The sequence below is a fragment of the Mercenaria mercenaria genome, unplaced genomic scaffold (assembly GCF_021730395.1).
Source record: "Mercenaria mercenaria strain notata unplaced genomic scaffold, MADL_Memer_1 contig_4251, whole genome shotgun sequence".
Lineage (NCBI taxonomy): Eukaryota > Metazoa > Mollusca > Bivalvia > Venerida > Veneridae > Mercenaria > Mercenaria mercenaria.
The window spans coordinates 1-63,982 of record NW_026462466.1 but is presented as its reverse complement, the minus strand read 5'-3'; the positions used below and the strand labels follow the sequence as shown (position 1 = coordinate 63,982).

Below are 63,982 nucleotides of genomic sequence, written 5' to 3'. Positions count from 1 at the left end.
CATACCTATCTTTGTCAGAGGACCTTAGTAATTCAGAACCAAGTCTGTCATCATACAAGTTTGAACCAGATCTTTGGCCCTCATCTGACATTAGTGACCCGGACCTACGATAATCAAATGATCTATGGGACTCAGACCTGTTACTGTCCCTGGACTGTTGTGACCTTGACATAAGTGAATTTCTGTCCTCTGACCCTGACCTGTCACTATGTGACACTGATGGTGACCTAATAAAATCCCTAGAGTGACGTGATCTTGACCTACTCTCTGTTGAACCTGACCTTGACCTACTTCTGTCCCTCTGGAACCCTAAATGCGGCTCTTGGCTATACCTGTACTCTTTTGACCGAATATCCCTTGACCCTTCTGACCCTGACTTACGACTATCTCTCTCTGACCCTGACCTATAAATATCCCTTGACCCTCCCGGCTGGCTACCCCTTGACACCCCTGAATCGTGACCATCTCTCTGTGTGCCCGATGGTGACCTATGACTGCCCTTAGACCTTTGGAACAGCGTATGATTTGAAGGACTATCCCTAGACAAATCTGACCAGGAGTCACGAATGTCCTTTTGTGACTCCAGTGAAGACCTACAACTATCTTCAGACCTGTTTGTTTTAGATTTATAAGATGCATCTGACCTTTGCCTATCCTCATACTGGGACGTACCTGTAGACCCCTTTTTAGACAATGGAGATCTTGACCTATGCCTATCTTCATTGCCAACAGGCAAGGACAGCTGCAACCTTGGACTGTCCACCCTTTTCTTCCTAGAGTCCTGTACTGGAAGTTTGGCAGGTGGTACTGGAAGTGGAATTTCTTCTGCAAGCATAAAATCATGCCCTACCACATCCACATGAATTTATTGAATGAATATGATGAAATAATACTTAAAAGCAATGAACACATTTAAAACAGTATGTATGACGATTCCGATGTATCCTGTATTACCTGAGAATTTATACTCCAGGCTGATTAAATGTCTCATGTATTTAATCTAAATAAAATTATAGTTATGTTTTTCTCCTATTCGCTATTGCATGGCACTTGTGACCAATTGTTGAATTAATACATAAACATTTGGCATCACTTTCTATTATCGATTTAGCTGGTCCCCTTTCAAAAGACCTTCGTTTGTTTTGGGTTTAACGCTGTTTATCAACAGTATTTCAGTCATATAACGGCAGGTAGTTAACCTAACCAGTGTTCCTGGATTCTGTACCGCATCAAATAATGGATAACTATACATACTTGATTTTGTCGATTCCTTTATTGGCAGGTCTTTACTGTTGGGTTCATCTGTGGTCACTTCACTAGTCTCTGCTGTAAATCAAAAGACACTTTAAAAGGGCAGTCATACTGGAATATCTATTTAGAATATGATTTGTTTAACATCAGACTGCATGAAGTCTCAAATGTTTATTTCAATTCACTCAAATGAACACAATTTTATTCCTGTTTTTTTATTAAACTGAAAGAATCACTCTTCCCCCTTCTCTACGAGAATGATTTATATGTTATTTTCAATTATGTTAAACTCATAATATGACAATGATGGCGTGGTATAGCTATTAGAGTAAGTTTTGGAACTTGTTTCACAACCAACCTTAAATAAATCCTTATAGAAACTTAAGTTAAATAATACTAATTAAGCAATCTACCCGTCACAAAGTCGGCGTATCTTTTCTTCTTTGGTTTTCTCTTGAGCTCGGGTTCTTCCTCATCATCAGTGTTTTCTATTGTCGTAGTATTATCATACTCTTCACAATCTTTGCGGGATTCTAAGAATTAAAATTTAAATATCAGTGAATATGTCTCCGATAAAATTCTCTCGTATACATATATATATATATTATATACATATTAAAGCATAGTGTGACCAGAGAAGGGTTGAAATTCCCGAAGAAATTTATGTTCCTTTCTTTACACAAAACCTTAACACACAGTTTCAATTTAAATCTATTCTTATATACACTTTAAAAAAATGGCTCCTTGACCGCTGTAGTTTCGGCATAATTATTTGGTAGAAGTAATTTATCTTTAAGGAATGGATCTATAGAGACACATCAATAAACTTTACAAGGAGCACTGATATTTTTTGGAAAAACACCAGGTCCATTACAGGACATTTTCATTTAACAAAGAACTTTCATTTTTTTTATAAAATCACCATTAAGAACTACTTATTGACCAAACATGCCAAAGCTGTAATTAATTTATTCGTACATACCGGATTTATACTTCAGCTTAACTAACTTAAACATCCTCCAACTCTGCGTGGGTGTCTGCCTTGTTTTCATCGCCTTCTCAGCATTGGCAAAAGGCGGCCAAACACATGCTCGCCTTTCACCCAAAGATCTGGGACTACATCCTCTATTTCTTTGTCCTTCTCTATCCACACTGCTCTGACCCACATTCTATATAAATAAGAAATTTTAAATGATATTGAGAATTGGAAGTTATCACAAAATTCTAAAAAGCAACAGGAAAAAAATTGACCTATATTGTTATAATAATTCTAAAGCTTACTTACTAAAGCTAGTTGCCCACAGAATGGGTCAAAATGTTCATCATGATTATTTTCAAGAAATTATTTGGAACATTTACTAGCTGCATAAATGACACTGTAAAGTGATGTCAGTAGAATAACTGTTAGATACTGCACAGTAAAATCTCAAACTATCAAGTTAAGGCTATTAAACTGAACTATATGCATTCAAATATCATATTTTCATTACCTGTGTCATTACTTTTCCATACCATGTAACATCGGCACAAGCACATATCCGTCATTATGCGACAGGCACACCACTTTTCGACACATCTCTTCCCTTTCCACGAGTCGCCTTGACATTCGAGTCCTTTTTCTCATAAAAACAATGTTTATCAATTTTGATTCACAAGGAGCAGTGAAAAAATTTTCACATTGCCTCTGTAATAATATATCACACAAGAATTTACCATTTTGTCGTTTTTCCCAAAAAAATGCAAAAGTTTCATTGTGTAACATGAAACACTTGTTCCTTGGTTTTGTGGAAATCGTGGTAAACGTGGACACCACCTTAATGTCTTCACACTTGGAAAGATCTCGTTCAGCTATGCGTTTGGTAACCTGTACAATTGGATTTTTTGAATTTCTTACCATGTGCTTTATTGACTGCAAATGGTTTTCGTAAGGAAATGCTGAAATCTCATTTAGAGAACAATTGAAATTTCGTACATCGTCACTCAAGTGCTTCAGATTGTGTACATTATAAACTACGAAGTGTTCACTGTATATATCCTTACTTTTATCTACAAAATACTTTAACAAATGCTCCGCATAGTTTAAATAAGCTGTCCGTTTTTCATTATCAGAATCAAGCAGAATTGAAACAGCTACTGTTAAGGTAAGGAAATGCTCATACATTTGTTTTGAAACAACTTTTCGCAGAACAACAGGCCCTGTATATAGCAAAAACTGTCTGAATTCTGTTGCCTTCCATCTCTCCAACTCTGTCAATGTTCTTGGTTGTCTTGCAAATTCAGATGGCATTTTTCCAGAAAATGATAACATCCTATCTGATATTTCACTTATCTGTCTCTGGGAAAGCTTACATTCAGTCGGACCTTGTTTTAAAAACCATAGAATTCTTTTAACCACACCGAGACAAACAAGATGCATGTAATCTAAACAAAATTCAGTAACACATCCAACTCCAAACCTAACTAAAGGTGATTCACTGATCTGATGATCTTGATATGTTCTGTTCGCAAAATCTGTATCAGTTCTAGCAGGAAGATCTTCACATGAATAAAATGTTATACGATTTCCTTTCCAAGCTCCTTTAATGGTACATCTTTCACATGCGTAGTAGCCAGTATGACCTTTGATTCCCTTTAGAAAAGCCCTTGCTGGAGCATCACAAACAAAGGCTCGCAATTTTATCTTAAAACATTTGGTACCATCAGTGATTCCATTTTGCTTGACCTCTTCGAGTTCCCTTAAAAAATCGGACAGATAGTCATTCAGAGAATTAGGTTTAGCATTTCCAAAATAGAGTGCCACTAGAAATGGACTGAAACCTTCTACACTGCATAAAATTGGCCAAAACTGTGACCCAGAAGACTTGAACAATGGTATGCCATCTATATTTATGTTAAAACTGATAGGATTTGTGTGATCAGGATTTCCACTAAATGCTGTATGGCTGAAGATTTTAAGAAGCCCACTTTTTAGTCCATAATATATATATTTTCCTCCACATTTTTCTTCTGCGTCAACAGTCCTTGGTGTTTGGAGCAAGGTTCTTGCATCTTTGGGCAGCTCTGGATGACCTTCCTTTTTAAGAATTTCCAACAGCTCGTCGACAGTAGATTTAGTGAGTTTATTTTTAGTAGCCCATGCAGACAATGTTTCACGGAAGGATGGCTGTTCTTCATTTTCAGAGAAGTCAATGTCAGAGTTACCGTTTTCTGAATCTGATGACTCTACATATTGAACATATCCAAAGTCATCTGCAGAATCAATGGAGTTGTCTGATTCTTCTAATGATACATCCTGAGCATTATCTGGTTCTTCAGAAGTATGTCCACTGTTACCACTTTCCTCTGCATCACGGGGTTCATCCTCACTGCTGCTAGTAGCAAGAGCGAGAGCTGTTGCTTCAGCACGGTATTTACGCCACCGCTTAAGATAGGACATTTTTACATGCACTGATGCTCTGAAAAAAACAAACAATTACTTCAGGAACATGCATGGAGGAAATAAGGGATGCATGCAGCACAACTCTTGGTTTACAATTAATGTAATTTTCTTGTCATTTTTCAAATATGCATTAGTACACGGGTGTGGAATTCCTATGTCCAGCTTGGTACTTTTTATCTGTGGGCTAGTGCATTTTTTCATTCCATTTGTTCGCGGACAAGCATACATTTTCAGGAGTAAATTCAATAAAAAAAGCAAGAATACTTAAGTAACGCTGTTGCTAGAACTTAATGGAGATGATAAAATAATCTTATCTACAAAATTCATGTTTAACCCAATGAAGGCCCCATAACTGCTGCAGTGTTGGAAACACCATACACTTGCATCTAAATTTATCATCTTTTTTTTGCAATATGATTGGCCCTTGGCCTCGGTCTTGTGTGATTTTGCACACGGTTATTGAATTTTAATAATAGAGCCAGAAACATAAACAATTCTTTCAAATTTCTGATAAATTTGCTAACAGAACGCTGGTCGCCGTTATTAGTCAGGTAATAACAAATATCAAGGTAATAACAAATATCAAAAGCAAGGAGAGATTGCCAGTACATTTCAAAACATGTCAGATCAGTTCAAGAGTTTCAGTATGGGCAATGTAATGACACTGCATATTTGTTTCATTGAATCTACTGAAGGTTCCCCAGCCTTGCCGATGCGACTTAATTCAGTCTTATTTACAGGCAAAAGTTTGTCACAGTTATATTGCTTTGTTTGCTTTTGTTTCTACCTGTAGATCATAAAAGCAGTAACTCGAAACAGTGAAGTATATGTATTGGCAGTTTAGTGCAGGTTTTGATGTTGAAAATCCGGACAAGTGAATTTTGATTGCAGACAAGTGGATTTTTTTTGTCTCACAAGTGAAAAGAATTGTATTTCCACTCCGCTGTTCATACATGCAAAAAATGCAGACCAAAAAATAAAATAACTTTAATTTAAATTCTATGATGTTGTCTAAATCATAATCTTATAGATGTGCCACATGAATCAGATTTGCACTGAATAAGAATTTTTTACAGCAGTTTTCATAAATCACCATTAAGAACTATTTATTTGCCAAAGCTGTAAAACAAATTCAACAATTCTCAAGCAATATATCTATGTCTTAAATAATAAAGAAAACAATAAATTTTAATAAAATTCATTTGCAGTATGTGAATCGCGCATAAAATTTTAAAATGGCTTGTTTGGGGTACATGCACGTAAAGATTTGGAACCCAGCATTCAACTGCCAAAACTGGGACAATTCCTGTATGATATTTATCTTAAATAATGAAGAACACGGCAAGTTTTTATTTAAATTTATCAGTCCTGAAAAAAAAACAAAGACTTTGATTACTGCAGTATGAAAATCACGCACAAAATATGGTTGGGGGTACATGCATGTAGAGATTTGAAACACAACATTCAACTACCAAAATCGGGAACATCCCCTTATCGTGCGTCTTATACACAGGAAAAAAAATTTTACGTTGAAATAAGATTGTTAACAGTTTTAGCCATTTCTGTAAAGGGAAACTATCTTTTGTGCTGTCTACGCTAAAATCTAAAATTGCCATAATGTTCCATAAAAGATCTAGTTTATTATTTATTTAAACAGAATTACTTTCATATAATTCTAACACACATTTCTATCGGCATTTAATCAATATTGGGCTTTGTAAAATACTTCTTTATTTCTAAAATATGTTTTTTTTTTCTTCCACTTTATGAATTTTGCAGTTTGCTATGATTGCAGACCTCGCTATTGTTTGTTACTGTAACGCATGTACACATCGGACAAATACACAACACCTGCCATGTTTGTAGTTTGCGAGTTTCATATCTACGTAGTGAATGACAGTTATTGGGACCTACAATATTTTGACAGATGTCTGAAGGGCTAAAATAGGGTGATATGCCCTCCTAATCTGCTCTAGAAATCCCTATGAAAGAAACGGCTGCCAGGCATTATCTGGTTATAGCCCCTCTAGGGAATGAAATTTGTCATATTTAATGACATTCCGGAGGATTTCAAAATAAGTATTTTTTACCTCCCTTTATTATTTCATTCATTCCATAGAGGGAACTATTACCGGATATTGCCGGACGAACTTCATAAGAGCAATAAACATTCTGAAAAAGTAATTGTGCCAAGTAATTAATCTTTTATATAAATTGCTGGAAAGCAGGCTGTACAAGACTGCATGAAAAAAAAACCTGACAGTGTATGCAAATGTAAATAGTTGAATAGAAAAATTTCCTAAGTGGAAGTGTACCCCAAATTTTGCAGCGTATCCCTATTTTGCAAAGGCATGGGGTACTCTCAGTTTTCAAAATGAGTGGGCATACTTTACAGCATGCAAATTTAGATAGGCAAAATTGTTTTTTTATTACTGATGAAATTTATGGTCCTTTTTCCAAGGGATATATAGATTCAACCTGTTTTCTATCACTTATAATTGTATTCAAAACAATACAAACAGTCAGAACTCAATCAGATGACTCAGATTTATGGGCACGATTTTTTAGTAGATACGAAAAACAGGGACACGAGGTCGAGCGACTCGAGGGACGATTCTTGTGCAAATGTATTTTCCGATAAAAAACAGCTTTTGTGACCGACCGAGATGGCCAGTATTATTCTTCATGCATTAATTGAAACATATACCACTTTCATATACTTGTACTTACATATTTATAGGATTTCTTGGCTTGAATATATCGATTTTCTTTGTTTCTATCTTTCTTCTTTGTCTTCCAGATTTGTAAACAAAAGCACGCGGCGTGGGTAGCCTCGTTTTGAAATTGGTGTTGTTTTTTGTTTTTTTTTTGTTTTTTTCCCTAGTCTTTTAATATGTTCTATTACACCTTAAACATATATGATTTTCGAAAAAAATCATACAAATGAATACAATAATAATAAACTGTAAGAATTAAAAGTTTATATTTTGTGTTAAAAATAGATGTAGGAGCGACATCTTGTGAGGTTATAAATTGGAACAAAGGGCAGTAACTGAAACAAAAACTTTTGACAGCCCCGACCTGAATCCGACGTCCGTACGACGTCGAATCAATATGTCTATCCGATGTCGCATATCCGACGTCGCTTCGACGTTGGATTAAGGCCTCTGACGTCGCGACATGAAAACAACCTATATCCGACGTTGATCCAACGTCGGGTGTTTGCTGGGTAGCGATCCAGAACAGCTCTTCACTCTCATCGAGAGTGGCGAATTACTCTGTCAACCTTTAGTTGACGAAAATGGATGCAACCTTGTGGAACCCTTAGTTCAGACGCAAAATGTCGACAAAGAAATAGAAGACATGTTTATTCCGCCGGCACAGCGCGAATCAAAACAAGTTAACAAACCGCGAAAAACGGTGACGACACATCGGCTGTTGACAAGCGAGGACATTATTAAGGAGAAGCTCAAAGTAGAGGGAAAAAAACTTGAAAAGGAACTGAAAAATAAACAAAATGAATTGAAAAGAGAAAATAAAAATGCATTGAAATTTCAAGTAAAAAGATCAAACGTGAAAAACAATAATAAGATAGAATATGGTCAACGCAACGGAAGAATAAACTGTAAAGAAATTGAACTTAATATCAGATAACTGTATAAAATTTTCGAAGAAATATGTCCCATAGTGAATCGATATATTAATACCCTTACAGAAGCAAGCCTCTGTGGCGTACATGCTGCGTATTTGCTGTGTATATGCCGCGAATACAGTAGTACGCCAGAGGAGTACATTTTACATACACCGCATGCCGCGTACATGCCGCGTACTATTTCGACGAGTACACAGCATGTACGCAGGAGGTCACTAGTACACTTCAGGTACGCAGCACAGACTCTGAAAATTTAAGGAGTACACTGCATGTACGCAGGAGGGACTTGTACAAGAAAATAGTACACTACATGTACACCGCAGATACTTCGAAATTTATAACACTTATATTTAGTTGCATTAAAGTTGTTTCCCCTTGATACAGTTACGCCATTTTTTTCAGATGTTTACCAAATTACATGCTATAAAAATTGATTTATTTCATTGAAAAGTGGATGAAGAAAAGCATACTAATTTATTTGATAACATCAATCTACATTATTTTGGTAAGGGTAAATACTTATTGATGCATGTCACTTATCTTTTTTCTGTTTTTTTTTCTGTCCAAATGATCAGCATTTGCATAAGAAAGTTGGTGGGGTAAGGAATTTACATTATCACAGCAGTTTCGCCACAAGAGTATACAGCATGTATGCAGCAGGAGTACACAGCATGTACACCGCAGGACTCGGGCCAGGAGTACACAGAATGTACGCCGCAGGAGTACACAGCATGTACGCCGCAGGACTCGGGCCAGGAGTACACAGAATGTACGCCGCAGGAGTACACAGCATGTACGCCGCAGGAGTACACAGCATGTACGCCGCAGGGGTAGTACACCGCAGGCTCATTTGCATGTGAAAAGTGTATGTGCCGCGTACATGCTGCGTACTATTTCCCGCATACTAAATTCCTCCAGCGTACATCCTGTGTACTATGTAGTCCACAGCATGTACGCAGCAAGTAGTACGCGGCAGAGCTCATTTGCATGTCAAAAGTGTACTACAAACGTACTATCGGTGTATGTGCGGTGTATATCCTGCGTACTATTTAAAGCCCTTGATTTCAGTACACATCATGTACGCATCATATACGCTGTATGTACACAGCAAGAGTACGCAGCAGGCCTTTTTCTTCTGTAAGGGTAGCGATGTTATTAAACCTTTAGATGATATCTGTTAGTCAGTTAGTCAGTACTATGTAACTGTAATGTACACAGTTTACTTTTAATAAAAAAAAATCCCATTTAATGTTTGCTGTAAAACGTATTTTTAAAAAACAAATTGCTGTCCGAATTTTCCCTATTAGCTTTTTACTTGTCCGAATTATTCCTAACATCGTCCGAATTTTCCCGATGTGACAGTGGATATTATTTCTGCATGATTTCACTATCTCGGACCGTAAATTAAATAAAGGCATAGGGTAAAGCCCGAGCACGACAGTAAGGTACTTACGGTGTCACCCCGGTATAGAAGTACTTCCGGGTCGTTGTATCCTAGAAAGTAGTTCTTTGAAATTTTGAAGTTCCCAATTTAACGCTATCCCTACTTTGACATGTTATATTCCAAATGTATTTATTGATACTGTGTACATTTTTTGTCATTTCTGATGTCTTTAACAGTTGTTTTATGTGTGTTTTTCAGGATTACATTTCTGTGCGGAAGGATTAAAAAACTACACCAGACTGGTGGCCATGACAGATGTCAGTGGGAAATTTAAACATGGACTAGATACTTTGATGTGTAGCAAAAAAGTTCATCGTTGATGGTGGTGTTTTTCTGTGATATATTGACTGGGATAGTATTACTCTTCAGAAATACAGAGCTGTCAATGCTGCAATTTTGTTGTGAAATTCACAATCCATGTCCAAAAGTGCTTGTTTTACTATACAGCAAAGAAGGAGAAATTGTACCGGGCCGACACCTATTTAGGTGTCACCCCAGTATAGAAGTACTTCCGGGTCGTTGTATCCTAGAAAGTAGTTCTTTGAAATTTTGAAGTTCCCAATTTAACGCTATCCCTACTTTGACATGTTATATTCCAAATGTATTTATTGATACTGTGTACATTTTTTGTCATTTCTGATGTCTTTAACAGTTGTTTTATGTGTGTTTTTCAGGATTACATTTCTGTGCGGAAGGATTAAAAAACTACACCAGACTGGTGGCCATGACAGATGTCAGTGGGAAATTTAAACATGGACTAGATACTTTGATGTGTAGCAAAAAAGTTCATCGTTGATGGTGGTGTTTTTCTGTGATATATTGACTGGGATAGTATTACTCTTCAGAAATACAGAGCTGTCAATGCTGCAATTTTGTTGTGAAATTCACAATCCATGTCCAAAAGTGCTTGTTTTACTATACAGCAAAGAAGGAGAAATTGTACCGGGCCGACACCTTACAGCAGCTGAAATTATTACGGAACACTGATACCGAATACGAGGTTTAATTCATACAAACACGAAGCTGCGAAAAGCGTCCGAATTTATCCGGATCGACCCTAATGAATTCATAGGTCTAATAGATAAAATTTAATCGTGACAGTGAGGCAATGATTCGTACCCTTAATATTCCGATATCCAAATGCATTTAGTAATTAGTATAGAATCTAGTTTAATAATAATTTATTGTATTTGTTATCAAGGCATACAAACAACAATATGAACATGATAATCATAAGGATCGAGGATAATTAATTATTTATACAAATGGATTGGGACAAAAGTTATGTTAACATTTTTACAATTAATCACTTTCATTTCAGTCTGATTAGCCAGGTCTGAAAAAAGGCGTTAAAATAAATTGTAAATTCCATATATTGCTCTATAGGAAACGAAATAGATATTATAATTTGCTGTAAGTGGTACATTTAATATCTCAAGAAACTTTCTTCAGCATGTTCTGCATCAAACCTATAGAAAAACAGGTAGCTTCTATTAAAATTATGAATGAACCTATTGCATAGAGCTTTTAGCACAATGTAAAGTCACGTTCGTTTTTATCTCGGATGCTCACGAAAGAAAACTGAGCACACAAGAATAGATATGAATATATCTCCTCAAATATTTTTGCTTTCAAATGATGTAATTTGATGTTAGAACCTTGTAAAAATATAACTTATAGCGCTAATAGACTTAGAGCTATATACTTATTCACTGTTATTCAGTTCATGGCGGCGAAAGAAATGCGTCAACAGTGACGTAATAAAGCTGTGACATCACCAATGGAGAAAAAGCAAATCGATAATATAGGTCAGAGGGTGACTTTCTTCAGGTAGTGCGAAGTGCTCATAACATGACATATAGCGTATAACACAAAAACAAGCATAAGAATAAATGTTCTTTTCGGAAATATTTTTCTTTTCGCCCTTAAATCTTTATTGTGCTTGTACATCTTATCTGAAAGACCAAAGTACCTCATCTCTGTGAATAATTTTTCAGCTATGAACTTTGAACTATGATTAGCTACAGATCATCAGTTCATTAAAGCAAGTTATTTTATTATGGTCGACCGCCAGCACCTGCAGCAACACACAAACACTTAAGGAACGGCAGTAGTTAAATACGCGTATTAGTAAAACATTCTTAGCTCTAAAGCAGATTCGTACGTGCTATAATCTCTATAGCACATCTTCAACGTATAGTAATAGGTATTATAAAGAATTGCCCCAGTAATTGAATTTCTTTTCAAACTGAGGGCGCAGCACTCGATGTATTTCCATAATTAGAAATTTGGGTGATCAGTGTCGCGCATCCCGCACCAGCTTATCCTTATCGCATATTTTTCGAAATATATTTTAATAAACTCGACATTGTACGTATGGATAATCCGATTATTTTTCAAATTAAAATCAATATCCTTCACTGGAATTATTGCAAGGCCACTTCCGATTATATAATAATAATAATAAAATGAAAGACGAACCAGTTCCTACACAACATTTTGCAGTAATTTGATGGAGCTACAACTTTTAAAAAATGAAACACCCGACTTTTATGTGGCTGGTGGTTTTTGTCCAATAATAAATGTCATCTAAGCTTTTGGACCAAATAATGGTCTTATTGTGAAGATGTGATCATTCGGAGGACACTCATTTTGGCATGACTTAAAACATAAAGAAATCAATCAAGTCGATCAAAGATTAACATTTATTCCGATTTAATAGGACTTACTTGACACAATGAACGATACTTAGTATTTAAAATATCTACACGGTAACCATATTTAAGGTTTGAAGCAATGATATTTAGGTTAATCGTGCATCAATTTCGGATCGATAGCTATTTGATTTGAATTTTCGGGTGAATAATTTTAAAAGTTATCGTAGTGGCAAAAATGAAAAACGGATAAGCGGGCAGGCGTGTTGATAATTTAATCAGTTAATTTTATAGACTGAATATTATATGCGTTTACGGATTGATTTCTCCATGGGTAGTTCATAGTTGTTATTTATGTACAGTAAGGGATTTCAATCTCAGTAGAAGTCAGTGCCTTAGTTGATTTACCGTGTATGTCCACAACCGCAAGTTTGTCCGTAAAGGTAGGAACGTTCAAGTTTGTCCGTTAGTAATTATGTACTCAAACTCCATTCTGTCCGCAAAAGGAGTATCACCAGTCTGTCTATTCAGTGCCAGCGTTTATATCAAGTAGTAAATTAAATGTAGTCAAACGCAAGCTTGTCCGTGTAAGTTATAATGTATACAAATGTCTGTTGGTATGTGTAAGTGGTGCGGTATACAAATGCCAGTATGTCCGTGTAAGTAACCAGGGCGTGTCCGTGCCCGTGTATACAATCAGTTTTGTCCGTTTAAGTGCAAAATTGTCCGTGTAAGTAATAATGTACACAAACGTCTGTTGGTATGTGTAAGTTGTTCGGTATGCAAATGCCAGCATGTCCGTGTAAGTAATCAGGGCATGTCCGTGTCCGTGTTTATACTAGCATCATTTTGTCCGTTTAAGTGCAGAATTGTCCGTGTAAGTAATAATGTACACAAATGTCTGTTGGTATGTGCAAGTTGTGCGGTATACAAATGCCAGCATGTCCGTGTCAGTAATCAGGGTGTGTCCGTGTCCGTAATCAGGGCGTGTCCGTGTCCGTGTTTATACTACCATCAGTTTGTCTGTTGGTGTGCAAATTTGTCCGTGTAAGTAATAATGTATACAATATCTGTTGGTATGTGTAAGTTGGGCGGTAAACAAATGCCAGCTTGTCCGTGTCAGTGATAGGGCGTATCCGTGTTTATACTAGCATCAGTTTGTCTGTTTAAGTGCAAACTTGTCCGTGTAAGTAATAATGTATACAAATGTCTGTTGGTATGTGTAAGTTGTGCGATATACAAATGCCAGCATGTCCGTGTCAGTAATCAGGGCGTGTCCGTGTTTATACTAGCATCAGTTGGTCCGTTAAAGTGCAAGCTTGTCCGTGTAAGTAATAATGTATACAAATGTCAGTTGGTATGTGTAAATTGTGCGGTATACAAATGCCAGTATGTCTGTGTCAGTAATCAGGGCGTGTCCGTGCCTGTGTATATACTAGCATCAGTTTGTCCATTTAAATGCAAACTTGTCCGTGTAAGTAATAATGTATCCAAGAAAGTTACTGTTCTGGGCGTGTCCATGTATATATCCTCGGCGTGTCAGGGCATATGTCAGTTGTGTATGAAGTTATGTATATCCGTGTGTTGGTTTACGCGGTAAGGTTTATGTAAACTCGTGTGTAGGAAAACTAGGTTTACGGTGTAATATTATGTTAACCCGTGTGTTGGTTTTCGGTGTAAAGTTGTGTAAGTTATGTACCCTTACAGAAGAAAAAGGCCTGCTGCGTACTCTTGCTGTGTACATACAGCGTATATGATGCGTACATGATGTGTACTGAAATCAAGGGCTTTAAATAGTACGCAGGATATACACCGCACATACACCGATAGTACGTTTGTAGTACACTTTTGACATGCAAATGAGCTCTGCCGCGTACTACTTGCTGCGTACATGCTGTGGACTACATAGTACACAGGATGTACGCTGGAGGAATTTAGTATGCGGGAAATAGTACGCAGCATGTACGCGGCACATACACTTTTCACATGCAAATGAGCCTGCGGTGTACTACCCCTGCGGCGTACATGCTGTGTACTCCTGCGGCGTACATGCTGTGTACTCCTGCGGCGTACATTCTGTGTACTCCTGGCCCGAGTCCTGCGGCGTACATGCTGTGTACTCCTGCGGCGTACATTCTGTGTACTCCTGGCCCGAGTCCTGCGGTGTACATGCTGTGTACTCCTGCTGCATACATGCTGTATACTCTTGTGGCGAAACTGCTGTGATAATGTAAATTCCTTACCCCACCAACTTTCTTATGCAAATGCTGATCATTTGGACAGAAAAAAAACAGAAAAAAGATAAGTGACATGCATCAATAAGTATTTACCCTTACCAAAATAATGTAGATTGATGTTATCAAATAAATTAGTATGCTTTTCTTCATCCACTTTTCAATGAAATAAATCAATTTTTATAGCATGTAATTTGGTAAACATCTGAAAAAAATGGCGTAACTGTATCAAGGGGAAACAACTTTAATGCAACTAAATATAAGTGTTATAAATTTCGAAGTATCTGCGGTGTACATGTAGTGTACTATTTTCTTGTACAAGTCCCTCCTGCGTACATGCAGTGTACTCCTTAAATTTTCAGAGTCTGTGCTGCGTACCTGAAGTGTACTAGTGACCTCCTGCGTACATGCTGTGTACTCGTCGAAATAGTACGCGGCATGTACGCGGCATGCGGTGTATGTAAAATGTACTCCTCTGGCGTACTACTGTATTCGCGGCATATACACAGCAAATACGCAGCATGTACGCCACAGAGGCTTGCTTCTGTAAGGGTAAACCTGTGTGGTGGTTTACGGTGTAAAGTTATGTAAACCCGTGTTGTGGTATATGATGTGAAGTTGTGCTTTAAGTTATGTAAACTCGTGTGTTGGTTTAATTGTGTTTCTGCCGGTCAGTTTAAGTGCGTGGACAAGGTTTTGCCTATGGAAGTGTTCCTAATTCCTAGTTTGACGGTTATGCTGGGCAATGTTATTACTCTAAACATTCAATTCGAAACTGTCAGGTTATACATGCTGCTACAACAGGCCTCCTTGGTACCACAATGGTCCTCTCCTTGTGTATCGTTTCACGTGTCCATTGATAAACTTCGCCGTACAAATGGAATAGGGCATAAGGAAATAGTTCAGAACAGTCGTAACAGGATTCTCAAAATTGACATTTCTTATAAAGCGATAGAATTATTTCGCGCAGATGAATCCATTCGTCTAACTCCGGCCTTGATTTTTTCACTTGATAAACTTTGCGTCGCACTTCGAGAGAATTTAGGCTAGAGAACTTAGGCTAGAATTTGGCGGAAATTTTCTCGAGAAAATTTTGTGGCGGAAATTCTAGCTTTAGAGTTGCATGTATTTTCCAGCTATTCGAAATTCATTAAAACTGATAATCTTAGTAAATCTTTTACCATTAAACGTGTTAAAGTGAACGTATTTTAAGCCTCCCCTGTTACTGCGTACAACAAAATTTAAAAATACGATCTTACAGGGCCTCGAGGTTCGCTCGTGCATATTTCGTTGTCTCTCAGTAATCCTTGTTGTTTGGCTAATGTTTTGGGGGGCCCTGCAGCCGGTTGGTGCATACTAGTGTAGCACGTTGTGCATGTGTAGCACGTTAGTGCGTGGTGTAACACATTAGTGTGTGGTGTAGCACGTTAGTGCGTGGTGTAGCACGTTAGTGCATGGTGTAGCACGTCAGTGCATGTGTAGTGCGTGGTGTAGCACGTCAGTGCATGTGTAGCACGTTAGTGCATGGTGTAGCACGTTAGCGCATGGTGTAGCGCGTCCGTACATGGTGTAGCACGGTAGTGCATGGTGTAACAAATCTTGCGTGTTGTGTAACACTTTAATAACTTACCATATTAGTCCACTGGGTCAAGCAAATCAAGGGATGGCTTAAAATAGTTTTTATTCTTCGTTTGTCACATAACACTTTAAGCTTGAGTTTCCGCTACGCGCCAGTCAGATGTGCTTAGTTGTGTTACTATCGCGACTTCAGAATTACTTAGCGGCCACATATCTCCACAACGGCAGCAGGACAAATTATAGGAAGCTTTACGCAATACAGGGACACGTTTAATTTGAAAACAGTGTTCTAAGGACTTGATCTATCTGTCACCAATATGGTCCCGCGGAGGATCTGATCTATCTGTCGCCTATTTGGTACCGCGGAGGATCTGATCTATCTGTCACCTATTTGGTACCGCAGAAGATCTATCTATTGAAATAAGCATATTGACACTGACTGTTTAAATAAGTGACAATTCATAGTGCTAGTTGTAATAAATTAATCACTGTGTGGGCATTTGCCCGATATGAATAATGATAATAATAATAATAATAACATGATGTCTTTAATTGAAGTAAAGTTGTTGTGTTTTTAATTATGGTTGGGAGACCTAGTCTTCCGTTTGGGTATGAGATTCCCCCAAATGTACATGAATGGCCACCATAAACAACTATTACGCAAAGCAGACCAAGCTGTTCGGGAATCGAACCAAGTGTGTTGGATTGTGGTAACCGGAGTCTTAAAATAATAACCAGTTTTGCCATGTGCCTTCAGGCTTACTAAAGTCGCTCTTTCCCTAGCAGTTAGCTCGTCTGAAATTTTGATTTTATTTTCGCGCAGACTGTCTCTCCCGCTGAATAATTTATGTATGTCACTGACTGAGGCGAATTTGGCAATAACAATATGTTTGTTTTCGGAATTGGGTTTACCAACGCGATATGCATCGGTAGTGGATCCGTTATCCCATGGTTCCCAGGGACAAGCAACTAGAAAAACATTGTTGATTACTTTAGCTTTCAATCGTGACTCAGTTTCACCAGGGGGTTCTTCTTGTAGCAGAGGTCCAATTTTCCTTTCAGCTTGAAATCCCTATCTGCAATGGATAAATAGAGTATGTAGAATTTATCACATTGACACTTGAGTATAGATCTATAAAAGTTTTGTCAAAAATCAATCGTTCACTTATTGTTTTAAAGTAACGTTTAAGACATGAGAATAAAAAGGTAAATGACAATTCCTGGAAGCATGCCATTTGTTCATTAATATAACTAGAAGATGATTTTTAGAAAAGCACATGTCTCCCCCAACGCATAGTAGTAATAGGCAAAAAGTAAATAGGGGACAGGAGCGAAAGTCAAAGAGACACTGATGGTTGTATCCAATAGCGATAATCTAATCGGCATGTCCAGTCATCCAATGAAGTTTCAGCTTTCTGGGTCAGGTGGTTCTCAAGTTATTTATTGGAAACAGTTTTCCATGTTCTGGCCTTTATGACCTTGACTTATGAAACAGTGGCCCAAAGATCAATAGGGGACATCTACTAGACATGCCCGTCCAATCATCCAAGTGGATCTCATGTTATAGATCGGAAACGGTTTTCATGTGTTCTGACCACTCGGAAACGGTTTTCAATGTTCTGGTCCCTGTGACCTTTACCTTTGATCGAGTGACCCCAACATCAATATGTATCATCTACGCTGCATTTCCAATCACCATCTGAAGTTTGAAGGGTCTGGGTCAAACGGTTCACAAGTTATTGATCGGAAACGGTTTTCCATGTTCTGGCTCCTGTAACCTTGACCTTTCATGGAGTGACCCAAAAATCAAAGTTGCCATCTACTGTATAAGCCTTATCACCCTACGGAGTTTGAAGCAATTGATCGGAAATGAAGTGTGACGTACGGACGCAAAAAAATAAGTCTCCCCCAGTTTGGAGGGGGAGATATAATGGCTTATTTTTAGACAAACATACACCAGAGCGCCACATACACTACTGATGCCACAACGCCACCACTTTAAGAAAATACTGGCATATTCTTTTTAAGGGAGATTACATCACTTTTTGGAAATAATACTGGCATATTTCTTTTTAGGGAGATTATATTAATTTTAATGTTTGCATTTGCAAGTATCATAAACATGTAGATCATTTGCATGCACGATAATGTTTTTATGGTGTGTCTATGCACCGAAATGTAGTTGGAATACGAACATATATCAAAATGTACTTGCGAATCAGGACTCAGAAAAAAGCTCTTGACAACTCAATGAATGTACTTAATATTCTAACGAAATTACAGTCAAACTGTAGTAAGAGTGCTTTTAAAACGGTGCTACATTACCAGAGTTTCGAAATAAGCTCTATCAATTAAGATCTTAAAGTAAAATGCAAATTTACTTACCTGTTTAAAACCGGTGATAGCTGCACTGCGGAAATGTCCATAGTTCTTCTATTACCACTTTTTGGTGGTGGAGCTAGGGTTTAGAAGCCGTATAATGACACCCACTAAAATAGTTAATTTTTAGAAACAAACTTCACTGAATGTATGAAATATCTGAGTTGTTAAAGCTATCTACATGACTGAAATATTGCTGTTCGCAAATAATAAATTGCACAATCTACGATCTTGTTTTGCGTACAACACCTCGTACAAATTATCTTAAAGATTCGTTCTCGTACTTCAGCGTTAATATTTGGAATAAGATACCTGCTGAAATTAAAGAATCGAGGACATTGCAAACATTCAAAAATAGTTTTAAACAACATTTGTTCATGTTACAGTGTTTAAAATGTGTTCTTCCCGTCTTTACATATAATGATGCCGTTTGTTTATTATCTTTAATGTTCATACATATGAGAGTCTGTCGGATTGATAAATAGAAAGCCTTTTTTAATACATTGATCATTGATACACCTTTTTATATGATTTGTGAAATTGTAAATGTTTGTATACTTGTACGAGGGGTGTTCAATAAATACCCGGAAAAGTGCTCTCATTTCTTTATTTCTGGTCTCAGTTTGCTAAAATTTTGAAAATATGACGGATATGAACATACTGAATACAAATAGCTAAATTACAGATTTCAGAACATGCACAATATTTATTTGTCGTCTCCTAGGCAACGCCATCACCTCAAAAGCGGCCCAACGTCATTATGATGCTGCCATATCACACTCAATTAATCAATACAACTCGTTGGGACCATTGATTCAATGTTTATCACCATTAAACGCGCTTTTACACCTTCCTAAGAATAAATAAATACTGTTCATATGATGTTCCTGTCGTATTGAAGAAACTGGATACTGAACTGATGCCCTATTAAGGAGCTCTTTAATTTATTAAATGTGACTGAGCGTTATTTTTCATGTCTGTAACACAAGTCGTCAGCAATATTCTCCTGACCACTTCTAAACGTCACGTCCCACTAATAAAATTTTGTTTTCTACAGGGCATTGTCCCTTAAACCTTTTTCAGCATAGTATTTCAACTATGTATTTGTCTCTTTCCTTGATTTTCAATTCAGAACACAAAATGTTATCTCACATCTCCGTTCAACACTGATTTTCAAGCGACGACCAACTCAATATGTCTGCCAAATATTTTAATGATGTCACATTTATAATTTGACGTTATTGACGTAACGCTTACTTTTCATACCAATATTCACCCAATTTAAGAAAAGGTAGCTTGAAAAATAGGTAAGCAGCAAGTAATGTTTTAGTGCATGTAAAATATAAAAAGAGACAAAATTGGACCGGATGACGTCACATGACGTTGCCATGGGAACTCGCATTTACTTATTATTTATCAAAAGACAATTCAATTTTGACATATCAACTCAGTATTCCCTAGTCTACATTTTGTAGCATTTTCATTCATTTTTGATGATACATGAAGAATTGAGAGCACTTTTCCGGGTATTTATTGAACGCCCCTCGTATATTGTTGTTGTTGTTAACTGGAGGCATGTACTGAAAATAAGTATACGTTTCATTTTTATGTTATGAACACTATGCTACCTTTATTAAATAAAGATTTTATTATTATTATTATTATTATTAATTTATTAAAGCTACATCCCAATCCCAAAGTCGTGTATAACTTCAAGATTTTTGTTTGTTTGTTAGTGGTAGTACACATTTATACTGAGCTTAGCTATGCAAGTATAAGGCGTTGTACTATTTTAAACTTAACACACAGTACTGTTTGTACACACCAACATGCCAATTAGGTTTACACAGATACTATGAAGCGGCCTCTGTGGCCGAGTAATTAAGGGCGCTGACTTCAAGTCGCTTGCCCCTCACTAATGTGGGTTCGAGCCTCAATCGGGGCATTGAGTTGTTCATGTGATGAAGCCATCCATCTGGCTTACGAAAGGTCGGTAGTTCTACCCAGGTCCCACCCGTGATGAAATAAGGCACGGAGAGGCACGTGGGGTCTTCCTCCACTATCAAAGCTGGAAAATCAGTATATCGAAATGTACTTTTTGACATATTGAAATATTGATTCTTTTCTGATTCAGAAAATGTATTTTTTGTACATTAGTTTTTATTCTTAATTCTTGCATAAAACTACTTTTTATTCATTGGCTCCGCCCATGTATTAACGGGATAAAAATCGTGCACTAACTTAGTGAACTATAAGATTCACGTGCTTATGGTGACATATTTCTGCCAACCTCATAACCACTTATTTATCTCGAAATTTTTCGTAAAAATGTCACTTATTCAGTTATTATCTGACAAGTGGCAAAACAGCGTGTTATCCACATAAGTATCTTAGCAGGAAAAGCTGCCTGTTGTTGCCCATTACTGCCGTTAACACGTTATCTTGATTTTTTGTCAGTTAGTCAGTTATGATTGGCAATATCCCGTAAAGTACAGAATGAACAAAAATAATAAAGGGGATCGTGGTGGATATAACATACTTCATTCCGTAGAGGAGACTACTCCCGGATAATGTCAATCGTTCCCTATTATTACGGAATGAATGAAATTACATACACTCATTCACTCCGTATACCGTTAATCGCAATTTAGGTACGAATATTAACTGGATATCAAGAAAACCTTCACAATAACCACTTATTTATGTGAATATGAGAATGGCAGAAGCGGGTACTAACAGGCAGTTTTGTCCTGTTAACATAATTATCTGGATAACACGCAATTTTGCCACTTGCCAGATAATAACTGGATATGTGACATTTTGAGAGAAAATTGTCTACATAAATAAGTGGATATGTGGTTGGCAGAAATATGCCACCACACGTGCTGTTAATACGTGATTCTTGTTTTTGAAATGCTTTGCCAGGGACGAAAATTTATTTCTGCGCAGATGGTATCTGCGATTTGTTTCTTCCATAGTAACCTCATTTTGAAGCATAAACGATATAATCTTATTTAAAGTAGGTATTTCTGTATCAGTTACCAACTCAAACGAACTGCCATCAATCGCTAACTCGCTACTCCCTTTTCCTGCGGCTGCATGTAGTGTTTCTCTCTTACCAGATGGGTATAGAATGAAAACTCCTGCTCCTCCATCTTTGTATAGACACATGAGTCCATGCTTCCGGAGGATAGTTTTCATTGATCATAGCTAGTGTGAGGCTCTTCCTTCATCCTCTTGTTTCCCGCGGTCAAGATGAGGAACAGCAAGTCACACAGTCACTGAAGACAGATCATTCCCTAGAGGGTTTATAATGTCATGTCTTCACTACCTATAGGAGAATCGTTGGTATGTTCAGCTCAGTTTCGAACTCTCGATTGAATTTCTTTTCCTCGTGAACGAAACTGCTACGTTTGAGCCGATTTGTTTGGTGTAGCCATCCAACTTGGCTTTCATGGGATGGTCTTGAAAAGACCTGAACTTTCGAAGAATAGTCTAGCTAATCTACTCACCCTGGCATCGGCGTCGGCGTCACACCTTGGTTAAAGTTTTGCATGCAAGTACATACAGCTATCACTTAAAGGCATATAGCTTTGAAAAATATTTTTTCTTTTTCTAGGTCAATTACCAACCTCACTGGGGCAAGTTCCATAACTCTGACATGTATTTTGAGCAAATTATGCCCCCTTTTGGACTTAGAAAATCCTGGTTAAAGTTTTACATGCAAGTTACTCCAAAACTAATGCAGATATTGAATTGAAACTTCACATGTGTCTTCGGGGTTATAAAACTAGCTGATAGCATCAAGTCCCATAACTCTGACCTGCATTTTGGCCAAATTATGCCCCCTTTTGGACTAAGAAAATCCTGGTTAGTTTTGCGTGCAAGAACATACAGCTATTACTTAAAGGCATATATATTTGAAACTTATCTTTTCTTTTTCTAGATCAATTACCAACCTCACTGGGTCAAGTCCCATAACTCTGACATATATTTTGGGCAAATTATGCCCCCTACTAGACTTAGAAAATTCTGGTTAAAGTTTTGCGTGCAAGTTACTATCTGTAGAACAAATGCAGATATTAAGTTGAAACTTCACATGTGTCTTCGGTGTTATGAAACTAGTTGATTGCATCAAGTCCCATAACTCTGACATGCATTTTGGTCAAATTATGTCCCTTTTTGAGCATAACACTTTTAGTTAAAGTTTTGCATGCAAGTTACTATCTCCAAAACTAATGCAGATACTGGACTGAAACTCTTAACATTTAGGGTAACATTTTCCTGCTTCTGGGACAATAACTCGAATAGTCGAGCATTGGCTGTCTTACCTGACATTGAATTTCCGGATGATAGGCTGAAGATTTGTATTGTTTTATAGTTATGTAGTAATTGTTGTTTTATAGTAACGTATAGGTCAGACATAAAATTAGACTGTACAGATTTTGGGAGACCAACAAATGTGAAAAATTTAATTACGGCCTTAGCGATGGATCTTCCTTAATGTTTCGTAAAGGAATGGCTTCAGAAAATCTTGTTGAAACACGCATAATTGTCAAAAGATACCGATTCCCTGATTTAGTTTTAGTCAAGGGACCAATACAATCCACTATAGTTCATTAAATGCAGGTATTGGCTGAAGATGTGCCTTGGATATTTTCTGATTAGGTTTGCCTACCATTTGACATGTATGACAAAACTACAAAATTGGGAGTAATCAGATTTTAAATTAAGCCAATGAAATTATTTAAGATGTTATAGTATGTTTTATTTACACCACAATGACCTGATATGAGCGCTTTATGAGCCTGGGTAAGAATTTCCCGGCAACAAAATTTTGGGACCGCAATTTGAAAACTGAGTGACTGTCCATACATCACCAGCAGGGACATCAGGAGACCTCCATTTTCTCTTTAAATCTCATGTTTAACAAAATAGCTGACAGGGACCTGTGAAGCTTCTTCTTCCATAACAGCCTTTTGAAAGAATAATGAAACTACAGGATCATTTTGTTGTTCCTGATTAAGCTATGACCTTTATAGTGACTTATGACACTGGCCATTGAAACGAGAATGATCAGAGTTGTCGCAACTAGCAGACAGATTTGAAGAAACAGACAGGGATTTCGGGTATTTTTACTGCTGCTGGAAAATTCCATCTTACACCCCGGGGTGTAAGATGACGTATTCTTGCATACCAGACGGGGATTTCCAGTATTTTTACCGGTGCTGGAAAAATCCTTCTTGATGACTCTCGTGCTGTAAATGACATATTACGAACTACATATGAGTAGAAGATTTATGTAGTAATTTACATTTTATTTCATAAAACGGAATAAAAATCCAAAACCTTGACAGTTCCTCTTTGTTCCTGATAGTATATTTCTCGATTCTAAACTTCATAACGTTACGCTCAAACTGATTAAACAAAACCGAAACTAAACATTATTTGTCTTTAACCCTAAGACTGCCAGAGGGCCACTTTTGTGGCCCGGCTAATGCACTAAAATTGCCAGAGGGCCACTTTTGTGGCCCGAAACCTGCTGAGTTTATGCAATGATTAAAAACCGACACTTATAGAGCAGATGGTTAAAAAATGCAAATTTTCTAATGAGTTTTTGAACGCTTGTGCTAATATACTGTCTATACTAATATGCGGCACATTTCATTCGTACACATGCCCAGGCTTCGGCACACAGGCGCTATTCAAATGTTCATTGGTGGACAGAACTAATAATAAATCAGAACTAAAAGGATTCATTTCCGTTGTACATGGGACTGATCAATAAGCCAGCCAGAGTACTTCGTGGTTTGGAAATATGTTTACCCGCACCATAATCCAAAATGTTTTGAAATATCTACATTTTGTAACCGTTGAATAAGACACCTTATTAAGCAGTTTTTATAATGTATATTGTGACAGTTTTTTTTCACACCCATTAGATTAGCCCGTGAACTTTTCAAAATATTTCTAACGGGAACATTACGTCAAATAGCATGATGCCAAATGCAATCAAAAGCGTACAGCTACAAAACAAAGAATCAAAATTTACGAAAAATAGTGCGTTTTTGCATTGCATTCAAGGAGAATAACAAAACAAAACAAAAAAGTAAAAATGTTGAGTACATTTCACGCCGACAACTTAGGTAATAACCAGAAACCCATGGTCATAACCAAATATAATAAATACATAGGAGGTGCTGGCCTCAATGATATGCTTTCAACTTTTTATTCTGATCAACGAAAAACATTGAAAATGAGGGAAAGGGTATTTTTATCTGCTTCACAGATTTACTATTAACGCTTAAATTTCATATAAACAGAATACTGACCGTCCATAAAGTAGGCTAAAATTCATCGAAGGAGTTGTCAATTCGCTAGTTGGAATAGTCTTGAAGTTTTAGTTTTTTTGTTGTTTTTTTTCAAACTCAAACTCAGTTGAGACAGAAAAATGTTTTGTGAACATGGGGCCTGGCCTAGAATTTAATCATTATAAACCAACCAAGTGAATGAGATTTGAAGGCATGGCAGGAAAAACTACGTACATATATAAACTGGATTATTGTGTGTACCCGTTTAAAGTGACAACGATAATATCACTGAATATGTCTGGTCTTTCTTCCGTTCATCCATTTACACAATTTTCTGATGAAAATTCTATTTTTTTTGTTTGTTTGTTTACAACCATATTGGGGGATAGCTGACAAAATACACTGCTTTATGTATTCGCTCATGAGTTTCATGGTATACACGTTAATAACCGTTTACTAAACATGCGGAATAAATAAACGTTTTTAACAAAGCTGCTCGAGATGTTGAATGTAAAAAATAACTTCCCTTTTAATCGTTACGAATTTTTGTATATCTCGCGACATATTCATCACTGTTATTAAGCAAAACTTCAAATGTTTCAAAGATAATATAAATTTCATATAGGCTATTAGAATATATTGCTTCTTAACTCTGACTTTACAGAGGGGAGCGATGGTCTAGACTAATGGTTTAAGTGCCGGCCGCTCAACCCGGAGTAGTCAGTAGTCCCTCGGGGTCACGACCACGCCTTCTCATATGGCGTCAGTACTGGTTTTTCAAGGAAGTGGACTCGAGAGTGGTTCAAATAAGCTAGAAGCTTTCATCACAATCGAGATAAAATAAAATTAGCATAAACTAACTCTACCATCTTTTTTGAACGAGAATCAAGCATTTGTATTTCAAAAGAATGATAGAGAAATAGTTCAGTAAAATATAATATCTAAAACAATCGCCTTCTTATATATTTACAGACTCCCAATTACTACTCAATTAACGCAACGTCGCGCTAATATTAGAAACGTCAAGGTTCGAAAAGTAACGGATATATTTAGATGACGTCGTGAACGTCGTTGGCAATTTTGAATTTATAGTGTGGCAGCGAAAGGGCTAGAACGTCATGGCGTTTTTCCTGTTTACGGACGTTGGTTTCCCGTTTGTTTAAATACGCTACTATAAGAAATAGTTCTATAAAGAAAGCCGTTCGATTGATTTTGTTATTATCATTATTTCTTGAATATGGTATGCAATCAAAAAGATTCTATCACCGTATAGATGCAGATGGGAATATCCGACTCTCGGATAACTGTTAACGCGGTAACTCGGCAGAGCCTCGTTACTGCCTAAACAGTTGAACTCGAGGCCGGATATTCCTGTCTGCCCTTACAGAAGAAAAAGGCCTGCTGCGTACTCTTGCTGTGTACATACAGCGTATATGATGCGTACATGATGTGTACTGAAATCAAGGGCTTTAAATAGTACGCAGGATATACACCGCACATACACCGATAGTACGTTTGTAGTACACTTTTGACATGCAAATGAGCTCTGCCGCGTACTACTTGCTGCGTACATGCTGTGGACTACATAGTACACAGGATGTACGCTGGAGGAATTTAGTATGCGGGAAATAGTACGCAGCATGTACGCGGCACATACACTTTTCACATGCAAATGAGCCTGCGGTGTACTACCCCTGCGGCGTACATGCTGTGTACTCCTGCGGCGTACATGCTGTGTACTCCTGCGGCGTACATTCTGTGTACTCCTGGCCCGAGTCCTGCGGCGTACATGCTGTGTACTCCTGCGGCGTACATTCTGTGTACTCCTGGCCCGAGTCCTGCGGTGTACATGCTGTGTACTCCTGCTGCATACATGCTGTATACTCTTGTGGCGAAACTGCTGTGATAATGTAAATTCCTTACCCCACCAACTTTCTTATGCAAATGCTGATCATTTGGACAAAAAAAAAAACAGAAAAAAGATAAGTGACATGCATCAATAAGTATTTACCCTTACCAAAATAATGTAGATTGATGTTATCAAATAAATTAGTATGCTTTTCTTCATCCACTTTTCAATGAAATAAATCAATTTTTATAGCATGTAATTTGGTAAACATCTGAAAAAAATGGCGTAACTGTATCAAGGGGAAACAACTTTAATGCAACTAAATATAAGTGTTATAAATTTCGAAGTATCTGCGGTGTACATGTAGTGTACTATTTTCTTGTACAAGTCCCTCCTGCGTACATGCAGTGTACTCCTTAAATTTTCAGAGTCTGTGCTGCGTACCTGAAGTGTACTAGTGACCTCCTGCGTACATGCTGTGTACTCGTCGAAATAGTACGCGGCATGTACGCGGCATGCGGTGTATGTAAAATGTACTCCTCTGGCGTACTACTGTATTCGCGGCATATACACAGCAAATACGCAGCATGTACGCCACAGAGGCTTGCTTCTGTAAGGGTGCAGCTACAACCAATAAAAGAATTATATTGTCTGTCTCTGAATTTAATGTTTCATTGATATTTGATCAGACAAATAATCTATGTCTGACCCAAGATCACTCCCATGGCTTTCTCAGCCATAGAACGGGTAACTGCACAAGACTGGTGCAAGAAATTCCTGCTCAACTGGATCAGGTTTTTGATCCAAACAAGGTGGGTCAGTTACAAGTGGATTTACCACTACCTTTTCTCCAGATAGTCACTTCCTAACAGTAAATGGACACTTTTGAATGGTAAACCAGGTCTAATCTCACATCAAAGAGCCAGTAACCAAATTAGAGGTTAAATAAATATTATGGAAAGCCAAACTCCACCCCTTGAATAAGTACATTTGAAGTAGATAAAGTCTTCACAGAAAAAGGCAGGACATCTGCACAAATAAGAGATTGAGAAGCTCCTGTATCCCTTAGGATTTAAATATGCATTAAGGGCATACAAGTTTGTATCGTATGTATCTCAAAATGTACTTGACCTACAGTCATAAAACATTAGATAATGTGAAATTGTGCATCGCATGTTCTCTTTGAGCTTTCGCTCAGCTAGTCCAGGATTATGGTTCTTTACTGAGTAAAAAGACACAATTTTAAGCGTTTGTGTTACATATATCTTTAAAACCATGTACAGTGACAGGAAGTGGGGCACCAGAGTCATACGGACACACGTCTAATCTTACAAAAAAATCTAAAAGAACTAAACCACTTTTGATGTCACAGTTATTTACGTTTTTGAAAATTGAATAGATATAGAAATTAACCATCATATAAAGTATTTGTACCTTAGACGACACGACAATTGTGAAATAGCAAATTACTCATGTAATTAATGAAATTACTCAACATACAAAACTTAGAAAATTGTTATAAAAATCCACTTTATAGCTTCACAAAATATTTTGAATAAAATAAAAAGTACTTCATCATGTATCTCTTAAAGACAATCATAGGTTATTCAAGGTATATATCTGTACATTGTGAAATTACGATGGTATGTTTAGAATATGCATTTATTATATCATCCCGAGCGCACGAGATTTTATCTCTTGCGCACGACTTCTTATCTCGTGCGCACGGCATCTTATCTCGAGCGCACGACATCTTATCTCGTGTGCTCGACATCTTATCTCGTGCGCACAACAGCTTATTTCATGCGTTCGACATATTATCTCGTGCGCTCGATATCTTATCTTGTGCGCACGACATCTTATCTCTATATAGATAGATAGATAGTTTATTAACAAAAGGTTACAAACCCATGAGTTAACATATAGCATATAATCAAATAACATTTGAATAGTAATGTCAATGGCGGTGTAAAAAATAAGTGGTTTTACATATACACATAAACTCAGATGTATATTGTAGTGCTCCGATGAGCTCCACGAGATGACCGTGTTACAGTTACAATGACGAAACAGTCGGACGGACAAATAACAATCACAATAATTCAGCAACAAGACTGGACCTTGTTGACTCCACTGCTCCAGTGAGCTCCACTAGGTTACTATGTCACGAGTCAGACAGACGGACGGACAGACAATGTATGAACACAATATTAACACCAAGGCTGGACTTCGGTAAAATAAAGAAAAACTTTTTATGTGGGGAGGATTATCTTTAAATAAACTTTAACAGAAGACTAAGATCCATGTCAATTTAAAACAAAGAATTTATTTTAATAAATTCCCTTAACAAAGTATCTGTCAGGATAATAAATAACGGATGAGCAAATATCAATAAATTAATGGAACAAATGCATAAAGTATGGATTTAAAGTCTGTCAGTGCTTAAAATAACGTGCAAAATTTATATAAAGAGGCTACAAGGTTTCCCACTTAAAATACTAATTTTGATCAAAAGCAAAAATTTACCTCTCAAAAATGTCCAAAATGCACTTAAACTAACAGATGCCTAACTTAATTGTTCCTTCTCAAGGGAAGGAACACTTACGGTGAACATGTCACACTTGACTGAGCAGGTAATGGATACAAGAGTATCATCAAAGGTATCCGAATTCCAGAAGGGCGCCGCCATCTTTGACTCATGCATATTCATTACAAATAGCCTCTTTGCCAGTATGTATTTACGCATCTTTAAGTCAATTTTTAGACTAAAGTTTAGTGAAATACAACTACGTAATAACATGTCTTTAAGAAACAATAATATAGTTTAAATCATATAACTCCTAAATCTAACATGTCATAATGAAAAATCGAGATTATTTAAATGAATAAGCATCATCTAAAAATAGACTACCGCCCAAAAATATCGTCTGCTATTATTCTGCTTGGTTTCATTTTCTTCTAGCTTAACTTCTACGGTCACTGACGGCCATATTTCGTTCTGGAGCTGGTAGTATCAATCATACGATGCAATTAAGCAAGGCGTTTGGCAGCACTTTTCTGTCCATGTATTGCTATGTGAAACTTTAAATTTACAAAGAGGCTAACATATGGCCAAATTCCGATCTGTGCCACTAGGGAAGATTCCCGAAATGGTCTTTATTATTTATTGCTGATATAATATTTAGGTAGAAGGTGTTTGATTATTATTTTAAGTTTTTCATTATTGTTTTATTAAACATCTGTAACAGGATGCTAAAACAGATCCCTTAAAAAGAATATTTAATATGCGCTAGAAGAACCTTTTGGTAAGCTAAATCTTGTCCAAGTTTCCAATGAAATTATTAACTAAAAAAAATAAGGAAAAAATCTATGTTTACTCTAAAGCCAAAGAGGTCGAAGTCCTCGAAAATCTGAGTGGGAACCCTTATATACTCTCCCAAAATCTGGCAATCACACAAGAAAAAGGGAGGGTAAACCAACATAATAATCCGCCGGATCCCTGCAAGCTGAGGGAATCCGTCACAAAAATCTGCGGGTTTGACAGAGTCCATCATAAAAATATGCCGGACGAAAACATACATGTCCTCACTTTAAACAACAATTAAACCATTAAGTTCTATTAAACTTACATGAAAATTACTATGAATCAAAAGAATAAGGATTAAATTACAAGACCCTTACATTGTCTTCTCTGATCATTGTACAGATCGAAAGTGCGAAAAACTGGTCTGAAGTTGAAAAAAGCTCGAATTTTGACATAAAACTTCATAAACAAATATGACCTTTATGACGTCACTTCCCATAATGCAAAGCGACAAATGGCTGACAGTATTAAATCAACAACATTTGTAGTAAAAATAAACAGGATTTACATCAATAAAATGAGTTGACATGCACAAGTAGTTCCTAACCTGGAAATAAAGGTGACATTTAAAGCAAAAACAACTGATAAAAAATTATGGCCATTCCTAGGGCACTACAATATCTATGCAATCTGAACATAACAACTACATACTAAACTCGTTATTAAATCGGAAACTACATAAACATGTGATTATCTGGATAAAATGTCAGAGAGAAGAAAAGTGTTAAAGGGTAGGAAATAGTTTTACGAAGTTCAAAAGCCCTGTATACAAAGGTGGACGGTTTTTTCAAGGTCGAAATGTTTTTAATTGATAACAGTTCTGTAAATTTTGGTATGTTCGGGTTTTTCCAGTAATATTTACGTATATACTTTATATAATTTACATTCTGTGAAATTCGTCCTCTAGGGTATTACATATAACACATTTCCTATCATCTCTTGGAATTTTGTTCGGCTTGTACCATCTGCCTGTTTCTATCAATTGAAAACAGTTTACAAGAAGAATTCTCTAAAGATTCATTTCAGTGTTGCATGAAATTATCTCTTATTCTTTGTTTGAAATCCTAATTGCTCTAATAACGATTTGACTGATTTTGTCCAACAATTATTATTTGGTTCAAGTTCCATCTGATATATCACCATGTCATAAACTTTTCTAATATATCGGTTTCTTTCCGACTTTAATATTTTAAGCCAAAATTTTATTATCTGATACAGTCTATGGTTTAATAAAGGTTCTCTTCCTAACTCTCCAAATATAAACGAATTTTGTGTTTGTAACCGTACACCTAATAGATTTTTGCAAAACTGCAAATGAATATTTTCTAACTTCTTTGATTCTTTAAAGCCCCATACTTCACAACCATAGTTTAAAACTGATAATTTTAGCTTATGGAAAAGATCTAGTGTGTGTTACTGAAAAATTATTGAAATTCTGTATGTACATTTTAAGCTTGAAAATTGCCTTTAGTGCCTGACCTGCTAGAGCTTCATAAGTTTTTGAAAATGATCCGCATGTGGTAAAAATTACCCCTAAATATGTGAAATTACTAACTGTTTCAATTTTTGCATATATATATCAGGGCCCTTTGTTTGTACTTAGGTCATCATTAAAACATACGGACGAGTAGATAATTATGGTCCCGTCTTAATTCCAGCAGGTACAAATTTGTCACATCATTTGGGAGAGCAGTGCGCTCGAGATAGGATGTCGTGCGCTCGAGATATGATGTCGTGCGCTCGAGATAAAATGTCGTGCGCTCGAGATAAGATTTCGTGCACATGAGATGAGATTAAATGTCGTGCGCACGAGATAAGATGTCGTGCGCACGAGATAATTTAATCTTAAAAGAATGAATGCATACCACTGTATGAAATGAAAGAAGGTTCAAGATATTGACTTCAAATTTGACATACTGGTAGGTGAGAATATGAGCAGAGCGCATAAATAGGTCTGTAGGTCAAAGATCAAGTTCACAGCAAGGTCAAATTTGTCCTTCATATTGTGTGTCCAGAGCATAACTCAATAATCATTCAAAGTATTTACTTCAAACTTGGAATATAGATGGGTGATGATGCGGTGATTCAAGGAGTACAACAATCCATATTACTCCCCTCCCACCTCTCCTCCTTACCTCCCGCCCCAACGGAAAATTTCTTATATATGTTGTGCCTTAGTATTCAATACGCATGAACCAGCTAGGTTGGTAACTGAAAGATCAAGGCTATACAATTCAACGTATTGAGTTCGGACATAGGTCGGTTGCAATCAACCGATGTACACAGTGCATGAACTTGGTAAAACTGTCAAAGGCCAGGGTCACAACTTGAGTTTGAATCTGTCCTTTGTATTTTATATCAGGAGCATAAATTCCAAACTATTCAAGGTATTGATTTTAAACTAGGAATAAAGGTATATGGTGATAGAATTATTTGAGGAGTGCAACAAACCACATTACTCGCCCCCACCCCCACCCTCTTCCACATATACACACATTAACCTCTTCTGCTCCTCTCCTCCGCGCAAAACACCCCCACCTGCTGTCCAACACATTCCCCTCTACCCCCCACCTCACCTGCTGCCCCTTGCCCCACAGTCCCCTCTACACCCGCCCCCTACACACACACACACACACAGACAGACACACACCACACACAGCAAAATCAATTTCTTAAATTTTCCTTCTTCCTCCTCTAATCTAGAATTTCAGACAAATATTACCTCACTCTTGTTAAAGATAATTTTGAAAACAAAAATTCCTGTTCTTATGTTCATAATATTACCAAACTTAAAGAAAGATCATCTCAGCCAAAATCTGCAGTCCGGGCCCTTATATCATAACTAACAATTCAGATATATATTTCAGTTTGTCAGTTTGTCACAATCGATTGTATATCTAGATCTACTGCATATTTTCCATCTCAAAGTTCTTAAGTAAAATTTTCTTGCCTAGTTTCTTCTCCAGCTCGGACAAAACAACGTGTATGGGTGTAACAAGGCACGACAGGTCGGACATTGAACCAATTGCCATCCCAATACAATGTAATTTATTTTGCTTGTCAACCAAAAACACGGCGGATCCAGAATCCCCTAGCTGGAAAAATGTCTTCAGTGAGTGAGAATTAACTTTCAGTTGCTTTTTCATAACCTTACTCACAAGACGTCCATTGTACTGTATGGCCAATGCTTCCTCGTCCACAACTTTTACTGCCATGGAGTTTAATTCAAGTGATCCTTTCGTTAATCCGGTTGTTTTTCCAAATTTGACTACCCTTTCTGTAGCAAAGTTTTCTGTCGTGAATGCGGTTGCATTCATAATTGACCCATCATCAAAAGCCGGAAAGTTTGTATGTGAAAAACCTGAAATTTTTATATATTTCAGTAAAGCTAACGTAATACTGCAAATGTAAATGTTTGTTTTGTTGCGTATAACGGCATTTTTTTTTATCTGAAATTCAATTAGATGCGGCAGTTAGCTAATCTATATTTGTTTTCTCGATTTAGCTTGACATTTAATTAATATTAATCTATTTTGCAAGTTACTGACAACTTCACTATATGAAGTTTGTGACTTATTTTTCCATCATTGGTTGTATTCCGACTTTGATGAAAATGCAGAAAGAACAAATAGATATCATATCGACGGCTTAAATAAAGAAAGAAGTTCGAAATTAAAACAATGTACAGATCTATTACAATAACGCTTTAAGTAACACTGTTGACGATGGGTTTAAAATTGAAGAGAATGTTACCTAACATATACAAATGGTAGTAATTTTTACCAACAAGAAAAGGTATTAAAATGTTCTCGAAACATGCCCATTAAATGCATACGATTTCAATCATCAAAATGTTTTGATTAAAACGTTTTTAGAAAAATTATTTATGAAAATTGTTATAAAAGTATTTCCAATCCTTTTAATCTATAGTCTAGTATATTACACATGTTTTGTAACTGTTTGAAAGCAAATGCTGTTAAGGTACTGTTGCACATCTGAAAAACGGAATTGATGGCGCGACATCATTTACATGTGTCTGTAAAACATAGAATTCAGCTCGAATTCAGCATACAGTAACGTGAATCAAACCACAAGTAAATGGCAACAATTGAATTTTAATTTCTAAAAACGGCAACGCTTCTGACTTTCTAAAGAATTAATATTTCATCAAAAATGTTGTCACGTAAAAATATCTAATTAAATGATTAAATCAGATCGAAATATCTCGAAAACAAGCACAGGGACAGATATATTTTACTTAACAAAGTGAAAGGTAATAGGTAAATACTTGTTAGTTTCAATAAAATCTACATTTCGAAAATTTCTCTTTTCGCAAAATGTCATTAAAATTTTGTTGTTTTTTTCTCTATAGACTCCAAATTGAGGTCCTTATTTTATATTTTATTCAAATCAGTCTAGCAAAACTCAAGCACTCGATCCTATTTTTTCTGGCTTATTTTTCTTAGTATATTTTGAAGTTTTGAAAAACTGTGGTTTAATGAAATTCTACAATGTAGAGAAAAAATATCTGAAGATGCAGAACTATCTGCAGAACGTGTGAAATAGCTTAAGAAATAGGCAGGATTAGACATATGTTCTAATAAGTATTTAGTTATATGCCCTGAAGACATATACTTAAAAATGATATACGTATAAGTAACTGTTATACCTGCAACGTTTAGTTCATTTTCCGTAGGAACAACAAAGTATCCTCTGCTCGGAGAACGATCAGCTGTTATTTTGACAACTGCTGCATCAACCATTCCATTGAAAGCACTCGTTAAAACCTCACCACATTCTCTATCATAAACTTGTCCTCCATGCCCAGCTTGGCTGTATGGATCAGGCTTAGTATCGCCATCTGCCGGCTGCATCATTTTGGTTCCTTGAAGTCGACGGTCATCTAGATGAAAAGGCTGGAACATATGTCTTACTGTTAGAAAACATGTTTGGTCAATACCTTCAACTTTTACAAATGGCCCAATGGTTGCATCATACTGTCCACTTTTCGGTCCCACGCTGCAACCCATGGCTACTTCTTTGTGCCACTCCGTTGCAGCACCTAGCAGTGTATTACCATTAGGACCAAAACTGAAACGTCCTTCCCGGACATCAGTTTTAAATGAAAGACCACTCTGGTGGATTAGGTATTTTGGAAACTCTTGTTCACCGAAAGGAATGTAAGACTTACACTTGCAATAAAGTACCACACAAGGTGAGGATGTATCAAAACCTTTGCTCGTAGACCTGACCATGCTTAAACCAATGCCTTCAATATTGCTATGATCGGTAAATAACGCTCCTGTTTTCGACTCGATGACTTCGTTTAGCAATTGAATATCCTTTCCAAACGAGCAATGCAACCCTTGCTCTTGTGCATAATTTTCAGCCAAAATAGATTCGGACGACTTTGTAAGGTATGGCCTACATAAAACTTGAAGACCGTTAAACGTTTCTAGTTCTTGATAATCGTTGTCATTTTTTGTAAAAGCAATTAATACAAATGTATTTTCTTTCGTCGACGGGTAAGCTTCCACGACATCCTCATGGCTTTTCACAAGACTATAACAAATATAGTCTAATATAATTGATCTGGCATATACGTTGTGTTCAACTTCAACATCAGACTTGTCGAAATTTAAGTTCTTTAAGTATGATTCTAGTAAAGTGAGATATGCAAGTTTTGGTGTATATCTATCAGCAAGACTGTGTCTGGTGAACAAACAATCAGATGTAGAAAACGTGCACGACACGGCTTTCTGTCCGAATGACAGGTTCCGGAGTTCAAATATTTGTGCATTTTCAGCATGCACTGCATGATTCATTAGAATATCGACATTATCATTGGTAAGCGTGTGGTGACAGTTTACATCTCCTACACATCTAGATGGTGGCTCGAAATCTATTGTGATATCTTTGCCTTTTGGTATCCTATCTTGGAGACTGGTTTTGAAGTCAACACATGTTGCGTATATTATATGTCCAGGACTCTGAAAATGTAAAATTATACAGTCAGGACCCTGAGTAAATTTTTACTAAATGTGATTGATCTAAGCCTTAACAATACATATCATATACATATTTGTGATCTGGCATGTATACATAGCAACAGGAATGCGAAAAGGGTTAGTTTGAAAACAACTTCCCGCTAAATAATTCCATCTCTGGCAGTAGTATAAGCAGCTCTTTAACGTCAGGAGTGCGCATGATCAAGAATGCGGCGGGAATTTTGAATTATAGTTTTAGAATGACATCACCTTTCTATGTTAAGAATGACCTCACTCTGCTATCTATATCTCCCTGAAGTATATAGAGCCGACTTATATACCTATCGAGGGCGTGTTCGCGCACATTGAGGGTCGGCCCTACACGGGGAGATTATACACGAAAACAAAAACTATATATTAATAATGTTTAATTAATAATCATATAGATTTATCTATAACATAAATGAATAAATACATTGTATGGTAAACAAAGAACGTATTAAAAATAATTTAAAGCAAAATATTTATTACATTTTTAATTAAAACCATTAAGCTTTATTTAAGATAGCTACGTTAGAAATAACGTTAACTGAAAATAAAGTATTACATTTTTGTAGACGATGTTTCCTCCTTGGCGTCTACTGACCAAATGACTCCAATCATAAGCGTATTATTCCTAAATGCGCATGCTCGGATCTATTTTTACAATGACTTCATAAGTTATATTTAGTTAAGATTATGAGTGAATCAAACGTGATCATGGTCAGAATGTCTAGCATGTATTTATTTAAGGCCTGATGGACAGACAATAAAAAGTAAACATGTCAAAGTCAATCCCTTTAAAGTCGCCACAACGTCTGGCGTATATTTATTTAAGAGCAGATGCGTTAACAATAGCCTATTCAACTGTCAAATTTAATCCCTTTAAAGTCGCCATAGTGTCTGGCTTATATTGATTTAAGGCCGGACGCAGTATAATGGATATTGATTTTATCAATAGAAGTATTGACATAAAGATTTAATCCTCTAACAAAGGGAATTGTACTTTTTCCAACTTGTCCATTCTTTTAAGGTTCAAGTTTGACTAGTTTAAACCAGTATTACTATTTTTAATTGAGATAAATGACGTTCTTACTAAAAATACAAGCCTCATTTTGAAATCGAGGCTTTGTGGCGAGTATATAAGAACGCACTCGAGTCAGTTAAATCATTATAACTTTAGAATTCATACCGGCAACATGGAAAATATAGCAGCAACGTTTGAGATGATGGTGAATACTTTCACCGACGCAGATGAGCTGATGAATTTTGCGGCGACGTGGGGGATACAGTATTCCCCGGGGGTGCGGTTCCGTTTGTTTCAATTGACGAACCCACAATACGGTAATGGCATTGTCGAGGAAGAATTAAATAACATACTTCAACATTTTGGAGAGCCAACTGACCAGAACACAAACGATTTGGAGTTGGCCCTGGAATACGTAAGAGAACAAGAAGAGATAGAACAGTGCGTGAAAGCTTTACTCTTTGATGAAGAAATGAACGAGATAACAAACACGTGTATGTACGATGGGGAGTGGCATCCTACATCACCAGGGATACAGATAGGCGGCGGAGAAGAGCCCCAGCCGGTCCGTCTCTAGACCCACCTCCCGGGACTTCAGATAAATCCATACGAAAGAAAAAGGAGAGAACGTATGGCGAAAAGCGCCTGCATCGATCGTACGTATCAATTCAAATCAATGAACAGTATAGAGGAGAAAGACTAGAAGATGTGAGGCAAGGTCACCATCAAATGGTTGACGAAGTGTTGAAGGAAGCCGGGGCGATCTGGCGGGGAACGATTTAGGTCGTGTTGTTATACATCACCACTGGATTACAACGATCCGATGTCGTTCCTCTCCAGCCCAGGACAACTCAATGCCGACAAAGTGATGGGGACTATTGAGAAAGTGCTCCAACAGTATAAAGACATATTGATGAAAGTTTGACATTTCATAGGATCCATTGATTTAACCAAAAGGGAGGGCTAGAACGAAAAATAATCCTAAACTCAAAGGAAAAAAATAACTCGTTACAGTTAACAAACATCTATATCACCATAGAAAATGACGATCCGATGTGTATGGCAGAGCGCTTGAGTCAGCTTGGGCCAAACTAAAAAGATGTACGGAAGGATAAATGGAAGGAATAATAAAAACAGACAAAAAAGAGTAATCTACAGGCTCATACTGGAAAATCAAAAAGTAACAGAAAGTTATTTATAAAAATTTAATGAACAAAAAGAGAGACGAACAACGACAGTTGGCGGCTGCGATCCATCAATTAGCTCAAACCACCATCCGATAGACAGCCGAGTTAGAAGATATCACGCACGGCTTTGAAGAAGATCCTTGTGTACGAGTGATGGTGATCAGCGCATTCTAGCAATAAATTCTTAACAATCTCCAGTTTCTGAACGAGCGCCCATGTGCATTTACATATACTTAATGGACGACAATCACTTTAATGCTCCTTACAAGTATCACCGGTTTCTTTAGCGCCATAATTTTTATGCGAAAAAATGTCTCAACCTGACGACCACAAAGGAAAGCCACCATTGCTAAACACACCTGTGTATCATCTGTAACAGAGACCATTGCCCAAAACCGGAAAATGACGTGACTTGCGGAGATTGAAATTGGACTGTAATCAGAAGAGTGTTATCGACAACACAAACCAAATACCAATACATAAGAAAGGAAAAAAATAAAGGACACGCCCAGCGGAACCACACACTGCGACCAAATGGTGAAGTGCCCTTTCATGCATAAAGTAATTAGGTTTAGATCAACGAACAAAATAGAACACCAGTGGCGAGAGTATAGTTTAGTTCGAGTAACGAATATGATTTGGAAGGAAAACCTTTGTGTTTATTTTAGACCACCCCTACGGGGCGAAAGTAGATCACATTCCAAAGTGATAATTTTGCAAGTTCGAGTGTAGCCCGGGATGAAAACATCATGGTGAAAATGGATATGTACCTAATAGAAAAGAAGATTGTAAAAGCTGTCAATCGGCAAAGTATGTAAATCTTTCTCCAAAATGTCAAAATTGTAAAACGTCCTGGTGGCGTAAAACCACGCACGACCAATTTTGTGTGGCCCAAACTGTGTGTCCGGACTGCTTTGATAAAGAATTAACGCCCGATCTGTAGTACAAATGCGTCACCCGTTGCGACGAATGTGACAACTCAGAGTTGCCTGCTAATGAAATAAGGGCCAGCCCCGGCAATGCGGTTTCAGAGAAGTCACTTTTAGGAACGGATACCGCGGAAAAATTTAGTCAATGTTTGTTTTTCTGAACAGCATCAATATTTTAAAGTTGTTGGCCCACACTATGACAGCTACGACGACAAGCTATTTCCTTTTAGAATACTTATAGACCACAATCCTTCGGACCCGACAAAATCATTTATAGCGATTCCAAAATTTTAGTACATGACGTTGGAGCGAGATTTAACATATTCAAGTGATTGACATCCAATTTTTACCCATGACATTATCTGCGTTACCGAAAGCTTTTGGATTAGATGAATTGAAAAAGGGTTGGTTCCCTCATTATTTAATTACGAAAAAATACCAAAATTATATAGGGTCATACCCTAGCAATAAATATTTACGGGCATGATTTTTACAGCGAGAAAGAGAGATCTGATTTGATCTAGCAATAGTTGAGTGGAGAGCAAGAAATGATTGCTTTGATTTTAGAAAAGAAATGTTGGAATATGATAGAAGGCGATGTTGATGTTTTGAGACAGCCGTGTTTAAAATTAGAGAATTATTGATGAATGTTACGTGAAAGAGAGTTTAAATAAATGAAAATGGCAGGAAAGAAAAAAGTTAGACAGGCCGTAATCCATCGATCGATTCCGTGACTAAGCTTCCTCTGCATGAACGTATTTAGAACCAAATTTTTAGAAGAAGAATGAAAGAAAAAAATTAGAGGGCGAAAATGATAGGGTACCCGCAAAATTAGTAGACGGAAAGCTTAATGTATAGGACGAAAACGAATGTATCCCGCGAAACCGAACCTGATGGGAAAGGAAGTGAGAGAGAGAAAGTTGTAAGTACATGATAGCGAAAATTCCGTTCCCGGTGGGTTACCATGATCAATACATAAAATCTCTATCGAATGCTAGCATGGGTGGCTCATACTAAAAATATGACACACTTCACCACCGCTAAATATGGCGAAAAATCTTTACAGGTACACGAATATCAAATTAGTGGGTATTGCGGAGACGAACAAACACCGCTATGAGTACCAACATTGCATTACCACGGAGGTAGAGGTTGTTTCATCACCGATAATCGCGAAAATTACGTGTCCACCCGCACCAATCAATCATCTAGACGAACGATTCGCGTTGGCAATGAAAAAGAAAGCATTACATAGAACAATTAGGAAATGAAATACGTTGTATTTGGGACCAAGATTTCAGAAAACGAAAGGACTCAAATTCTAGAAAGATGAAGCGTTTTTCCATTGAGTAATTAAAGATTAACAGACCGATTATATCCTAGGAAAGTTTCTTGGGGACGCACCAATGCCAGTAAACTCTACTACAAAGTTGATGAAATTGAACAAATCAAGTACTTGATTTCACTAGTTTGTATCCTTGGGTCAACATATTGCCAGGTATCCCGTAGGTCACCCCGTCATAATAACGAAAGATTTTAGTGACATAAAGAGAACTTGGCATCGCCAAAGTTAAAGTTGTATCAACCAAGAGGTCCATTACCATCCCGTCCTTCCTATAGGTCAATGGCAAACTGAAATTCCTTTATGTAGAACCTCGCGATACTGAACAACCTAAACCCTTGCGATGTGCCCCCGATGTAGCTAGAACGTTAACTGGCACGGCGTTTACTCCGGAGATCTCAGACCGTTAAGACTAGTATATCGTTAAGAAAATTTACGAAGTATACCACTGGGCGGAAACTATCAATATACCTAAACCAGCGAAAGGGGGGACTGTTTGTGCCAATTACATAAACACGCTATTTTTAAAGTTTAACAAGAGGCAAATCGGCTTCCACCTAGACTGATCCAAAATAACAAGACATGATGACTAACATAACCTCAATAAATGGGAGAAAGAGGGGTGTTATCGTTGGATCGGTCAAACATTAGGAAGAATCCGGGTTTAAGACGCTGCTAAACTAAGTCTCAATAGCTTTTGGGGTAAGTTTGGTCAACGGTCTCAATATGCGCCAGACAAGTCTTTCACGAAACGCAGGCAAACCTTTTCGTCCAATTGGTTTCCGATCGACGAAACAACCGCATAATTTCATATCCTTTCAATTGCCATGTTACAAGTAAAGGCCAATTCAAACGAGACACGTCAACCCGAAGATAATAAACGAATTTCTATTTAGTTAGCTACTTTTACAACTTGTTGCCAGACATAACAACTTTACAGCGGGCTCGAAAAGCTCGATAGCAGGGTCCTGTATTTATGATACAGACCGTATATATATGGTTTAGTCGCCCGGGCAGTAATGATCCTCCATTAGGTGATTACTTTGGGAGAACTTAACGGATGAGCTGGGACGGTGGGGATACATTGTAGATTTGTGTCTGGTGGCCCTAAAAATTAGCTAAAAAACTAGTAAAAACAAAGAGACGTGTAAGGTTAGGGTTTTACTTGAATTATAAAAATAAGTCAGTTGCTCAATTTTGAAAGGTGAAAGAACATGTAGTCGATCCGGAAGGTTGACCGAGCATTACAGTAACAAATCCGCTAAAAATTTCGTAGAGATAAGAGAAAAAGGAAAATTGTCAATCGTGAAGAAAACAAAAATATCAAGAGGTGTATACAAGAACGTAGAAAAATTGCAGATATTGAACACTGAACCGTACGGTATTAAGTTAGCGAATGATGTTAATAACGTTTTAAAATTAAATACTGTGTTAAAGGTTTTTGCCACCTGTAATTAGTTTTTGTTATCTCCGTTCGGCTTTTGCACTTTAAGCATTGTAAATTTTCCATAGGGTCCGTTCACGTTTATTTGGTCAATTCTGGTTCAAAAAGTGTAACAGCCGTTTTAAAAAATGTTACGGCGTTTAGATATTTGCCAAGATATTCCATTTTTTTGTACATTAATGTTAATTTTCCAGAGGGTCTGTTATAGATTTTAACCATCTGTGTTTCTTTTCTGTGATCTTAATTTTAAGTTTTTGTCTACACTGTTTCACTATTTGATGCCAAAGAATTGTATAACTTAGTTATTGTCTTATAATCATTAATAAAAACCTGTAAGAATATGATGCGTTTGTCATTTCATGTAAGAACAACCCATTCGCGCTTAATAAACGTAAGATATGAATCCCGCAGGACTCACACCCCAGAAAGTGGGGAAACGTTATACATTTCCACATTCTAAAAGAAGTAAGAAAACAGTCCCGTTAGTGACCGTTGGCATTTTATTAGGCACTCGAGTACTCAAACTGAGTCGTGGACTTTTGTCAAATAATCATTGTTTAGTGATCACTAGTACCTCCATCATTAACTATCTCTTCAAAACGGTGCTAGCCGAATTGAGGATGCAGGCTACCAGTAGTTGGATCGGATACGCCTTACCTAAGTCCAAAGCTCAAAAAATAATGAAAACATCATTATCCTTTGAACCTTGCTTCAGTATTGTATTAGTGGTCAAACCGGAAGCGTAATACGCAAAGGGTTACAGGTTTTTGAAAATGTGAAGGATATGTTATCGAGAGAAAACCGCCTTCGCACAATAATACTGTTACGGTATACATCACGACTTGTTTGGACGACATGGAAAGGTCTATTCCCAAACTTTATAGTAAACAGGACGCCAACGGTTGAAGAAGTTGGACGACTTTACCCGTGACAAGAGACACAAGCTGATATTTATCGATGATCTCATGCACGAATAATGGAAAACAAAGACATGGAGTCTTGCTATTTTACGCAGGCTGTCACCATAGGAGGGTATCTGTCATACTAATTACACAAAACTTGTATACCGGGAGTAAACACGCCAGACTAATGCCTTGAATACGTGGTAAAATGGTACCATAAAAATTTGAGAGATTATCGCAAGTAGGATATAGGGACGGACAACCAACCCTGGTAAAACAAAAGGATTCATGAAAGCTTATGAGACGCATTAACAGCACGAAACACGTTATATTTTTTGTGGATATGAGCCCTCATGCCCAATGATAAATCACCGTTAAGAATCACATATTTTATCCGGGGAAGACCTATAGTCCTACAGATTAACGATAAGAAGGAAGACCAAAGCAGCGTAAGAGTAACCATGGTTGAACTAAACAAACAGGCAACGATCCATTTCTTAATCTTCTAAAAAAGACTACATCCGCGCAAAAGAAAGCATTGTGAGTACAATTACCAAGACATCAACTGAGAGCTCTCGCCCGACTGCCTACATATTCTCAGGTTAAACTACGCCTTACAACCTTCTGAAGAAAAATAGGCTAAAAAGCGACAGAGACGTTTGTTCATCTATACTGGAAACAGAAAAATTGGATTCATCAAGCCATCCACCATAAGCCACGAAGTGATTCACACCTTAGTGCAAATTGCGTTTGTGTATCTAGAACCCGTATTGCTATATGGAAAAGTTTATTTTGGTTTCCTACGCAAAATATCAGCGGTTTGCAACCGTTAAGTATACGGGAATCTGAGGACACAAAGATGATTGACCCATACGTCTAAAGTGCCATACCTCATTAACTCCACCGAGAACGGCGCATCAAAGAAAGAAAAAAAACTAAAAAGACTCATAAAGCTAATATAGACCTGGATCTCGTTTAAACAAAGACAATATTTTCTTTTGATTTCTATTTTATTGTTATATACATTCAAATAAATGAATATAAATAGTTTATAATAGTTTGTTCCTTGTTTACAATTCTGTCAAACAGATATCATTTCATGTCAATTATAACTGCATTAAAAAAGGATCTGACAATTGTCTTTTAAAGTCAGTCCTGTAAATCAAGTCATGACGTAATACACGCATTAAAATCCATCACATGTTTTAGAGTCTTGAAATAGGATCACGTATCATCCATGCTCGGTTGGTTTATATACGGTTTCAACGCCGGCCTCGAATCCTTTGGCAATTTCCCCCTAGCGAATCAAAACTCGTATGTCCTTGTATCGGACAGTAAAAGGTCCCAATGCTTTTCCAGTTCCACACACCGGTCTCCGTGTAGAAATAACATACTGCCCCTTTGAACTTTCATTTATCGGAGGCGCATACAGTTACTGATATCTTTAGTAAACGTTCTAATTATTCATTTGAAATAGACGCCCCTGGCACTGTTGATATGGATAATTCTGGGAAGGTGGCGTACATAATCAGTGCACACTCACTGTAATGCCTCACAACTTTGAATTTCTCGTCGACAATGTCCCATTCCTTTTAGTGCTAAACGAGTAGTAAGGATCTACATCAATAACGTAACAGACAATATACCTCTTATATCTTCTGTTTGACATGTTAATGTCGTTCCTTAAACCAGAGTCAAAGTTCTGTAACACTCCGTGTATTGATACCGCCGAATAGAATTCTTGGTTGGCATCGGTTGTGAAGGTAACCGATTGTCGATCGACTATAGGCCTATGAACTACAGTTATAATGCTTGAAGTTTGAAATGGGTGTGCGCGTATCGCCATTAAATCCGCACTAGGAACCAAGCCTACATCAATTTACATGTGAACCAGTCCTTGAAAATAAGATCGTCAGCGCTGTAACTAAACTTGATCCGAAGCATGACGTCGTCTTGTCTCTGTGCGTAAGTAAGGAAAATGGCTGACAGCCTTATGAGATTGTCCGTGCGCTACTAATACGTCACTTTCATCGCTGAATTCAGATTTGAAAGGAGCGTCCGCTATTGTCACGCGATAGACCGAACGGGCTGTCAGTGATTAATGTGAAGCGGGCGGGGGGGGGGGGGGGGCGTTAAGATTATTTTTAATGCCTACAGCGACTTCCATTGATGAGTAACTTGGTTGTTGAAACAACTCGCGATAATGTACTGGTCTCCTTCCATTTCCCAATTTTACTACTTAAAAATAGCGCCCCACACTCTGTAAAACACCCTTATTATTTCCTGTATTAAAACCGTCATTGGTGCCAACGTTTCCGGTATCATTATATAAAGTTGACGGATCGTTAACAGATTTTCCTGGATGTCTCGGTTTGCCTTAAAATTCGTGTCTATTTAAGCATTGTATAGGGATAAATTGTTCCTGATATGCGACAAAGCGGGTCTGCTGTAAAGATACATCAACCTGACTGAAACGGTATGGAATGTAGAGGAGATTGACAACTATTTCGTCGGCGCAACAGGGGGCGCCATCGCCCTTTCACAATTTTGCAGTTTCAGGGCAAACACCTTCTTTTCATGATCTGATACGGTGAAGACTGACCGGGTATGTTTAAATTCGATGCGATAAGGTGGTGACTTGATTTACTGGACGATAAGTGATCCACTCTCTCGACTTGTATCTGACGTGCTGCTGGGGTGTAATGAACAAAGCAACTCTTCTTTATTGAAAAAACAGTCCATGTTTCTCTATAGCTGAAAGTCACAGATTGATAAACGTTGGTCTCTTGGGTTTAGTATACGCTTATTGCGACGTATTCTTACGTTTTAACGTGCTTCACACTACCTTCTTACGACTTTCACCTCTTCTTCTTCTTACGTTTTACTTCTGACTTTGCGATTTCGGTCGCTTGTGCTACGGGAGATACCAGCTGTACCGTTGGCTGCTTTTTCCATTTCGGGCCATTTTCCTAGATGAGCACCGCTACCCACGATGTCGCGGCCCATATGATCAGGTCGTAACGTATGCGTCCCTCAGGTCTTGCAATTTGTATCCATTTTTTCCGGGTTCGGTTTATCCGGTACCCAATTTTCTTTTTTTATAATCGTACCTTCTAGGAGCCCCATAACCTTTTTAAAATGCAAAACGCAGTGAAGATCGTTTCTTTAAATACCACACAGGTTGTAAGACTTGGTCTTTCAAAAAACCATCTCACCGAATTAAAGTAATATTCACAGTCACAAGGCAGATACTCACCGGACGACTCATATTCTAGAAATTTTCAGTTTCTTGTAATCGTTTCTACATTCTATGTTTCCTGAAGAATCGGGCAACAAAGTGACTCTAACGTAAGACTCTTGTACATTCGCACACAAATACAGTCTTTTACTTCTCGGCGTAAAATCGCAGTAAGAGTAACTTCCGTCACCGCACAGGACCACGATCCTCTAAAGACGTATACTGGAAACTGAATGTAAAAATCTGAGATTGTTGTTCTTACTTAGCTTTGCGAATCGTTATTGGCTAAGATAAAGTAAAAGTCGTCATGGTTTCATTCCATATTCGTTTGAATATTGGCTTCTTACGCTTCTGCTCATGTGCGTCCTGAAGTCGTCCAGAATAGTGGTCAAAAAGATGGGAGCTCTCAACAATACGGGTATAATGAGTGATGCGTCTTAAAACAATGTTTTCTTCTAGTTAATGGATACGTTTCCAGAAGACCAGAGACCGAGCTAAAGGCTTTTTCCTTCAAGTAGCTGTGCATATCTTTCTTGCTGGATTAATCGTTCCATTGATCACTCTTGGGCCACATTGACTAGTAACCTGCATTTGACTCAGACTCATATTTTAGATCAAGTAGTTCTAACTCACTGCTACATAGCATCGTTCCATTGGAGAAGATAGTTAGTATTAAGTACACTTGAGACTGATTCAATGTTGATTATTGGTTTCTTTCTGTTCATCACTCCTTCTTACGCGTAGTAGAGTTCGCAGTTCAATTAAGACTGGGTAGACCGCATCATCTAGTGAGCGTGATCTTTGATTCCAGTTATGACCCCTTTACCGCTGTGAAAACAACAAAAATTGACTTCCATCATATTTTAAATTCACCGCTGACATAGTTCAGGTTCAATACACGATCTGTCTTTCTTCTTTTACCAACTGATTTAAGTCTAAGGCGGTACTTAAGGTGTGACTGGCTGACACTGTTAGGCATTTGATATCTTTTCAGACACAACAGCCGTGTAACCCTAAACGCTGTATACGTCCGGCATACGTCGTAGTCTTTGAACGTCCTCCTGATACTGGTCGCTTTCCATTACAGTGATAACTCGATTGGAGCAAGACTAAGCTATTTCCTCCTATGGTCCTTGTGTTCCCAGATCATCCTTGAAATGTTCAAGGAATCCGGAATGACGTTTGATATACTGATAACACTAACGCCTCAAGTCAATAGCGCAGTCCAAATGGGCACTGAACACAACGTTGTGATAATCATATGTGGACTCTTCAATCGCCCGGCTATAAATGAAAGATAAATAGCTCTATCTGTCAATGAATACATGTCAGGTCACGTGGTCTAGAGTACTAGCTTCCACGCTTTTTTTCGGGTATCCAACTATCGAATTGCGTTGGCCAGTGTAACTCACCTTACAAGGACGTGTCTTTGTTTCTGTTTCGAACTCTTTTCTTTAGTATTTTTCAACAGTACTCTGTCCGTCTCGTCTACGTTGACCGCTTGTCATTCCTGTCATAAAATGTCCCGTCTACCTGGTCGTCATTATCCCAATCAGCTATAGTGTACACTAGTTACCCTTCTCTTTGAAACGCGTTTAATCTTAAAGATTTCATTCAAGCCGACCACTTTTGAGAGTATCCCTCTCGAACACACGTTTCACGTGAGAATGCGCGTACCGTTTGACTATTTTTTGAATTTGCAGCTTTTCTCATGATTTATTTTCGTTTTTACCCCCTTTAGTTCTTATAATATATAGTAAAATGCTGAAGCCACTCTCTCCTACGTTCTCTGTCGTTATGTCTATGGGTCTCTTTCCTAGACTCCTATGAATTGTGCGGTTATATGCCTCGTATACTTTTCCAGCATACTATAGCGTTGTGTTCTCTTTTTAACATGTACCTGAACAGTCTTCATTCTTTTCATATTCTTGATTAGTATTTTCCGAATAGTTAGCCTTTGCTCAGTGTTAGGGGCGTAGAAATGATGAATTCGTTCATGGTTTAGAGATACTTATTGACCTCCTTGCTTCTAAATTCCCATACCCCTATTCGGTTCTCAACCGGATTAGGTTTTCCGGTCCTGATAGTAAATCGCTCTGCCGTTTTTTATTTCCTACCTTTTTTTTACTTTTGATGGTTACAAAAAGCGAAACGGGAGAAAATATCTAGGACACTAACACGTATTGTAGCCTTCATTTTGCTCGGCTAAGTCCAACGCATGTCATCAGCATCCATATCCCATGGCTGTCTAAATGCCAACGGACAATCACGCGAGATCGAGGAAATCGACGTCTGGCCCATCTAGTCAAGGAATAAACTGGTTGACTTTGAAGCCATTTCCTTATTCTGGGCCTATACCCTTTTAGATTTAGCCCTGAGCCTTGATATATTGGGTATGGGGGGGGGGACTTTTTCAACTCCAGCAAAACATAACGGGACAATTTGGGTCAAAATACAAAGAAGACAAATACTCTTCCAGTTAGACATTTTTTATTGATAACACATAACAAGTATATTCGTACAAATGTATACCATGTTCTTACAAATTTACAATACAGCAGAATATAAAGCAGGTGTTGTTCTAAGTGGCTAAATTACTGTTCCAAATATCGAGTAAAATGCTGTAGCTTCGCGATATTCTCGTTCTAAACTGGATACTGCCTAATCCAGCCATTTATTCATGTCACAGTCATATATACAAAAGCAACATATCTGTTTTTATAAGTTTTGTTAGGTTAATTGTACTGCAATCTATTATTGACAACAAAGTTTGCCCCGTAGAAAGTTGAACTGAACGCTCCAAACCCACCCAATGGTCTCGATGCTGTTATTTGTTCCAAAGCCACTATACTATTTTTGCTGAGGGGCTCCCTACTATTCTTATGTTTCGCAGTTGGAGCCCCATTTAAAGTGTTCCCTCAATGCGCAGTCCGCGTCTTCCCTCCAAGCGCTCACCGTCACGTGAACATCTAAAACCATTTCGCCTACGTCCGATTTTCCGCTGTAAAAAAACAGTCCGGCACTTGCCAGCTCATACATATTTGAAGCTTTTTGTTTCGGTATTTTTCGAAAGTCTTCAGCAGTTTTTCGTAATATTCCATGTTTCGGTTCATTTGTGTGAGACTGAAACGTTCATTTGTTATTGATACAGATTTCTAGTACAATTTGTTTTATATACCTTCAAACCCATTTCTGATTGGTATCTATTTTAGACCTTTTGTCTCATTGTTGCTATTTTTTGAACATCTTACATCATTGTGTATGTTTTAGAATATGCCGCAGCAACTCCCACAGTCATTTGATTACATTCCGTGCACGGAAGCGCGCCCTAACTTTCATGTAATCACTTTTGTAAATAACAGGTACCACCGCGTCTATTCAGGGAGTTGATGTCGGACGTTCCTACTCTGTTACACAACTTCTTTCAAACAGACATACTCTTTCGGTCGTAAAAGGCATATGCTATCTTTTCGGAACACCACTTCATTTTCTTCTGGCTTCCAATACTGACTTATTTATGTCCACGCACACATCTGTTTTCTTCTTAAGTTACGAATAAACATTACCTCCAAGTGACCTCCAATAGGACTGCTATATCTGTAACGCTAATCCGCATAGGTTAGTTGGTCTACAAAATTCTTCTATCGCATTAACGTTAAACTGCTACCTTTTTTTTCGTTGGTTTGTCGCCTTGCCACTCCCTAATATCGACTCTCATATCTCCTTTCCACTCGTTCACATCTGCACAAAACGAATCATTTCCCAGAGCGAAATAATCTGAAGTTGCATGTTTCTTGTCTCGAGTATCAAACTCAATTGACGGAAGAAAATATTCGAGCGTTTTATATTCAAGAGCTCGCAGTTGATTGTCCCATTAATACGAAGTATTTGATTAGTTGTCTATCTATAGGTTCCGTTCATCATTTTGTGTATATCTTAGAAAAACAGATGCCATATTCTATTTATAAAATGACAAGTTTACACGGGTCCTGAACACTACATCAGGCAAATAGGATAGGCCTAATGAAAAAAAGAACCCTTCTTTGTTTGGTGTACACAACGTTACCTTTATCCCTGGTGAATTAGACTCATCCGTGATCAAAATCATAATCTAACCTTTTTGTAAGTTCAAAACGTTGCCACAACTGTGGGTACTTACTTCATCAAACATTTCTTAATAGATCATTCATATGTTCCTATTAAAAGAACACCGGAAGCGTCGAGATTGCTAGCATCTAATGCTTTTCCACAGCGTGAGAAGACAGTACAGGTTTTCATCTTGTATAGCAGACGTCCGTTTAATCCCCCCCCACAGACCCATATCAGCGATAAGTAAGATCGAATACCCAATCAGAATAAGACATTCGTGTCACGTTTTTGATAAACCCATCAGAAAGGAGCATTCCATTCAGTCGACATATAGTAAGTATACGGTTACAAAGACTAATTTAATCAAAGAACGCTGTCCAAACCATTTCGTGCGATACCAAACACGGGTAATAGTCGGTGATTAATAAGGAAAAATCCCGGGAATTTATTTTTTTTGTTGTTTTTTATTAACGCACGAGGATTTCATTTCCGGTTGGATGCACCAACCCTAGTTCCGTCAAGCGTTTTTGTTTGATACCAAGTCATTAAAATCGGTCAACAAATAGAGAAAAAATTACATTTTGAAAAGTTTGGTTGCGAAATTTGAATTTAGCCAAATGATGACGTCCATAAAAATAAAATGGTGCAAACTTTGCCAACTAGGTATTTAAAATATCAACACGAGACTGCCAGTTATCTTTAGTAGCCGTATCTCCAATAGAAAACAAATGTTTTCCTTACTCATTCAACAAATGCATTCTTGAATTCAAAAGGTGCGCCTGACTTGATTCAAATTAACGCCATTTATACCGTACAACAATTGCCATTAAAATTCCAGGTAATATTAAAACTAAGCCCGACATTATAATCGTTTTATATTAGGGCTATATGTGTTAAGTTGGATACGTAAATTACAATTTGAATTTAATACCATTATATAGGTTTCAAAAATGCCCCTGAAAAATAGTGTTTGTAAATTATACATTATATCCTTTAAAAATAGGGCTTAGTAATTGGAACGGGCTAGATGACTTTTTTTTATAACTGCTGTCTCTAGCCCAAACTGCCCGCAGAGGTATGGCTGGCCGATAAGAATATAGTAAAAGGGCTATAAAGGCGTCAGATATTTGATGCTGTAATTAAAATTGGTTAAGTAAGAGTCATTTATACTTTAATTTACAGATTCAAGGGGGGTTATAAACGGTAAATAATGATATGAGCAATATTTATTAATAAGTGAGCAACATAACATGTAAAATTTGTGGCATTCAAAATTGAAAAAACTTTTAACATATTTTACAATAGTGTACATGAAACAAACATTATGTAAGTTTCAGAAAAGTAATGGCAAACATATAATACAAGACTTTAGTATAAACTATGACACAGCGGAGCAGTACAAATATCATGTAGCAATACACAACAACAATAACATACATATAATATTATTCAACACCGCTTGAGATAATGGTAACAATTATATTTTATCCCCTTGTCAAAGGTTAATGCAAGATTATCCAAGGAATTACGATTTAATAGTAATATATAAAATAGTATACACATTTTCAAATAATATTTACAAATAAATTTCATGTACAAAAAGTTTTTATGTAACATATATAAAATTACGCATTCATCTGTAAAATTGGTCAAAACTAGTATACTTATACAGTATACGTAAAATTTATTAATATATTGGAATGGCCTTATTAAGTTATAGGTAAAATAAAGCTCCAGGGAATTATCACTTTCCAGGTGTAAAATATCAACAGTTTCTTATTTTGCAAAAAAGAACGGAATAATAGATAATGATAAAGATATTTCTGTGAATTGCAATAGATATGATCATTTCTACAGGTAGGTCATTTTTTCAACTGTTGCTATTTGAAATCCATTTAGCATGTTTCTTGTCCTACAAACGGTATTTCTTGGTTGTGTAAAAAATGGGTCAAAAGAGCCGCGAAATTTGAATGAAAATGCCAAATTAATGGTCTCTGTCTATGGGGAACCGGTGAGCATGTGCGAGAATTCGAGAGCAAAAGTACCAAAATCATTTACAATATTTTAGCATTTATGTTTATGCTGACCAGTTATTGTTTTTACAATCAAAACATTTGTCAGTATGATTAAAATCGTGACATTATATTAGCTATTTTGAAATTCTATGGATCAATAACAATATTTACTATCCTCCAAACAGGAATCAATGATAGAAAAACCTCACGGGTAGTGACATGATTTTGTACGCACAGCACTTTCATTCGCCATAAGCATACTTTATTTGGTACTTGAGTTAGACATTTTGGATAGCATCTATCCGTGATTTCTTCTGGTGTATTGTCGTACAGTCACTATCTTGTGATGGAACTGAACATCAATATATTACATTCTAATTTAAATTTTCGGGCAATTATGTATATTTATTAGAATTAATTACAATTTTAACTCGCATTTCAAAATAGAGCTGACTGAATAAACGCGATTTTTGAGGACGCGGGGGCTGTCATTTTGAGAATTTTAATTACTAGTTAAAATTTAAGGCTGATTTCATATATACTTTATGTAGAGCAGATAAATTACGATTCATATTGACCCTAGTTTTTGCATAGGCATAACGCAAAAAAATCTTTATTTAATAAGAAAGTAGCGTTAGATGAAATTATGGTTACTATTTTTTAAAGAAAAACACCCATATAGACCGCCTCGTTACATAATACTTATATCGAAATGAGTTACTGTATTTTTATAATTAACATTTCTACTATTCTGTCTCATAAATTCATTTTATAAATAGTTATTCTCATATAGTGTTTTATTTATTTAATTATTGGTCAAGTCGTAGACATACTAATTATCTCATTATTATACAGTTTCTTTCGATGGTTTTTTATACGAGGATTCTTTCTAATTTTACGCACGGTATACCTTTTGTTTTCGTGTTATCACCCGTGTGGGCTGACCCTCATTGAGGCCGAACACGCTCTTTAAAGGTATATAAGTCCGGCTCTATATTACGTCAGGGAGATATAATAGCAGAGTGAGGTCATTCGTAACATAGAATGTGTATGTCATTCTAAAACTAGAATATCAAATTCCCGCTGCATTCTTGATCATTGCGCACCCTCCAGACGTTAAAGAGCAGCGTATCCTACTTCTGGCATCGTAACAACTACACCGCTCACAGCCATAGCGTACCTCCTTAGGATTATGTCTTCGGATTAGATAAAACGTTATTTTGTTCCTTGCCAATTACATGTAGCTATCTTATTTTTCTCTTTTTTTCAAATGAATAACATCTAACAATAAATTAAGTTCCTTGGTATTCGATAACTCCTATCCAAATGTTAACGTAGACAGAATCTTTTTGTGTGCTAATAATTTGCTGTGTTTTCTTTTTATTTGTTTAAACAATCTTTCTGTACTTGCATTTAAACACATTTAACGTGTACATATTCTTAACAATAATAATTTGTGTGCCTTATGAAATGAAACGACCCGTTGTAGTTCAAATGGCATGCGATGCTCTTTAAGTACTCAAAGCGGCTTTAAACCATATTTAGCCATTTGTCAATTCTTGGGGTGGTAGCACCTTCCACAATTTCTCTCAAAACAAATTCATTAAACTACAGTCCTGTTTTTAATTTGCTAGAGTGAGATGGACGGGATAAATGCTTATTAGTAATCTTTGCCACAAAATCAAATTCAAAAGTAAAGAGAAAAAATGTTTCAATCATTCTTGAAATTGTGATATTTCAAAGTGAATTAAATAAAGCAGTTCGGTCAAGTAAACAAGCTAACCTACCTACCCCTATCGCAAAGGTATCATATGTAATAAAACGGTATATGCCTCATATAAGTACGATAACTTCGTGAGTAAATGTATCTATATACTTAAAATGTAACAAAAATTGAACGTTTTTTTTTATCAAAACTTGCTTTTTCGACGGACAACTCTTCTTTTTAACTGTATAAGTGACTGATATAATACACAACAGATCAAAATCATATTTTTTGATGTCCATACATTTTCGGAGATATTTAGATAAAATACTCTGATTTAAAAAAAAAAAAAAAAAAAAAAAACAGGTATGTTTTCTGTTGCTTATTTTTGATAGCCTCTGTTGTTAAATATGTATATTAAAGTATAGATATAAACTATAACAAGCAAACATCTTGCAAAAGCTAAACAGTAACTACGCACACAACATAAAGTTCCATTTTATTTTAATTTTTTTTCCTGCATAACGTTATGAAATTCTCATGAAGTAAAATAGTTTGAATCGAGAAATATACTATAAAGAAAAAAGTGCGTCTACAATTTTCATCCTGTTTTAAGCAAATAATTTAAAATTCATACACAATGTACGAGGGGGGCGAAGCTATATCCACAGTGTATAGACTCTCTGTACGCCCAACCGGAAGTCGCCAAAAACTAGGCGTTCAGAAATCAAAACACAAATTTTTGCTGTCGCGGATGGCTTGGATTTTCATTGTTTATTTCGTTAATATCGCATAAAGTAAGTGTATTTTTAATCTACATATTGTTTAAGAGTTACTGTTTACGTAGATACCAAACAAGCCTATTAAAACTCTTAATATACTTCATTTCAAGTCAAATCACGTGTGGGTATTTGTTCGATTTTGTAATGAAACTATCAATTCTTTGAAATACTTGTATCTTGAGCTTTTGCAAAGAATTGAAACCTTTGCTACTTCGTAGATAAATATCTTACGCATCGATAAATACTAGCATGACTCTATGGTAACGAATGCGTTTTTAGGAAAATCTGTTTTTCTGAGACATATATGCAGATTACACTGTCCCACTCGTCGATACATTACTGGCCCACTAATCGCAATTTCTAAAATCCGGACTGAACGCTTAGTCGAAAAACTGTGCGCCTACTCAAAACTTCTTTTCATTCATATATTTCAATAATTTGACTTTGTTTTATGACAACCGACAGTCAAAAAGAAATAGTTATAATTTCTTTCGTTTTCGTAACAGTCACGGACCAGTTTATATGTTATAACTGCAGTTTCGAATCCACTTTTCGTAAAGGTTAGTGTTTATTAGTAACAATCTGACTTAAGTACTTGATCTTCTAAACCAAAGAGCTATAAAAATAAATAGATCGGCAACTTAAAAGGCGTATAGAGCAAATCTCGCCAACATCCAGTGACAACTAATGAGATCTCGTTTACCGGAAGTGTCGCGTTCTCCACGCGCCATTTTGTATGCGAAAGCAATTATTCATCGGTAAATTAACTATCACCTTATGACCACGCTTCTTTTGATGGTAAGAAACGTGTACTCTGTGTCTTAAGACTATTTCACATTAAAGTTTCAGAAGCTAACATGTATTTTAAATGTAGTTTTAAAGGTACAAATTGTAACTCCATGCTCGCCGATGTTTGTTTTTACTAAGATAACGCCGATTCACACTCGGACACGAGATCACGCGAGATTACAGCCAGTTGCCAATTTAGTTCATATCTCACTCAACAATCCTTATGACAAACCTACAGCTGACCTATGTATAAATGACCTCGACTTAAATGACCTTCACCTTCAAACTTAAAACCCTAATAAGCAATACTTCTGGTCATACAACCCATGTAAATGACCTTATTTAGTTCATACTCGAACTCAACAATACTTTTGACAAAGCCTACAAATTGACCTATATAGAAATTATCTTGACTTAAATGACCTTCACCTTCAAACTTAAAACACTAATACGCAATACTTCTGATCCTACAACCCACGTAAATGACCTTATTTAGTTCATACTCAAGCTCAACAATACTTTTAGCAAAGCCTACAAATCGACCTATATGTATATAGAAATGGACTCTACTCTTATATGACTTTCACCTTCAAACTTAAAATCTTAATAAACAACATTTTTGGACATTCAGTTCGCATATATGACCCAGTTTAGCACATACTCATATTCTACAAACCTTGTGGCAAGAGCTACGAACTGTCATATCTACAGATGACTTTATCCTTTATATGATCGTCACCTTTAAACTTTAAACCTTAAAAAACATCTTTAGTCATAGATCCCGGGGCATGAGTTTGCGTTTTAAAGTTGCAGCTCCTTGTTATTCTAATAATTACACAATGAAATAAACGGTCAGGAATGTACATGTATATGGTAAATATCAAAGTTGTATGGCGTCTTATTAAATGTAATGCAAAATTAAATCTGTCAATTCAGAAGTTTTGTTCGATCAGATAAGAATTGAAAGACGACCTTTCAAACCAATTTGTTTGTGTGGACATGCATTATTAATAATAAGTGATGCCCAACTCGAAGCTCTTTCTGTATTTATAAAGTTATACATTAAGTAATTTTTAGATATTTTGTCAGTTTCGTTTAAAAATATTTCAGTGAGGCCCAAATGTAAATAACTATATTTTAATAAGATGAGGAGAATTTCATAATAGTTAGCCTTAAGTCTACATCAATTCTGCTGGCTTATTTACTGCTTGTTGAAAACGGCGAATGAAAAATGGACAACTGAAAATTAAATAATAGATTTGTGCTGCATTAAGGTGGGGCCTTAAAATTGATTTTACCTCCCTTGTCATACCTTGACTGTGCGGAGGAGATAACGGTGGGTTTTTGTTATCCTCCCCCGTCAACCTGTGGAAGTCAACAGGGAATCTGTTTAAAAGTTTGTAAGGAGTCATCTGATCCCTTTCCCAATCCATGGGTTTTCAAATCATTTTAGTTGGGTGTTTGACTCGCTTCATGTAAACAAAAATTAGACATACTTCTTGACTTCGACGACAGCGTATTTTGATACTTTGTAAAATTTTGCACTAGAGATGGCTTCGTTGGTTTAACGTTTAACTGCTGTATTTTGAACTGCAGGTGGCTGCAGGCTCAGAATGAGTTTGAGTAGACAAATCAATATACAGTGTTCTTTTGCTTGTGTTTCAATTTTAATCGACGAGTAAGTTGATGAAAGGTATGAAAGAGCAAATCTAGCATTGGAGCATTGGCAATTTGATTTGTCTAGCTTCTGGAAATCCAATGTCCTGTGTGAATTTTACATGGAAAATCCCTTTTCGATTTTCCATGTCTTGCAGTCATCACAGTTGGCTAAATGCTGCTAGCCGCAATTCACACAACACAATGAACGATTGCAGGTGTCATGGACTTGAGAAAGGTCATTTTGATAAAAGATAATAGGTAATGGTAGATTTATCGGAAGCACAGAGCACCACAATATCAGCATCAGAGCCACGCGTTTGCAAAATAAGCCCACAACAAGAGATTGAAGTATTGCCATGCAATACAAAGTCTCCTACTGGAAGGCGCCTAATTTTCTATAGAGCAGAATAACATAATGAAAGTCCACACAAAACTTTTTGTCAGGTAGAGATAGGTCATAATACACCTAAAAATTGAATGTAACATGCATGTTGTACCACAGAAATGTGGTCTCGATTTTTCCTTTGGGCCAGTAATAAAAAGTTACAATATAAGCTATTTTTAGTAATAACAAAGGGAAGTAATTCTAAAAAAAAAGGGCACCTCATGGTGGTAACCATTTGTGCCAAGTTACATTAAAATCCCTCCATGCATGAAAAAGAAAAGCTCTGTACAAAGTCATTCTTGAATTTGACCTTTGACCTTTAAGTATTACCTTGACCTTTCAGCTAATGACCCGGGTTTTGCGTATGCCACGTCGCATGTGAACATTTATGTCAAGTAGTATTGTAATCCCTTGATGGAGGTTAGAGTTCAGGACCGGAAATGAAAAAAAACCGCTATTGACCTTTGATCTCCAATTATGACCTTGACTTTTAAGCTAGGGGTACGGGATTTGCGCATAACACGTCGTCTCATCATGGAGAACATTTGTGCCTAGTAATATTAAAATCTTTTCATGGATAGCAGAGTTAATGACCGTGCAGGAAAAAAAGCCCTGTCGACCATTGACCTCCCGACTGTTACATGGGAAACATTTGTGCCAAGTGTTATAAAAACCTTTAATGAGTGACAGAGCTGTGGACGAAACATGAAACAGACCCTGTTCATACTATGTAAACATTTGACTGCCAAGTGTGATTTTAACCTTTGACCTAGGGGTCTGAAACTTGTGCATGACACATTGTCTCATTATGAAGTATATATGTGCCAAGTAATATTAAAATCCCTTCTTGGATTGCAGAGTTATAGACAGGACAGGAAAAAAAGTCCTGTTAAACTTTGACCTGCAATTGTGACCTTGACCTTTAAGCTATGGGTCCGGGTTTTGCACATGATACGTCGTCGCATCATAGAAAACATTTGTACCAATTAATATTGAAATCCCTTCGTGGATGACAGAGTTATGGAACGGACACGAATTTTTGGACGGACGGACGGAAGTCGGAAAAGCGCATTCCCATAGTCCCGAAACTGCTTTTCAACCAGTAGGGGAGTAACAAGCAGCTCCACAGTAGAGAGGGTGCAAATGTCCATTATGAGGTGAATATTTAACATGAGTACCACATAACTGGATATATGGGCCCAAAGTGTATGCTTATTAGTGGAAAACTGCTTTAAACTCGGACATCTTGGATCTTATCCAGATAAGAATTACACGAACATTATCAACATACTGCCCTCTAATTCTGTGTTAAGTTTAAGAGGTATGTGCAATAGTTAGTTTTCAAAAAAACACAGGAACACATTTTTATCCAAAATGGCTGCCAGTAGGCCATCTTGAATCCCATCCGAAAAAAATAGTATATGTGCGTTTACTACATATTGATCTCTACGTGTGTGTGAAGTATCAATTTGAAGATAGGTGCAATCACAAGTACCCTAGCTGCGCCTGTACATACAGCTGTCGTGATTTGACCGTTGTTTCTCATAATTTTTACTTAACAAATAACACACAGCTTTCGATTTAATACGGCATGCCTCCAGATCGTTCGACAACAAAAAAATTTTTTTTAGATATCTTGAAATAAATGCTATATTTCTTGCGAAGGCTTTAAAACTTAATTACTGACAAACTTTATGTTACGGAAACACACGAGAATTTGCTGTTTTTCTACTTTTTACGATGAAAATCGAAGTGTTTGTCACGCTTTTACTCCAGGTAAACTACGGAATTCCGTTAGGTCCATAGCCTTTGAATTTATTGATCTGAAACGCGATACTCGATAATACGATGATGAAAACGCGAAATCACGAAACTATGATAATGTACTATAGGCTTATGTATAAGAAACTTTGAAAATCAGTAACACCTAGAGCCTTGATATTTTGTAAGTGATATCAGAATTGTACTGTCTACCATAATTGTTCAAATTATTTCCCAGTTAGTTCAAAAATGTATGTGACATGTATATTATATAATTTAGACTAACATAGAAGAAACCTAACTTTGTACTTGTACCATTACGTTACACAAAAACACTGTATACAGGTGAGCGCTTTAGGGTAAATGACCCTCTTGTTAGTTTTGTTTACCTGGCTGAAAATATCTAAATGCATAACGGAACATAATTTAAATACTATTTCAGATAGAGTTGTTGTTCTGAAATGCTGCTGTTTCACACACTACTACCTATCATTGTACCAAGTTTTATTATCCAACACTGAAGGTATGAAGGTATAGTTTTGGCTTTGTACGTCTTTCTGTCTGTCTGTCTGGATATCTGTCCGTCTGAAGCCATATATACGCATTGTTTGGAGTATTTAGATAAAACATGGTAGAAATATTAACTACACTAGTTAGGGAAATGTCATCCTGCAAGCTAAGTCAGATTGCCTGAGAAAGAGAGGATTTATTACCCTTTCTACTGATAATCACTACGTAGAAAGTATTTCATGTCGTTCTCCGTCCATCTGGGGCCAGATTTAAGTTTTCTTGCATACCAGACGGGGATTTCTGGTATTTTTACCGGTGCTGGAAAAATCCATCTTACACCCGGGGTGTAAGATGACTCTCGTGCTTTAAATGACGTATTACGAACTACATGTAGGTAGAAGATTTATGTAGTTATCTGTATTTTTTTTTTTCAAAAAAAAAAACGGAATAAAAATCCAATACCCTGACAGTTCCTCTTTGTTCCTGATAGTATATTTCTCGATTCAAAACACGTTATTTTATCAAAAATTCATAACGTTGCGCTGCAACTGATAAAACAAAACCGGAACTAAACATTGTTATTTGTCTTTGAAGCGTCATGACGTCTTTCCTGTTTACGGACGTTGCTTTCCCGCGCTTTGTTTAAATACGCTGCTATAAGAAATAGTTCTAAAAAGAAAGCCGTTCGATTGATTTTATTTTTATTATGATTTCTTCATATCGGTATGCAAGAAAAAGATTCTGTCACTGGTTATAGGTGCAGATGGGAATATCCGGCTCTCGGGTAAGTGTTTAGGCGGTTACCGCCTAAACAGGTACCCTTGAGGCCGGAAATTCCCATCTGCACCTACAACCAGTGAAAGAACCTTATAATCACGGTTTAACGGATTCAAATAAAACATGGAAGAAATATTAACTGCAATTGCTAGGGAAATGCCATCCTGCAAGTTTTAGTAAGATTGCCTGAGGAAGAGTGGAAATAAATTACCTTTCTACTAATAATTATTGCAAAGAAAGTGTTTTATTTTATTTTCCGTCCGTCTAGAGCCAGATTTAAGTCATGTGTCAAGGACTGTAATAAAACATGGTAGAAATGTAAACTGTTATAAGCAAGTTATAAGCAAATGCGACTTTGCAAGTGTCGGTGACATCGATTGAAGAAGGCAGTATTTATGACCCTTGTACAATGAACTTATATTTGTAGCACATAGAAAGTGTTTTTATCGTTCGGAGTCATACCTTAAAGAAACAGATTAGACTATTTCGGTTATGTTAACTGCGATATGGACACACGGTCCCATAAGTTTGAGTCCCATAGCCAGAGGAAGACAATGTTTATGCTATAGTATAGTTTAGACTTCTAAATATTCACTTAACTACAGTTTTCAAAGTATGTACTCTACCTTAAACGGACAATACAAACCTTAGTTTGACTATTGTCTTCTTTCTTTTCTTCATATTGTTCAGCAGTTGTACAAAAATCTTTAAGATGACGTCCCACTCTATCTTTCTGTCGTAACAAATCTGGCAACCGTTTCTCTAAGTTCAGCTCATCCCTAACGCTATTAGTCATGACGTTCAAATCGTGGCTTAAAACTTTCCGGGGTTTCACAGGGACTATACCCGCTTGGACTTTTGTTGATGCAGAATTTTGAGTTTCGATTCTTACATCTTGCGGTACTTGTCCCACACTTATAATTTGTCCAGTAAGGTGTTTATATGCATTCTCATCGGGAGGGTAAAACATTTTCAGAAGGTGTGATTGTTGAGACTCCTCAACTATTTGAATCATGATGTCCTTTTCTATGCGTTTCGTTTTCATGATTTTCAATAGATCTCTGTTTGCATCTGCCGAGCCATTATTTTTAAATACAGCATGGATTGATTCCATCTGTGTAAGCGTAATAATATCCTTTACATATAAATGATCACAAAATGTTTTTGTATCTATCTCCCGTACCAAGTCTGGAAATCGCGTCTGTAAGTCCAGTTTATCTCCAAGCTCATCAGCCAAGACGTTCATGTCAGGGCTTGAAACCATTTGAGGCACGTCGGGTATTGGAACCGCTTGTGGAGCTGATGATGGAGAATGTTGAGTTCGAAGTCTTATGTTTTGGAGTTCCTGTTCAAGACTTATCACGCGTCCAGCAAGATGTTTAACCACTTCCTCACTGCCACCTGCAGTTTGACGATCATGCCTTTCCACATTATCCTCTGGCGGAACTGGAGTTACTCTAGGTCTTAAGGGTAAACTGTCCGGTTGATCAACACCAGTAGTTGTGGAAACAGGCCCTCCAACTGCTCCGGATATAGCTTCGTAACTGACTGCTTGAACTTTAACCCTATATAAGCCAAGAACAACCCAGACGCCATTCTTGGCGTTAAAGTTTAAAACCTGTCTGTTCTGTCTTCTCGCCGTTTTGTATTGTACGGTTTTATTGTCAGAAAGAATTACAGTTATTTCACCGTTACATTCGTCTTTCCCAAAACTTCCAATAGTCGTCAGAGGCGGATCACTTGTTTTAATATAAGAAGCTTTAAACAAATATTTGAAGTCGTTCTCCAAGGTTGATGGGTCTTTCTCAGAGACATGTAATCTTAATTCAGACCGACTAGGTTGCGTATACCATTCTTTCTCTGGCTCGCAATTGAGGTGTAATGTTCCTCCGACTTCTAGTTGCTCTGATATGAAACAAATGGATGCTGGACTTTTGCTAACAGAGGTGGCTCGTGTGTTGTCATTTTCTAATGTAATATTTGTTCCATGTTTAGCAGACGAAAACTTCTTGTTACTCTGAGGATCACCTGAAATGAAATATCAATCATTTTCGTTTCAAGAATTGTATTTTGCAACAGTTATTAAAAAAGAAATTCCAGCCCATTCATACCTTGATTTTCATATTCATATACAAGCATGATTGTGACATGAAACTTTTCGTTCTTTAATACATAAAGTCATCTCCTAATTTTCAGAAATGAACGCTACTCCTTAATAAAATGTTAAAAGGGCTAATACAAGTCTTCTTAACGATTCACTGTTAATTATCAGAGTATCTGACAAATTTCATCAACCCTAATAACAACAGTTAAACGGACGATTGATATGACCAGGTATTTCATTATAATACATTCATATTTCGTTCAGCAGATATTCCCTTAGTCTGTTGGTAAAACATGCTGAAACATTTTAAACAAAAACAGGAGCTTTTTATTATTGGCTTTCTTCATCGATGCCATTTTTATGTCCACTTTAAAGTTTGTTTGTTCTTTGTTATAGATTTGATATATTTGCTGGAATGAAAATGTATGTATTTGACTGGGTAATGTTACACACCAGCAACCCGACAAGAGTAAGTAACTCAGATGAAAATACCAAACGACCGCCACTGGTACCTGATTCTCTCCTTAAAAAAAGGGCTAAATGCTATTACTGGTACAAAACTTGTGGCCAATATGCCAATCTGGTGTACATTATGCTTGCTTCGATACTTTTGGAAGTAACTTTGATAATTTTAGCAGTTCATTTATCAAATTTCACACACATCCAGACATATAATTTGTGAAGAAAATACGGAAACTTTCAATAACACCTAAAAGTAACAAGACATCATTTTATTCATATTACGACCTCGACCTATATCTTTTTTTTTTTTTTCAAAGTCGCAAAACCCACAGACAAATGTTTCGTTTTTTATTTAAAAAGAAGATGTCGTTTGCAAGGTGTGAATATATTAAATTTGCATGGTCACTTCAAATACGACCCAATTTAGTCTTATTAAACAAAGAAGACAGAAAATGAAATGTCTTTATGTTGCAACAATTCACTGTCTGTACGTCACAACTACACCACCAACGTCATAGCGGCGCGATGGAAAAGAAACCCATACAAAATAGACAAATATTTGGTGGATGTCATCACGAATTTACATAATGATAACGTGTTAGAAATGAAATAATATATCTCAAACAGTGATTTGCTCTTCAATAAAATCATTGTCTGTCTTTTAAATAGGTACGTATTATTATATCATTCGATC

The 63,982-nt window shown here is 36.9% G+C and overlaps 2 protein-coding genes across 2 annotated transcripts; both read right to left on the bottom strand.

The window, feature by feature from the left end:
• Positions 1-4: 4 nt before the first annotated feature.
• On the bottom strand, positions 5-2,879 carry LOC128553722 (uncharacterized protein DDB_G0287625-like; the record flags this gene model as incomplete). Its single annotated transcript, XM_053534899.1, has 5 exons — positions 2,742-2,879; positions 2,234-2,420; positions 1,665-1,784; positions 1,255-1,326; positions 5-825 (listed from the first exon to the last, which is right to left on the bottom strand). Coding segments are annotated over exons 1-5 (1,209 nt in total), but the record flags the coding sequence as incomplete, so codon positions are not given.
• Positions 2,880-29,097: 26,218 nt separating this feature from the next.
• Positions 29,098-62,750, bottom strand: LOC128553723 (uncharacterized; the record flags this gene model as incomplete). Its single annotated transcript, XM_053534900.1, has 3 exons — positions 29,098-33,516; positions 34,825-36,145; positions 61,369-62,750. Coding segments are annotated over 3 exons (3,161 nt in total), but the record flags the coding sequence as incomplete, so codon positions are not given.
• Positions 62,751-63,982: the final 1,232 nt, after the last annotated feature.